Genomic DNA, 72,089 nt, shown 5'->3' with positions numbered 1-72,089 from the left:
GCGGGGAATCGCCAGCATGTAGAAAAGCGATGAGGCAACGTTAATTGAATATGTAAAGATATGGGAGCGTGGACCGATATGATAATGTCAGCAATAGACGTGTATGTAACCTTAGGAAAAAGGCAGGTAGAGGTGAAGATGTAGTCAATGTGAGAGTGAGACGAGTGAGGGTGAGAATAGAAAGAAAAGTCTTTTTGAGTGGGGTGAAATATGTGCCACGGGTCAAGTAGGTCAAGTTCCGTGCAAAAGGATGGCAGAAGATGACAGAGAGGAGCAGCAGTACTTACTCTGGATCTATCCACGGATGAGTCGACGACCAGATTGAAGTCCCCGCCAACAATCAGGTTTTGACCGCCCCAGGTGAGAAGCATCGTTAAAAGAGCTGCAAAAAAGAGTAAGAAGAAACGTTGGGAGCGTATAGGTTAAGAAGTGTATATACAGTATTGCCAATAAACACATCTAGTAATATAAATCTGCCATCAGGATCAAGGAGCTTCCTACGAATAGAGTATTGTAAATTGGCATGGAAGAGGATAGCAACCCCTCTAGACTTAGAGTGGTAGGAGGCTGGTATACACTCCGCAATCCAAGGAGCATGCAATGAATGTCTAGGTTCTTCCAACCAGTGTGTTTCCTGAAGAAATGCAATATGAGGGGCCATGCGTTTCAAATGAGATACCACTTTCTTACGTTTATCTAGGTGATTAAGCCTTCAACGTTCCAAGACACAATACGTAGCAAACTATCTCGAGAACCTCCATCTATATGAGGTTGTGGGGAGACAACAGACACTATGCTAGCCTACACCCACAGCTGGAAACATTCATGAAAATAAGAATAAGATGAAACAAGGCCTCCTTCCGTCCCAGCGAGCAGGGAGAGGACACCCCAGCAGAGGAAGGGGGCCCCGGCCTAGGCGACACAATATGAAAAACTAAAAAACAGCAACAAGAACAGCAAAAGTATCAAACGTTTAGAAAATTAACTATAAGTGTACATGTATCATATACCTTTAGAATGTAAGCTCTCACGAGCAGGGCCCTCTTCCCTCATGTGCTTATACTTTGTCTTACTTTAATAATCTTCAACTGTACCACATCCAGCAGTCTTCTGCCACCTGATACTTATTCCAGTGTCATCTGCTGATGTAGCTATGTGTATATACCCTATACTTGTCCTATATTGTCATCAACTGTAAGTTGCTGTTTTCCTGTTTGATTATTTGTTTATGTACTCTGTAATTGGGCGCTGCGGAACCCTTGTGGCACCATAGAAAATAAAGCATAATAATAATAATAATAATAATAATAATAATAATATACACAATACTTCACATGTGAGACCGAATGTAGAAACTGGACAATAATGATGAAGCACAAGCAATAAAACTCAGTCAACAGTCAAGTATCAGGTCAGGAGAAGAGCAGATTCACCGCATCAGGGTCATCAAAGAATAACGGCTTGCCATCTTCAAAGACTCGCAGGCGGGCTGGGTAGAACAATGAGAACTTGATCTTGGTATCAAAGAGGTGCTTGCTTGGTGTTTAGTAGCCACAAGAGCAGAGAAGTCCTGAAAAATGAGGAGGTGGTCGTCTTTGTAAGATAAGCTGGCAGTCTTGCGGTAATGGTCGAGGAGTTTAATTTTGTCCGCATAGTTCAGGTTCCTCATGATGACAGGGCGGGGGTGCCCAGCAGAACTCTTCCATTCCGGCACAACTCTGTGAGCTCTCTCAATAGGGAGGCCTATGACTCGTAGGTTGTTACGCAAATTGGGATTTTTGAGATCGTTGATCTCTTCTGATATCTCTAGTTGTTTGGCCTGTATAGTTTGCTGAGCCATTAATAGGTCATCCTCCAAAGATGATATCCTCTGTTCTGCCTCGTCCAGGTGACCTGAGTGCTGGTTAAGCGTTAAAGTGGACTCAATGGCTTCCTTGATACCAACAAATTTTTCATCCAAAAGGGGCCCCAAGATAGCCAATAAATTGGTAGGCTTCATTTTTAGCTGTTTGGCGGGCGGTCTGTATTTGCGTGTGCACTGGGAGGTGGAGCGTGAGGTCGAGCAATCAGAGTCAGAGGAGTTGCTACAGGGAGTGTCGTGCCGGGGCGGCAATGCGGCTCCAGTAGATGGCATTGACGTTGGCCCTAGGAACCTTTCCAAGCAGATGTGTCAGATTAGGGGAGTAACAATAATAGGAGCAAGCAGAGAGTATTAGGTGGTAAGAGTGTATTGGGTCTCACATATGCAGCATACCGTCGTGAAACGGTTACATCCTGATCAGTACGTTACAGAATGCGGTGGGATACAGAGCAACCTAGCAATCTTGGGGATGGATAGAAATCACAAAATGTCCATAACCAGCCTCAAAGGGTTAGAAGCAAAGAAGAGGCTGCCAATGTATATGGAGGAGGATAGACAACAATATAGTCCCACCAACAGAGCCGGGCCGTATAGCTGACACAGAACAAAAGTCCAACGCGTGGATTGTGGAAAAAAAAATAAAAAAATCAAAGAGCAATGTCCCAATAGGATTACTTCAATGGTGGCAGGAGTAATATGAAAAGGTAGAAAGTAGTAGCAGGTGTACAGGAGTCAGGGAGGCAAACGGTGGTGGCATCGGTGGTAAAGAGGGGTGATCCCCCAGGTAACGTGGCTTACCAGCTGGTCCTGTAGCTATGGGAAAAGGCGGTGCTGACAGAAGCAGTGTGAGGCTGACTGAAGCCCTGCCAGCATGGGGAAGCCACACAGTGTGTCCTGGTCAGACAAGTATATCCCAGCAGCTGCAGTATATGGAGGCAGGCAGCCAGGCATTAACAGGTCCCAGATGTTGGGAGAGGTGTGTGCATGCAGCCCAAAATGCGGCCCCTCCATGACTTACGCGGGGGGGGGGGGGGCGGCTGGGTACTTGAGGCTGCAACTCCAGTTGCGGTAGTAGGCTGCAACCCGTGCTCGCGCTCCAGGTGGCTCCCCGGGTCCTGTGATCATGCAACGTTTAAAGTCAATGAGCTCTCATTAACCCATCTACTGCTAATGTATGTGTATGGGAAGTGTCTGGCTGTATGCTGGATCTGATGCACCTGTCAGTAATAGGTGTGACTGACACAATACATTGGGCTGTGTAGTGTGAGTATCTCAGCACTTCTTCCCATAATACCCATCACTTCCAGTCTGCAGCCACTTACTCCTGCCTATGGCTGCCCCCAAATGCACAGCAGTGATGGGCAGATGACACTATGTAACCTTCTGCAGACACTTCATTCATACTAAATAATCATGTAGTGATATAACAGGAGCGGAGAGATGTACAAAGTAAGTAAGTTTCTTTAAGGGCCACATCTCCATCATTACTCTCACTGAGCTGGGGGGAGGGGTGGGCAATGCTAGGGGTGCTATCCTTTGGGTTACAGCCTTCCTCCAAGCTTTACTTTAGAAGCCTGTAGAAGGCAGCAAGTAAGAGACAATATGAAAATCCACAATGGACTACAATGGTAACTTAGTATGTACTGTACATCTATATGAGGATTTCTTATTCTTAGGAAATAAATCAAAATCACATCTACTACATTATAGGGGAAATATAAGAATAACATCCTAAAATGTATCTATCTTGTACCTGCTAAGAATATGTGTAAGATATAATTACTGCATAATACCCAACTACACGTCCTGCCTGTTATCTAAGGATGATGAGGAAACTTATGAGGTCTCATCTGAAGAGAATTCTCTTTAAATTGGGGTTTCCAAAGATGAGGATGAAAGCTTGTACAGATGGATATGAAAAGAAATACACCCAGAAAAATGTATCTGTCACAGGACTGACATTGAAAGACACAGCAAACGCAGAAATAATGATAAGAAGGAAGGTCAGGTCCAGCACCACATGCAGCGTCATTGTCACAGCCGCCCGAACAAGAGCCTGGAGCTGAGGGGATGAGCTATCCTCGGAGACGTTCTGCCTGATCCTCCAGACATGGTGCAGGAGAGACGTCACACTGAGCCCAATACAGGTGAGAGTCAGGGTTATGGGTAGGGCGTAACTGAGCAGCAGGTTCACCACTCTAAATGGAACATTCACCTTCCTTGTAAAGCTTATCGACCCATCAGTAATATTTGTATTCTGTTGAATCATCTGCGTTGTCCATATAAAGGGCAAATTCACCAGAACTGACCACATTGCTGATCCTATAAGGAGTTTGGTGATGGAAGAGGGAAACCAGATTTTCACCCAGAGGAGGATCCGGTGGGTAACAGTGACGAGTTTCACACAGTAGCAGATGGAGAGCCAGGCGGTGTTCCAAAAACTCATATTGTACAGGACGTACAGGACGCAAAACAAAAATAATTTTCTTTCATTCATTTGAGTGTGAAAAGAAGACAAGTAATAAGTCACCAACAACTGGCACACCAGGAGGAGATTGGTGAGAGCCATAGAGAGCAGGATTGGGTCACTGGCTCCGAGTCTATTGCTCGTTCTCCAGAGTCTGATGTACACAGAGAGGATGGCGGAGTTTATGATGATTCCATGTATCCCGATTATAGATAAAATGATGCTTATCACACTCTGCACAGACAGCTGCATTCTGCACAGCCGGGCGACCTGTCCTGTTTCCCTTACTAATATAATGACAGCAGATGTGACAAGTGCCAGTGGTGTAATGATTACATGCCGGGCAGAGGGAGCACGGAGCAGGGGGAGGCATGCAAATCTGGGTGATATCTGGTTTCCCTGTATGTATATTAATGTCCTCTGTGACACTGGAGAGACGGGAGGAGAGGAAGCTGGGATAGGATTTATTTTATCTAATCACTGGTGTCAGATTTACTCAGTATTTATTACAAATGATAAAAAATGTACAGAACAAATGTGTAATGAACCACAGGTAACCTGGGCAGCAGAAACATCTGGTGGGCCGCAGTGCTGGGGCCCCATAGGGTAGCCTGTGCATAAACTGTGAGGGGGCATTGTCATTGCACGTTGGGGGTCATGGTTCTACTTCCCTGGCAAACCCAGTCACCATAATAGATATGGGCCCATGTATTTCTTACCCGACCCCAGCCTCTCAGTGCTCCTGGTGGTAGCAAAGAAAAAATAGGATTTTAGTACCTACCGGTAAATCCTTTTCTCTTAGTCCGTAGAGGATGCTGGGGACTCCAAAAGGACCATGGAGTATAGACGGATCCACATGAGTTTGGGCACACTCTAAAGACTTAAACTGGGTGTGAACTGGCTCCTCCCTCTATGCCCCTCCTCCAGACCTCAGTTAGAAACTGTGCCCAGTAGAGATGGACATTTCGAGGAAAGAATTTATAAACACGCTGAGTGTCATACCAGCTCACACCACGACCATACCGCAGAACGTGGCATTCAATAGAAAACCAGCCTACGGCATGAAAAAGACCCAGCCAAATGCTGAGAGAATATGTAACACAAACTGTGTGCCAACACAACCAATAATAAGACACCGCATGCCATAGCATGAACCTTGCCGGCAACAGTCTGACAGAGAAGTAACACCACTATAGTGTAACCAAAAGCAATAACTGCAGACACCGTACGCACTGGGACGGGCGCCCAGCATCCTCTACGGACTAAGAGAAAAGGATTTACTGGTAGGTACTAAAATCCTTTTTTCTCATACATCCTAGAGGATGCTGGGGACTCCAAAAGGACCATGGGGTTAATACCAAAGCTCCAGAACGGGCGGGAAAGTGCGGACGACTCTGCAGCACCGATTGTGCAAACAAAAGGTCCCCCTTAACCAGGGTATCAAACGTGTAGAGCATATCAAAAGCGATTGAAACCAAGCAAGTATCCACTCGGCAAAGTTGAACCGCCGAGACTCCTCGGGCATCCGCCCAAGAAGAGCTTATCTTCCCAGTATAATGGGCCTCCACCGACTTCGGTGACGACAATCCATCCGTAGAACGAACATGCCAAATATCATCACAGATCCAGCGAGTAACCGACTGCATAACACAGTCACCCAACCCATGCTGGGAACATACCAGACAACAGAGCTCCTATTTCTCCAATCTGAGCCAAACTGGCGACATAAATATTCAAATCCCTGGTTATATTGAGAGAATTTGAATCAGCTAATGCCTAAGTAACCCCCGGCATCAACATAGGCCAATTTCTGCGAAATCCAGAAACCACTCTTGGCAGAACTACTAACCGAGTTCTCAATTCCTCTCTATCCACATGAAAGATTAAACAAACCTCTTGTAAGACAAAACCACCACTTCCGACACCCGCCTTGCGGATGTCAAAGCCAAGAGCATGACCACTTTCCAAGAGAGAAATGTTTGTAAAGAAATTATTAGGCCACACTGCACTGAAATGTAGCCCAACTTTAGGCTTGCATCCACAACAGTTTGTAAAGTATGGATAAGAACGACCTAGCTGAATGTCTTCCATAGGAGCCTTCCTGGATACACACCAAAACCATTAGTTACACCAACTACGGTGGTAAAGCTTAGCCGTTACTTTTTTCTTAGTCTGAAGAATTGAGGAAATTACTTTACTGGGAACACCCTTTCGGCTTAGGATATGGGATTCAACCGCCACGACGTCAGACGCAGCCGCGGTAAGTCTTAAAACACACCCTGATCTTGTTGCAACAGATCCTCATGTAGAGGAAGAGGGCAGGAATATTCTATGAGTAAATCATGAAAAACTGGATAGCAAACCCTCCTTGGCTAGACCGGATCCAAGAGGATCGTGATTAAAACACCCACGGTGTCACATGGTTGTCCACTGCCACAGCTTGAGCGTCCCATGACCTGGAACAATATCCATGAGGCCTCTCATTGAGGAGAGATGTCAACATATCCAATGCGACAATCCTCAAAGACTTGTCGCGTCTGGGAAAACTTCTCGATGATGACTGAATTTCTCCCGGATGAAGATGGCGTCAGCAGAGGAAATCCATTTCTCCGTCGTTCACCTCCGGAACGAAGACTGCTAATACAGCGTTTACCAGACTCTCCACCCAACGGCAAACTTGTGCATCTTCTGCCATTGCCGCATTGCTCCTTGTTTCGCCATAGCGATTTACTTACGCAACTGCTGACAAGCCGTCTAGCAGAACTAACACGGGCAGAACATGAAGAATACGTTTGTCGAAACTTAATTCAAGAAAATTTATAGCAGACAAGCTTTACAACTTGACCTTATCCCCTGGAAACACGTCCCTTGCAAGTACTGTTCCTCTGACTCGGAGATCTGTATGCATGGACACCAGGATCTACACCCGGAACCTGAACCTTCATCTCTCTAGAAGGAGAGAACCGAGCAGACACCACAGGAGCGATGTCCTGGCCTTTAGGATTATATTCAGGTGCATGTGCAGATGAAACCCGGACCACCTTTCCAACTGGTCTCTTGAAAACCACTCTGGCATTAGAGCCGCTCACCAAAAAAGGCCTCTCAGGTCGCCCCCAACCGGTTAAGTAACGGAACATCCTGATGAAGTGTCACAGTAAAGCCGATCCAACTCAGGATCTTCAGACCTCTTTTCACCTGGAAAAAACACAGAACTTTAACCGGTCACTTTCTACTCTGAAACCCACCTCCGACATCTGTGTTGTTGGAAACAACAGCCAATCCCTGTGTCGTAGAACAGTCAGAGAGAAGCAACGATTTGCACCTTTAAACAGGGACAACTGGATAACGTCCTGATCCTGACGCTCCTCTGTATGGCGTCGCATACTATCTTCCCTTCCAGAGTGGAACGGCAAGAACTACTAGAAAAACAGTAAGGGCAAACAACCGCAACACAGAATGTTCCCCGTCGGATTCTATAAATAAACCACAGGTCCTAGTCTATTCCAGGACCAACTGAAAAATAGTAGACAAGTGCCCATCGGAGTGGGGACCAGCCCGATAGACTCAGCGACCAGTGGTGGATGTGGAGGAAACAGACAACGACATCCAATTTTGCGAACCCAACTAGGCTGCAGAATTCTTACCTTTTCACATTTCACTGTCTGCACAGAAAGGAAAAAAGAACGGTATCGAACCAGTTAAAATGACTGCATCCCACAAAAGAATGTGTCACCAACCATTGTGAAGGAGGCTACCTCACGAAGTTAGACTTACCAGAGGAAACCGCCGAGATTGACTGACCATAGGGCACCAAACAGCTGTATACGTTCCTCCCTCATCTACCGGAGAGATCCTCCGCATTCTTCCAGTCACACCTCTGCCACATGGCAGCCTGCTGCAATGTTATAAGGTAGAACAAACCTAGACAAGCCTACCCACACTGGGTAGGGTAATTGTATCGGATGCCTACCCGAATAAAACACTCCCACAAGTGCATACAGCGCAACAAGGTCTAGGTATAGAAATTAAATTTCACTTAGCTGCCGGCGTATGATCTCTTGTGACCGGGCTCTGCGTCGGCCAGGAGTTGACTGTCATAATTTTCTCCCCGCGATGTGAAGAGAAGAATATTTGGACTCCTTGAGAGGATCTAATCAACTCGTCACGGCCAATCTAGAGCTTAATAAACAGGGCGACCAGTACATGATAAGAATGCTATTATTTCAGCATTGATGTATATACATCACGTAATACACAATAAAACACATATATCCTAACGATGCCTATATAAACCTATATCTACACATATACACATATAGATATAACCTATACGCACGTGGATTGTTCAGACCTGTCAGGTCCCATGTGACAGTAATGTGTTGGTAATGTGTATGACCATGCACTGACATAGCCCTGATGTGGATCTACTAGGAACGTTAAGGTCGACAGAGACTTAGTAAATGTCGACAGCAAGGAGTAGTAAGCGGGCAAAAAAGAATTACAGAACCCCGAGGGGTCCGATGGAAGTATACAAATACAATTCTGATAACACTTTCCCCACATATACCCATAAAAAAATAAAAAAATAAAAATAAATATATATATATATATATATATATATATATATATACAGGTACAAGGCAATAACAGCCTGACCATTTTTTTACCCGAATCATGTACTGCCATGCGCCGGTGGGTGAAGCCGACAGTTATCCCCTTTTTTGACAGCAGGGATTAGTAACCCGGCAAAATTACCGTCTTGCTACCCCAGGCGGTCCGAGGGAAACAACGTACAACTGTATATACACAGGTATAAGTCAGATACTGCATGTCCATTTACCCTAGCGACAACCGACGGTGTCGACAGGGTCACCCATTCTATAAAATATTTACTTTTTATGTTGTAACGAGTACTCACGTGCGTCGGCGATGCCGACAGGAAACCTCATAGGACTTTTTTAACAGAACACTCACGCCTGCCGACACAAGTGTACCAAATTGGGAATATCTGAGAGAGGGCACATAGACATTACACACAAGAATGAATTCATGGACATTCTCAACTCAATCAGTGGTACATAAGTGCAACATAACACTCAAACACTATGCCCCCCCCCCCCTTGTTTGTGCCTGACAAACTTCTTGGCGGGGACAGCATGGAAAATGGCGCTGACTCTATGTGTGAGGTTATGCCCCGCCCCCCTCGGCGTGCTGTAGCTCCCCTATATACTAAAACGCCAGGTCGAGCACCATATATAGTGTAAAACACTATACACTTACAGAAAGCAATGCTGCTCAGGGCGCCCCTCCCGTGCGCCCTGCACCCAGGCAAAACCAACAGCGAGTGGGAGCCCCGGCACGCCGCGGCCCGCAGCGCTAATGGCGGGTTATCACATGCGGTGCCCGGGACCCCCAAAACACATATATTCTATGCTGCCCAGGGCGCCCCCCCGGCGCCCTGCACCCATGGAAACCGGCGGAGGAGAATGGCACGCAGAGCGCTATAACGTGCCGGCGGGGGTCTGTATACGGAGCCCCGGCAGCACAAGCCTGTCAGTTTAAGAAAGAGAAAAACTAACTCGCTGCCCATGGCGCTCCCCCACCTGTGTAAGCGGCGGCGGGGGATCAAAGGCGCGTAGCGCTAAACCACGCTGGCGGGGGGAATGAAACACGGTGCTCAGGCACCGACATGCTTTTAATGCCAGACTACAATAAGAAAACCAGTAACTTTCTGCCCAGGGCGCTCACCCCCCAGCGCCCTGAACCCTGTGAGTGCGTTTGTGTGTGGGAGCATGGAGGGTAGCACGATCGCCGCATGTTACCTCCGTTACTGAAGTCTTCTGCCGTCACTGAAGTCTTCGGATCTTCACATACTCACCCGGCTTCTGTCTTCTGGCTTCTGTCTTCTGGCACCAAGTGATCGAACCCTCTGGAGCTAATGGTGTCCAGTAGCCGAGAAGCAGAGCCTTGAAATTCACAGAAGTAGGTCTGCTTCTCTTCCCTCACTCCTAGCCAGCAGGTCTCCCTGAAAATAAAAAACCTAACAAAGTCTTTTAGAGAAACTCAGTAGAGCTCCCCTAGTGTGTGACCCATCACTCCTGGGCACAAAGTCTAACTGAGGTCTGGAGGAGGGGCAGAGAGGGAGGAGCCAGTTCACACCCAGTTTAAGTCTTTATAGTGTGCCCAAGCTCCTGCAGATCCGTCTATACCCCATGGTCCTTTTGGAGTCCCCAGCATCCTCTAGGACGTATGAGAAAATAGGATTTTAGTACCTACCGGTAAATCCTTTTCTCTTAGTCCGTAGAGGATGCTGGGTGCCAGTCCCAGTGCGTACTGTGTCTGCAGTTATTGCTTTTGGTTAAACTATAGTGGTGTTTCTTCTCTGTCAGACTGTTGCTGGCAAGGTTCATGCTATGGCATGTGGTGTCTTATTATTGGTTGTGTTGGCACACAGTTTGTGTTACATATTCTCAGCATGTGGCTGGGTCTTTTTTCATGCCGTAGGCTGGTTTTCTATTGAATGCCATGTTCTGCGGTATTTAGAGATTCCAATCCTGGTCAAGCTAAAAAAGCTCCCACCAGGCCTGGGGGGTGACCCGCACCGAGATAAATATTAGTAATATATGTTACAGAGTTGGGGTGCCTTATATAATGTCTAGATGACCCTAATTTTAGGGATTCACATATATATCTGTTAGATAAAGTTTAAAGGCTCACACAGGTGCTACCTACTGGTTTGAATAGGAATATAGAATCAAATCCCCATAGAAAGGGGAAAAGGGGAAGAAACCAGATACAATTTGAGGTGCACTCACCCAACTTACTATATCGCCCTGAGGAAGCTCGATACGAGTGAAATGCGCATAGGTTCAGCTATGTGCTCCCTTAATAGTGACAATATTTAATTGTGCAAAAAGCATATCATACACATTGAGACCTATAATATGGAATCAAAAGCCTTTAATATATGTGTGTTACAGGAGGGATGTTGAATGCACGTGTCCCTTACCTGTGAATATTTATTCTTATGCTGCGGGTCACAATCTTAATTATATTTAGTTAAAAGAGACTACGGGGGGATGGTGTCAGATAAATAGTTTCAAGCAATCTCTCTTCATACACATCTTATGTGTAACATTGCACCTGTGTGTTATGGATACTTAGTGTAATTGTAAATACACCGCTGCCAACCTGTATTCATTTATACGATCTTTTACATATCCTATATGCAATACCGTACCTATGTGTACTGGATACTTAGTGTAATGTTACACACACCGCTGTGGATCTGTATTTATTAGCACAATCTTTTTCATCTATACTAGGTGCAAGACATCAGCATATAAAGTGGCAACATTTAAGAAGCCACTTACGCATTGTGTATAAATATAATACTATTTAGTATCAGAGACAATTGCTGTCTATTTAAATTATATTAGTAATACAGAAAGCAGGGGTGTACAATTCTCTTGTACAACCATTTAAATATATTTTGTTGCATGAAGAATGATATATTATGAGTATGGTCAGTGAATATCAAACACTGCTGTGAGATATTAAATTGATATAATTTAACACGTGCAATAGGATAATCAATCATTGATTACTGACACCTTATGAGAAATACCAATTATTTTCGCTGCATACCTAGTGTATATATCTTTGTAAATGCAACATAAACAGCAGCAGCAGATATTAAAGGCTGCTGTGATTCATTAAGTAAATACAATCAGATAGAGGGCAGTGAAATAGTTTTTTATTGTGAACTAATAGTATACTGTTATTCCCAGACACATCCCTGGTTTCTCTATGCCTGAATAACCTGTATTCAGGCAAGTTTATTTGTATTGTGATACATTTCAAGACCTTAGGCATGAGGCATACATTCAACAACTATGTTGCATTTATTTCTTAACTCATAACATCAGAAATAATCTACCACATCTATTACTTGATAAGCAGGAGTGGAGATGGAGTGTTACATTGTCTGATAATTGTGGTTACTATTTGATGTAACAGGTTGTGACTCACCTATAAAGTTACATATTCCCCCTGTGAAACTACATAGGCATTAGTGGACACATAAATTGTAGGTCTCTTACAAATTTAGCACTAACACAGTGCTGTATAAACACTAGCATGTGTATGTATCCTTACAAGTAATACTAGAAAATATAAAAAGGGAGAAAACACATTAGCTTTGTTTTAAATCTTTATTCACATATCATTTACTTTCTGTCACTTTTCCTTTTGTTTTTTTCGTTATTTTAATTTTAATATTTCACTCTATCATTAATAAAGGACAGATTTAGTCCCATGTAAATAAAATACATTCTATACATTGATTTAGGTTATTGGGCATTGAAGCCTTTATTGAATATTACTATTGTGAATATACATTTTTGGTAATATTACTTATATTAAAATTTGTAAGTTGGGTGAGTGCACCTCAAATTGTATCTGGTTTCTTCCTCTTTTCCCCTTTCTATGGGGATTTGATTCTATATTCTGCGGTATGTTCGTGGTGTGAGCTGGTATGACATTCACCGTGTTTATAAATTCTTTCCTCGAAATGTCCATCTCTCCTGGGCACAGTTTTCTTACTGAGGTCTGGAGGAGGGGCATAGAGGGAGGACCAGTTCACACCCAGTTTAAGTCTTTATAGTGTGCCCAAGCTTCTGCGGATCCGTCTATACTCCAGCAGCCTCCAGAATGTATGAGAAAGGGGCAAGACTACATATACATCATGTACAACACACACATGTCTCATGTTTGTCTAAAGTTTCTGCTCATTACATAGGAAGCAAAATGTTTCAAAGGAATGTACGCCTCCAAACTTCCAGGTCTTCTAAAGCTAATGTAATAATATTAGATTATACAGCTTATGGATTCTGTCCCACGATCAACACATAAACTACGAACAACTAATGAGCTTGCTTAAAGTTGCAATATACTTTGTTACCACAAGATGGCGCTTGTATAGGAATGCTTTTACGTGTGTATTTTAGTAAAGATGAGGACATGGGCCCTCATTCCGAGTTGTTCGCTCGCAAGCTGCTTTTAGCAGCTTTACACACGCTAAGCCGCCGCCTACTGGGTGTGAATCTTAGCTTCTTAAAATTGCGAACGAAAGATTCGCAACATTGCGAAAAGACTTCTTTGTGCAGTTTCTGAGTAGCTTGAGACTTACTCTGCCAGTGCGATCAGTTCAGTGCTTGTCGTTCCTGGTTTGACGTCACAAACACACCCAGCGTTCGCCCAGACACTCCCCCGTTTCTACAGACACTCCCGCGTTTTTCCCAGAAACTGTAGCGTTTTTTCCCACTCGCCCATAAAACGACCAGTTTCCGCCCAGAAACACCCACTTCCTGTCAATCTCATTCCGATCGCCTGAACGAGGAAAAAACCGTGAGTAAAATACCTAACAGCATAGCAAATTTACTTGGCGCAGTCGCAGTGCGAACATTTCGCATGCGCACTAAGCGGAAAATCGCTGCGATGCGAAAAAATGTACAGAGCGAACAACTCGGAATGACTACCATGGGTGGTCATTCCGAGTTGTTCGCTCATTATTTTTTTTCTCACAACGGAGCGATTAGTTGCTAATGCGCATGCACAATGTCCGCACTGCGACTGCGCCAAGTAAATTTGCTATGCAGTTAGGTATTTTACTCACGGCATTACAAAGTTTTTTCTTCGTTCTGGTGATCGTAATGTGATTGACAGGAAGTGGGTGTTTCTAGGCGGAAACTGGCCGTTTTATGAGAGTGTTTGAAAAAACGCTACCGTTTCTGGGAAAAACGCGGGAGTGGCTGAAGAAACGGAGGAGTGTCTGGGCGAACGCTGGGTGTGTTTGTGACGTCAAACCAGGAACGACAAGACCTGAACTGATCGCAGATGCCGAGTAAGTCTGGAGCTACTCAGAAACTGCTAAGAAGTGTCTATTCGCAATTCTGCTAATCTTTCGTTCGCAATTTTGATAAGCTAAGATTCACTCCCAGTAGGCGGCGGCTTAGCGTGTGCAAAGCTGCTAAAAGCAGCTTGCGAGCGAACAACTCAGAATGACCACCATAGACCCTAATTTCTAGTTGTTCGCTCGTTATTTTCTTTTGCTTCGGAGCGATTAGTCGCAAACTGCTCATGCGCAATGTACACAGTGCGCCTGCGCCAAGTAAATTTGCTCAAAAGTTGTTTTTTTTACTCACGCCATTACGAGGTTTTTCCATCGTTCTGCTGATCGTAGTGTGATTGACAGGAAGTGGGTGTTTCTGGGCGAAACTGTCTGTTTTGTGGCGTTTCAAGGGAAAACGAGGGAGTGTCAGCAGAAATAGGGGAGTGGCTGGGCGAACGTTGGGTGTGTTTGTGACGACAAACTAGGAACAAAAAGGACTGAACTGATTGCAGTGTAGGAGTAAGTCTCGAGCTACTCAGAAACTGCTAAGAATTTTCTATTCGCTATTTTGCGAATCTTTCATTTGCAACTCTGCTAAGCTAAGATTCACTCCCAGAGGGTGGCGGCTTAGCGTGTACAATGCTGCTAAAAGCAGCTATCGAGCGAACAACTCGGAATGAGGGCCATAAAGAAGGAATGTGCTTTATATGGTAACACTGTAAATCTGTCAGCACAGGGCGTGATAATCAGATGGACACAGCAGTGCCGTAACTAGGTTTGTGCCGGCGGTGCCTGGCACACAGTGCATGCGCACTGAGGGCGCTGGACAGCCCGCAACAACTTCTGGTCCGTGCTGCTCAGTGCTTGTCTGCAGAAGCACTGTGGCTGCAGCGGTGGATCAGGATTCTGGATGTGATTGTCGTATGTCCGGCCCTGCGCCTCCTCGTCTCCCAGGCCGCTTATCGGTGCTGAAATGGGCGTGGCCATGGGTCCGCGATTAGTCCACGCCCCAGACTTTGCTGGCTGGTCTGTCTGCGGTCCGTCTCTGCTACAGCTCTACTGGAGGTAAAGTTGGTACGAGGGGAGGGGAGGGGGGGGGGATGTGTATGTGTGTGTGTGTGTAGGGACTATCTGCCATAATGTGTAATAAGGGGGACGCTGTCTGCCGTAATGTGTAAAAAGTAGTGATGTGCACCGGACATTTTTCGGGTTTTGTGTTTTGGTTTTGGATTCGGTTCCACGGCCGTGTTTTGGATTCGGACGCGTTTTGGCAAAACCTCCCTGAAATTTTTTTGTCGGATTCGGGTGTGTTTTGGATTCGGGTGTTTTTTACAAAAAACCCTCAAAAACAGCTTAAATCATAGAATTTGGGGGTCATTTTAATCCCATAGTATTATAAACCTCCTAATGATAATGTGTGGACCCCTTATTCAAAAGTAAAGCATTCAGTACCTTTAATACCAAGAAATAATGACACGGAGACTTGAGTTTGACAGAAAATTGTTAGCTATTTATTGTACCCTAACCATTAGAAAACCTGTCAAATTAAAATTTTAGTTAACATGTCGATTCAGCCGGCATATGGTGGCAGAAAAAAGAACGACTCTATTCAACTGACGATAACCTCAAAACATGAAATTTCCAAACGATCCTAATTTAAAACAAACTATAAAATAGGTAACAGGTGCCCGACTCAGACCCCCTCGGTGACTACCCACCCTGATGGGTGATGACGCTGCCCTCGGACGGGTGGTCAGGAGGCCTTAAAAGTCAACGGAGGTGAGTGCACCTAAACCACACCAAAAACTGTAAATCACTGCAACTAACAAGACAAACTACAACCTGCCGTTCTTTTCCGCCAACAAATAGCCAACGATAAAACCATACTAACAATTCAAAGCAAAGGCACTCCGTGCCAGAACCTCTACCAAACAGCGTGGGAGGGCGGGAAGGCAATTCAGCAGCAAGAGAGACCAAGCTGGCCTAGCAGTCCCTATATATACTGAACCCTCCCCTCTCTACCATGGGCTGTACTTTCCTCACAGTTAGGTCCACCCCTCACAGGAGGTTTAACTCTCTCTATTCCTATGCAGTCATTTCGCTCTCCTAAACCTCCTAATGATAATGTGTGGACCCTTATTCAAAAGTAAAGCATTCGTTACCTTTAATACCAAGAAATAATGACACGGAGACTTGAATTTGGCAGAAAATAGTTAGCTATTTATTGTACCCTAACCATTAGCAAACCTGTAAATTTAAAATTTAGTTAACATGCCGATTCAGCTGGCATATGGTGGCAGAAAAAAGAACGTCTCTATTCAACTGACGCTAACCTTAAAACATTAAAATTCAAAACTATCCTAATTTAAATACAAACTATAAAATCGGTAATAGGTGCCCAACTCAACCCCCACGGTGACTACCCACCCTGATGGGTGATGCCGCTGCCCCCGGACCGGTGGTCGAGCGGCCTTAAAAGTCAATGGAGGTGAGTGCACCAAAACCACACCAAACTGTAAATCACTACAGCTTACCATACAACTACAACCTGCCGTTCTTTTCCGCCAACAAAATAGCCAACGATAAAACCAGCCAACAATTCAACGCCAAGGCACTCCGTGCCAGAACCTCTACCAACAGGGTGGGAGGGCGGGAAGGCAATTCAGCAGCAAGAGAGACCAAGCTGGCCTAGCATTCCCTATATATATTAACCCTCCCCCTTTTCCAAAGGCAGTACTTACCTCACAGCTAGGTCCACCCCTCACAGGAGGTTTAACTCTTTCCACTCCTATGTAGTCATTTCTCTCTCCTAAACCTCCTAAGGATAACCTGTGGACCCCTTATTCAAAAGTAAAGCATTCGTTACCTTTAATACCAAGAAATAATGACACGGAGACTTGAATTTGGCAGAAAATTGCAGCTATTTATTGTACCCTAACCATTAGTAAACCTGTAAATTGAAAATTTTAGTTAACATGCCGATTCAGCCGGCATATGGTGGCAGAAAAAAGAACGACTCTATTCAAATGATGCTAACCTTAAAACATTAAAATTCAAAACCATCATAATTTAAACACAAACTATAAAATCGGTAATAGGTGCCCGACTCATACCCACCACGGTGACTACCCACCCTGATGGGTGATGACGCTGCCCCCGGACGGGTGGTCAAGCGGCCTTAAAAGTCAATGGAGGTGAGTGCACCTAAACCACACCAAACTGTAAATCACTGCAACTAACAAGACAAACTACAACCTGCCGTTCTTTTCTGCCAACAGCGAAAGACTCCTCCCCAGAGTCTTCGCACCACCACCATACCCTCAACCTAACTCCTGCAACAACAGAAACAGATCCTTCAGGAAAAGCATCATCCCCTCATTGGACAGATGCACACCATCAGGCCAAAATAGGTGACTGTCACGAAACCAAATCCTAGGGTGGCGAACCACTTTTCCTCCGTGGGTCAACACCCACTTCGCCGCCGCCCCATTCACCTTTTGCCTGGCCTCATCAATCAGGTGACTGTCCGCCACACCTCCCCAACTCAACCTTGGCATCATCATAGAGAACACCAAGACACAATTGGTCCACGCTGCGGCCACACTGGCCAGATCCTTCATCATGGCCCACCGCAGCTCCAAAGATGTCCTCTTCCCCAGGTCGTTGCCACCTAAATGGACAACCAGCACCCTAGGGACTCCATGCTCGCTGACCTGACTGACCAATCTACTCTTCAGATCTTCCCACATCATCCCCCGCCAACCAAGCCAACGAACGCCATGAGCCCTAGGAAACATCTGTGCCCCCTCCGAGGCCAAAAACCTGGCTGCCCAGCACACATAAGAGTGGCCAACCACCCAGATTGCCAAATCATCTTCTACCCAACCTGAAGAGAAGGAAAGGGGTAAAAATATCGGTTAATAAGAATCTAAAGCAGAGTTTATTAAACGCATTAACCTGAAGGATCTGCCAAAAGAAAATATGGGGTTATCATGTCTTGCAGAAGTCACGGCCTAGCCGATCTGCACAAGCTCCCAGCGAATTGAAGCAGAACATAAACACACAACGGGAAAAATCAAAATAATATAAGGAAAATAAACGGGGGGGGAGGGTATAAAATGGGAAAAAACGTAAGAACTCAGCTGGAGGTGAAAGCGTAAAAACCTGCTGAGGGACTTTGATTTGAACTGATCAGCCGAATTGTGGATTAGAATTCAGTCCGTCAAGTCAGGCAAAAAATCGCAAAAGAACTCCAGACCCCCGCTGCCAGCAGTGGCGAGTGGCTAATCCCTGAGTAGGATAAACAGGGGAGACAAACAGACACACTACACAAGGACGTACTGAACTTTACAACATGACTTATACAACTACAAATAAACAGAACCGTTAGTCAAACAAACAAATAATGCAACGGGGAGAATATATCGTCTGTAACTCGCTGACTTCCATCGCCCCACTGCCTGGATTTCCGCCACGGAAAGCCCTGCCGACGCAGCCGACGTTGCAGCCCCGATGCGGAAGGAATGTGTCCTGAAAGCAGCAGGTGGAAGGCCCAAGCTCGCCAGACAGTGACCCAGCATCCAACGAAACTGATATTTCATCAAGGGCAGCCCGTCATAATGCAGCAACCACGACCCCCGCCCACCGGGCCGAACTGCCGCATATTTTGATGCCAACCTCACCGGGCAAATGCTCTCCTCCAGCGACGAAACCAAGGTGACCCATCGACCTCTACCTACTTGGTCCGTTTTAGAGTGACGCAATCTGCACAGCAAGGACCTCTCACCCACCACAACGTCCTCGAGAAGCATGCACGAATCCGCCCGCTTAGATAGCGCTACCAGCTCCGAGACCCGAAAGGCTCCGTGGCCACGCCCCAAGATCCCTCTAGGTAGCAACCGAACCCAGAGGAACCCACCGCGTCGGTAAACAGCTGTAACCTAGCATTGTCAATTGTTGGGGCCAGCCAGATACGCACCCCATTAAAGTCCTCCAGGAACGAGGCCCAGATGGCCAAATCCCTCTTAATCTCGGAGGACAAACTAATGAAATGATGCAGCCTGGCAAACCCCGCCGTCGCCCTCTCCAGCTTTCGGCAGAAAACCCTGCCCATTGGGATCACCCGGCAAGCCAAGTTCAAGAGGCCCAGCAAGGACTGCGCCTGTCTCAGCGTGACTTTGTGCGACATCACGAACTGGCAAATAACCTCGCAGAGCTTCGCGACCTTGGCCTGAGGAAGTCGACACGAGCCTGCCACCATGTCAATTTCAATCCCCAAGAACGACAAACAGGAAACTGGCCCCTCCGTTTTATCCTCGGCCACAGGAACGCCAAAGTGATAAAACAACGCTCGGATGCTAAACAGCAAGTCGCTGCAGCGCGGCAATTTCGCCGGTCCCACACACAGGAAATCATTGAGGTAATGCACAACTCCATGACCCCCTGAAGAAGACTCCACGCACCAATGCAAGAATGTGCTAAACCTTTCAAAAAACTAGCAGGAAACGGAACATCCCATCGGCAAACATTTGTCAATGAAATATTCCGCTCCGATCCGAAAACCCATAAAATGGAATGAGTCCGGATGCAACGGGAGCAACCGAAACGCGGACTCAACATCGATCTTAGCCATCAGAGCTCCCGGGCCGTAACTATGAACCAACTCCAGTGCCTCGTCAAATGACTGGTACACCACCGAGCAGTGTGCCGGCGGTATTGCGTCATTTACCGACGACCCTGACGGGTAAGAAAGATGCTGAATGAGCCGAAAGGCACCCGGAGTCTTCTTGGGGACTACCCCCACTGGGGAAATGACCAAGTCATCCACTGGGGGCGAGCTAAACGGGCCCTCCATCCTACCCATTCGCACCTCTTTATCAACTTTCTCGCGCAAAACAGACGGCAAGGCGCGAGCGGACTGAAAATTCCTGTGAGCCTTGACCGATACTTCGCCCGCAACTGGCAAGCGGAAACCAAACTTAAAACCCTGAAACAAAAACTGGACGTCCGTACTATTCGGAAACAAATCCAACCATTTGGACATGGCGTCCAAAATAATTGGCGTTGGGGCCCTGTTGAGCTATCCCGCTCGCGCCGGGTTTTGCGTAGCTTTGCTTTCCCTTCGCGCCTTGCCGATTTCCTTTAAAACAGTTGGAGGCCGGGTGGAAGCCGCCACATTACAAGCACGAATGTCGAAACCGACACTGCTTGCCGAAGGAACAGGTCGCATTATTAAATGCGAAGCACTTTCCCTTCGCGGGGGCCTGTCCTCCCCCGTGAATAGCAAACCTACCTATCCTACCCGGTCCCCCTTCCGCGCTACTCCCCTGGGCGGACAACCCTGCGCGTTGCCCGTCCGCCCCCAGATTCCGGGGCTCCTTTGCAGGTTGAGAAGCTCGGGTGACCTGGAGCCAGACCTCCACGTCCTTGCAACCAAAGTCAATAATCTGTAAGCAGTCCTGCTTCTCTCGGAACTTCTCATCATACATCCGCCATTCGATTCCTGACGATGTGCGCTGCATATCGTGTATCAAGTGCAGGTATCGTATGACGTTCACATGTTCCTCAGGCCTATCTTCCTGATAACACGCCGCAAAGATGCAAAAACCGGCCAGCCAGTTGTCGAAAGTACGGAAAGCTTCAGCTCCGATGCCTTTCTTAGCTGTCGCTGCCTTATACTCCTTTTTCGCGTCCTTAGTCAGCACGAACATATCCACGTAATCGCCTCTGCAGATCTTCCTACGGCAGCTATCCCGCAACCCCCTCAACACTGCCGTATAATCACAGTGGACTACTCCCGGCAAATCACGGCACTTCTTGGCCCTCTGAGCGTCCTCGCTAAGCCGCTTGCGTCTCTTCCACCTCTCCTGCTGCCCTGCCGCCCTCTTAGCGTTCTTTGTCGCACGCTTTTTTGCCCTAGATGTGCTACTGATGTGGGACGCTTGCGACGACAGGGATGAAGAAGAGGAGGAACTGAGAGAACTGGAGCGCGCACTGGAGCCCGACGCCGACTGATCAACCTCACCTGGCGCTGTCGACTGTTCGAACTGGGAGTCCTTCGATGTGGAAACTACAAAATCCTCCTCCTCGCTCACGTTCACCTCAACCTCTCCGCGATCACCTGAAAAAGAAGGCAAATCACGGGACCCGGAAACCACTCCCGGGGCCTGACTAGCACTCCGGTGCAAAGACGCCCCCACCTAGCATCCACGCTCCGTCCGTACTGGACGGTGTCCCAACTGCGCCACGGCCGCCCCCAAGTCACGGCAAGCGCGCGCTATTCACTGAGCCGCTGACCCCGGCTGCGTACCGGACGCCCTCGCTTCTGCACGTGCGCCGGAATACCTTGCTGCCCCCGGGGATGCGGCTGCGCCCAATGGGCCCAATGCCGCCACCACCGTCGACAGAGCCGACGCCAACTCTCCGGAAGCCTCCTGACTTCCCCAAAAGTCGCAGCTGGCTCCAGCGGGAGCCCCCGCAGATGCCGGTGCACCTCTCCTGGCCCATCGGCCAGCAGGCGCCGATAAGGGACCCAACGCCCAATGCCCCGACTGGCCTGCTGGTGATCTGCTGGCCCCCCTGACCACAATTGGCATCTTTCCTATCCTGCACCTGCTGGCCCTCTCTATCGCTGCTGTGCCTGCCACCGCCCCCCCCACGCGCGTGGCTTCCCCCCGCAGGCCGGAGCTCTCTCCGTCTGCAGGGAAGGCACCTCTGCGGGTCTCAATGTTGCCGCGCTCTATCCTGGGACGCCCCCCCCCGCCGCTCCCCGACGGACTCCGGCTGTAAGGGAGGCAGCAGGGGAGACGTTGAAACTGGCTATTGATGGGTAGTTCATGAATGATTAGTTCAAAATGAACTAATCTTCAAAGCGAACTAGTTAATTCGGCAAAGATTAGTTCATAAGGAAGGTGGAGTCGGACACCGACACAGACAGAATAGAGCCAGCAGCTGCATTAGGCTTCTCACTGTCTCATTCACGTCACTAGATTTTCACTTCCTGAATCTGATGCTGTAAAATGAAAGGTAAAAGTACAAGACAGCCCAGCAATACAGATCTAATAAAAAAAAAATAGCATCTGCACTGCCTAGCCAAAGTCTATGTCCCCAAATAGCACATGATGCAAAGAAAAAAAGAGGTGCACCAAGGTCGCTGTGTGACTAAGCTAAGCGACACAAGTGGCCGACACAAACACCTGGCCCATCTAGGAGTGGCACTGCAGTGTCAGGCAGGATGGCACTTCAAAAAAATTGTCCCCAAACAACACATGATGCAAAGAAAAATGAAAGAAAAAAGAGGTGCAAGATGGAATTGTCCTTGGGCCCTCCCACCCACCCTTATGTTGTATAAACAGGACATGCACACTTTAACGAACCCATCATTTCAGCGACAGGGTCTGCCACACGACTGTGACTGGAATAACTGGTTGGTTTGGGCCCCCACCATAAAAGAAGCAATCAATCTCTCCTTGCACAAACTGGCTCTACAGAGGCAAGATGTCCACCTCATCATCATACTCTGATTCCTCACCCCTTTCACTGTGTACATCCCCCTCCTCACAGATTATTAATTCGTCTCCACTGGAATCCACCATCTCAGGTCCCTGTGTACTTTCTGGAGGCAATTGCTGCTGGTGAATGTCTCCACGGAGGAATTGATTATAATTCATTTTGATGAACATCATCTTCTCCACATTTTCTGGAAGTAACCTCGTACGCCGATTGCTGACAGTTCATGCAAGGGCCTCCAAATTGCCTCTTTTTCCTGCCAGTATACGTACGAACTGTCTGACGTGCCTACTTGGATGCGGTCACTCATATAATCCTCCACCATTCTTTCCATGGTGACAGAATCATATGCAGTGACAGTAGACGACATGTCAGTAATCGTTGGCAGGTCCTTCAGTCCGAACCAGATATCAGCACTCGCTCCAGACTGCCCTGCATCACCGCCAGCGGGTGGGCTCGGAATTCTTAGCCTTTTCCTCGCACCCCCAGTTGCGGGAGAATGTGAAGAAGGAGCTGTTGACGGGTCACTTTCCGTTTGACTTGACAATTTTCTCACCAGCAGGTCTTTGAACCTCTGCAGACTTGTGTCTGCCAGTAAGAGAGATACAATGTAGGTTTTAAATCTAGGATCGAGCATGGTGGCCAAAATGTAGTGCTCTGATTTCAACAGATTGACCACCCGTGAATCCTGGTTAAGCGAATTAAGGGCTTCATCCACAAGTCCCACATGCCTAGCGGAATCGCTCTGTTTTAGCTCCTCCTTCAATGGGGGAAATTTACTAAGATTCGTATTTTCCAGATTCAGGTCAAAGTTCAATCACGAATGACATCGACAGTGTAAAATTGCAACTTTTTGAATTTATTACGACTAATTTACTAAGCTGTCGTATTCGGGTTTTTCTTTTCTTCCGATGTCGATGTCATTCGTGTTTTTTTTTTTTTTTTTACGGCAGTGATTAGCAAAACACTGCCGACTTTTTTTACAATTAATCTCGGCCGGATCTGTGTGATCCGTGCTGGGGTTCATTTTTTTTTTTTTTTTAATTAAACACTGTAAAATCTAAAAAAAAAATTGTAACCAATGCTGGGAACTTTCTGCCCTGCGGTTGACCTAAAGTGACGTCACCGCTGAGCAGAAAGTTCCCAGCATTGGTTACAATGTAGCGCATAGGCGCTACATTGTAACACTGCCGTGTGCCACCTGTCAGTTAGGACAGGAGCACACAGCCGATCAGGAGAGTGCTACAACGTGGCGCTCCCTGATTGGCTGAAGAAACCCACTTAGACATCAGTCAGAGTGGGTTTCTGGCAGTCGGGAAAAGGGGATACATGTGCAAACATGGGTCCCCTTTTAGTGCGTGGCTCGGGTGTCCGTTTTGTTATTTTTTTCAAGTACGTGGATTACACCTGGATTCCCCGAGGACCCTGGACCCCTGGATCTCGTGAGTATAATTTCTTCAACAGGTACCCCTTGGATTCTACTGGAGAAGAGGACCGACCTGCGTGGGAACATAAGGTAAGTATGTATGTATGTGTGTATGTATGTAATAAAATTATACTTTCACGGTGTGTGTGTCTTGTGTTTTTTTGGGTATTTTTTTAGTAGTAGTACTACAGGTACCAGCGGGCCCGTTTTTCCGCCGCATGCTGGTACTTGTGGTTATCCAAGTACCAGCATGCGGGGGAGGCTTGCTGGGACTTGTAGTACTGCTACTAAAAACAATATCTTTTCTTTTACAACAAAGGCTATCAGCCCCCCCATCCGCAGCCCATTGGATGGGGGGGGGACAGCCTCGGGCTTCACCCCTGGCCCTTGGGTGGCTGGGGGGGGGACCCCTTGATTGAAGGGGTCCCCACTCCCCCAGGGTATCCCGGCCAGGGGTGACTAGTTGGATTTTTAATGCCACAGCCGCAGGGCACTATATAAAAGTGACCCCCGGCTGTGGCATTATCTGTCCAGCTAGTGGAGCCCGGTGCTGGTTTTAAAAATACGGGGGACCCCTACTCTTTTTGTCCCCCGTATTTTTGGAACCAGGACCAGGCGCAGAGCCCGATGCTGGTTGCTTAAATATGGGGGAACCCCTGTCAATTTTTTCCCCATATTTCTGCAACCAGGATCGGCTCAAAGAGCCTGAGGCTGGTTATGCTTAGGAGGGGGGACCCCACGCAATTTTTTTTGAAAAAATAAGCACTTTCCCACCCCTTCCCACTGATATACATGCACGGATCTCATGGATCCGTGCATGCCTATCCAATCACGAATAAAAAAATAAGGTCTGGTTTTTTTTAGCACTTTTTTACGAGTTGTAATTTTTCACGGCAGTGTTTGTTTTTTTTTTGCTTTGCACTTCTTAGTAAATGACCGAGATTCATACTTAGACAGCCGCGTTTTGACCGATAGTGTATTCATTCGTGAATTTTTACCTAGGACTTCAAAATATTACGAATGCCCTCATCACTGCCGTGATTATTGCTTAGTAAATTACCGAGATGACACTTTGATGAAAAAACGGCATCTCGGTCAAAATCGGGTGCTTAGTAAATTTACCCCAATGTCTCCAGCTTTTTCTGCAAAAGCCTGATGAGGGGAATGACCTGACTCAGGCTGGCAGTGTCTGACCTGACTTCAAGTGTGGCAAGTTCAAAGGGTTGCAGAACCTTGCACAACGTTGAAATCATTCTCCACTGCGCTTGAGTCAGTTGCATTCCCCCTCCTTTGCCTATATCGTGGGCAGATGTATAGGCTTGAATGGCCTTTTGCTGCTCCTCCTTCCTCTGAAGCATATAGGGCAGGCCTGGCCAACCTGTGGCTCTCCAGATGTTGTGAAACTACACATCCCAGCATGCATTGCCACAGTTTTAGCATTCCCTAATAGCAAAACTGTGGCAAAGCATGATGGGACTTGTAGTTTTACAACAGCTGGAGAGCCACAGGTTGGCCAGGCCTGATATAGGGGGTTGAATTCCACCTCGTTACCACCTCTTGCTTCAGATGATGGCAGGGCAGGTTCAGTACTGTTTGCTGGTGCTCCAGTTTTTGGCACGCAGTGGCTGAATGCCAAAAGTGGCCCGCAATTCTTCGGGCCACCGACAGCATCTCCTGCATGCCCCTGTCGTTTTTTTAAATAATTCTGCACCACCAAATTCAATGTATGTGCAAAACATGGGACGTGCTGGAATTTGCCCAGATGTAATGCACGCACAATATTGGTGGCGTTATCCGATGTCACAAATACCCAGAAGAGTCCAATTGGGGTAAGCCATTCTGCAATGATGTTCCTCAGTTTCCGTAAGAGGTTGTCAGCTGTGTGCCTCTTATGGAAAGCGGTGATACAAAGCGTAGCCTGTCTAGGTACGAGTTGGCGTTTGCGAGATGCTGCTACTGTTGCCGCCGCTGCTGTTCTTGCTGCAGGAGGCAATTCATCTACCAGGTGGGCTGTCACAGTCATATAGTCCTGAGTCTGCCCTGCTCCACTTGTCCACATGTCCGTGGTTAAGTGGACATTGGGTACAACTGCATTTTTTAGGACACTGGTGACTCTTTTTCTGACGTCTGTGTACATTTTAGGTATCGCCTTCCTAGAGAAATGGAACCTAGATGGTATTTGGTACCGGGGATACAGTACCTCAAACAAGTCTCTAGTTGGCTCTGCAGTAATGATGGATACCGGAACCACGTTTCTCACCGCCCAGGATGCCAAAGCCTCAGTTATCCGCTTTGCAGCAGGATGACTGCTGTGATATTTCATCTTCCTCGCAAAGGACTGTTGGACAGTCTATTGCTTACTGGAAGTAGTACAAGTGGTCTTCCGACTTCCCCTCTGGGATGACCATCGACTCCCAGCAGCAACAACAGCAGCGCCAGCAGCAGTAGGCGTTACACGCAAGGATGCATCGGAGGAATCCCAGGCAGGAGAGGACTCGTCAGACTTGTCAGTGACAGGGCCTGCAGGACTACTGAATTTCTTTTGTAAGGTGGAAATTGACCCTGAGGGAGTTGGTGGTGTGGTTTGCAGGAGCTTGGTTATAAGAGGAAGGGATTTAGTGGTCAGTGGACTGCTTCCGCTGTCATCCAAAGTTTTTGAACTTGTCACTGACTTCTGATGAATGCGGACCAGGTGATGTATAAGGGAGGATATTCCTCTGTGGTTAACGTCCTTACCCCTACTTATTACAGCTTGACAAAGGCAACACACGGCTTGACACCTGTTGTCCGCATTTGTGTTGAAATAATTCCACACTGAAGAGGTGATTTTTTTTGTATTTTGACCAGGCATGTCAATGGCCATATTCCTCCCACGGACAACAGGTGTCTCCCCGGGTGCCTGACTTAAACAAACCACCTCACCATCAGAATCCTCCTTGTCAATTTCCTCCCAAGCGCCAGCAATACCCATATCCTCATCCTGGTGTACTTCAACAGTGACATGTTCAATTTGACTATCAGGAACTGGACTGCTGGTGCTCCTTCCAGCACTTACAGGGGGCGTGCAAATGGTGGAAGGCGCAAGCTCTTCCCGTCCAGTGTTGGAAAGGTCAGACATCGCAACCGACACAATTGGACTCTCATTGGGGATTTCTGATTAAGAAGAATGCACAGTTCTTTGCTGTGCTTTTGCCAGCTTAAGTCTTTTCATTTTTCTAGTGAGAGGATGAGTGCTTCCATCCTCATGTGAATCTGAACCACTAGCCATGAACATAGGCCAGGGCCTCAGCCGTTCCTTGCCACTCCATGTCGTAAATGGCATATTGGCAAGTTTACGCTTCTGATCAGACGCTTTAAATTTAGATTTTTGGGTCATTTTACTGAACTTTTGTTTTTTGATTTTACATGCTCTCTACTATGACATTGGGCATCGGCTTTGGCAGACGACGTTGATGGGATTTCATCGTCTCGGCCATGACTAGTGGCAGCAGCTTCAGCACGAGGTGGAAGTGGATCTTGATCTTTCCCTATTTTAACCTCCACATTTTTGTTCTCCATTTTTTAATGTGTGGAATTATATGCCAGTATCAACAGCAATGGAATACTACTATATATACTGTGCCCAACTGAAATGCACCTCAGGTATGGATGGATAGTATACTTGACGACACAGGTAGGTAGAGCAGTGGCCTTCCGTACCGTACTGCTATATATAACGTCAGCAAACTGCAAAACTAAAATGCACCACAGGTATAGAATCTAGATGAATAGTATACTTGACGACACAGAGGTAGGTAGAACAGTGGCCTTCCGTACCTTACTGATATATATACTGGTGGTCACTGTCAGCAAACTGCAAAACTAAAATGCACCACAGGTATAGAACCTAGATGGATAGTATACTTGACGACACAGAGGTAGGTAGAGCAGTGGCCTTCCGTACCGTACTACTATATATACTGGTGGTCACTGTCAGCAAATCTCTGTACTGTGCTCCTCCTATATAATATACTGGTGGTCCCCAGTCCCCACAATAAAGCAGTGTGAGCACAGATATATGCAGCACACTGAGCACAGATATGGCGTGTTTTTCAGGCAGACAACGTATACTGGTGGTCACTGGTCAGCAAAACTCTGCACTGTACTCCTCCTATATAATACAGCTGGTCCGCAGTCCCCACAATTAAGCAATAAGCACAAATATTTGCATTAAGATTAATAAACGGAGAGGACGCCAGCCACGTCCTCCCCCTAACATTTCCAATGCACGAGTGAAAATGGCGGCGACGCACGGCTGCTTATATAGAATCCAAATCTCGCGAGAATCCGACAGCGGGATGATGACGTTCGGGCGCGCTCGGGTTAACCGAGCCATACGGGAGAATACGAGTATGCCTCGGACCCGTGTAAAATGGATGAAGTTTGGGGTGGTTCGGTTTCCGAGGAACCGAACCCGCTCATCACTAGTAAATAGGGGACGCTATCTGCCGTAATGTGTAATATGGGGACGCTGTCTGCCGTAATGTGTAATAAGGGGGACGCTGTATGCCATAATGTGTAATAAGGGTGGCGCTGTCTGCCGTAATGTGTAATATTGGGACGCTGTCTGCCGTAATGTGTAATAAGGGGGACGCTGTATGCCATAATGTGTAATAAGGGTGGCGCTGTCTGCCGTAATGTGTAATATTGGGACGCTGTCTGCTGTAATGTGTAATAAGGGGACGCTGTCTGCCGTAATGTGTAAAAAGGGTGGCGCTGTCTGCCGTAATGTGTAATATTGGGACGCTGTCTGCTGTAATGTGTAATAAGGGGACGCTGTCTGCCATAATGTGTAATATTGGGACGCTGTCTGCCGTAATGTGTAATAAGGGGGACGCTGTATGCCATAATGTGTAATAAGGGTGGCGCTGTCTGCCGTAATGTGTAATATTGGGACGCTGTCTGCTGTAATGTGTAATAAGGGGACGCTGTCTGCCGTAATGTGTAATAAGGGGGACGCTGTATGCCATAATGTGTAATAAGGGGGACGCTGTATGCCATAATGTGTAATAAGGGTGGCGCTGTCTGCCGTAATGTGTAATATTGGGACGCTGTCTGCCATAATGTGTAATAAGGGGGACGCTGTATGCCATAATGTGTAATAAGGGTGGCGCTGTCTGCCGTAATGTGTAATATTGGGACGCTGTCTGCCATAATGTGTAATAAGGGGGACGCTGGGCGGGGGGGCGCCGATGCCATTTCCTGCACACAGCGCTAAAATGTCTAGTTACGGCACTGGGACACAGTTCTTACTGTGGACAGGGCCGGCGCTTCCATTAGGCAGCTGCCTATGGGCGGGGGACCTGAAGGGGCGGCCCGTTGCCGGCCCCTGGCATCAGCAGTACTAAGAATGAGACACGCAGACTCATTACAATATATCACGGCCGGCCACAGGCCCTAAAGAACAAGGAGGAGTTTGTCCGGCTGGAGAAGTGTAGGGAGAGCACGATCAGTCCACTTACCTCCCCTGCTCCTCTCTATAGTGGATCTGTCCCCCAGCGTGAAAAAGATACACAGTGGTCCGGCGACAGGGGGATGTGATCTGCCCTTCAGATCTCATCCCCTCTTTTCTCCCCCTGCTTCTACTGGCCAGGCGCCACACTGCTCCACATTTACAGGCTCTGCCTAAGCATGACCTGTCCTCTCCTGCAGGCAACGAGTGATATCTCCTTCCCCCACCCCTTTCCTCAGTCCCCCCTCCCACTCTCCTGCTCTGCACACAGCCTGTCCCGAGTCCCCCCCTCTCCTGCTTTGCACAGCAATTCCCCCCTCCCTCCTGCTCTGCACACAGGCTGACACTGACTGTCCCTCTCCTGCTCTGCACAGCAAGCAACTCCGCTCTCCCTCTCTGCTGCTCTGCACACAGCCTGTTCCGAGTGACCCCTCTCCTGCTCTGCGCACAGTCTGACACTGACTCTCCCTCTCCTGGTCTACACAGCAAGCAACTTCGCCCTCCCTCTCTGCTGCTCTGCACACAGCCTGTCCCGAGTCCCCCCCTCTCCTGCTCTGCACAGCAATTTCCCCCTCCCTCCTGCTCTGCGCACAGTCTGATACTGATGCTCCCTCTCCTGGTCTACACAGCAAGCTACTCCGCTCTCCCTCTCTGTTGCTCTGCACACAGCCTGTCCCGAGTCCCCCCCTCTCCTGCTCTGCACAGCAATTCCTAGCTCCCTCCTGCTCTGCTCACAGTCTGACACTGACTCTCCCTCTCCTTCTCTGCACAGCAAGCTACTCCGCTCTCCCTCTCTGTTGCTCTGCACACAGCCTGTCCCGAGTCCCCCTCTCCTGCTCTGCACACAGTCTGACATTGACTCTCCCTCTCTCCTGCTCTGCACAGCAAGCTACTCCACCCTCCCTCTCTGCTGCTCTGCACACAGCATGTCCCGAGTCCCCCCCTCTCCTGCTCTGCACAGCAATTCCCCCTCCCATCTGCTCTGCTCACAGTCTGACACTGACTGTTCCTCTCCTGCTATGCACAGCAAGCAACTCCGCTCTCCCTCTCTGCTGCTCTGCACACAGCCTGTCCCGACCCCCCACTCCCTCTCTCCTGCTCTGCACAGCAAGCTACTCCGCTCTCCCTCTCTGTTGCTCTGCACACAGCCTGTCCCGAGTCCCCCTCTCCTGCTCTGCACAGCAATTCCCGCCTCCCTCCTGCTCTGCACACAGTCTGACACTGACTGTCCCTCTCCTGCTCTGCACAGCAATCAACTCAACTCTCCCTCTCTGCTGCTCTGCACACAGCCTGTCCCGAACACCACTCCCTCTCCTGCTCTGCACAACCTATCCTTCCTCCCCCTTCCCTCTCTCCTGCTCTGCACAGCCTATCCCGAGAACCCCTCCTCCTACTCCCTCCTCCTCCCCCTGCCCTCTCTCATGCTTTGCACAGCCTATCCCGAGAACCCCTCCTCCTACTCCCTCCTCCTCCCCCTGCCCTCTCTCATGCTTTGCACAGCCTATCCCGAGAACCCCTCCTCCTACTCCCTCCTCCTCCCCCTGCCCTCTCTCATGCTTTGCACAGAATGTCGTTCCCTGCAGGCAGAAGGTCCCATCTCCTGGCCCCTATTACAAAGTCCCCGCCCCCTCCTGCTCTGCACAGCAAGCAACTCCGCTCTCCCTCTCTGCTGCTCTGCACACAGCCTGTCCCGAGTCCCCCCCTCTCCTGCTCCCTCCTCCCCAGCCCTCTCTCATGCTTTGCACAGAATGTCGTTCCCTGCAGGCAGAAGGTCCCATCTCCTGGCCCCTATTACAAAGTCCCCGCCCCCTCCTGCTCTGCACAGCAAGCAACTCCGCCCTCTCTCTCTGCTGCTCTGCACACAGCCTGTCCCGACCCCCCACTCCCTCTCTCCTGCTCTGCACAGCAAGCTACTCCGCTCTCCCTCTCTGTTGCTCTGCACACAGCCTGTCCCGAGTCCCCCTCTCCTGCTCTGCACAGCAATTCCCCCCTCCCTCCTGCTCTGCACACAGTCTGACACTGACTGTCCCTCTCCTGCTCTGCACAGCAATCAACTCAACTCTCCCTCTCTGCTGCTCTGCACACAGCCTGTCCCGAACACCACTCCCTCTCCTGCTCTGCACAACCTATCCTTCCTCCCCCTTCCCTCTCTCCTGCTCTGCACAGCCTATCCCGAGAACCCCTCCTCCTACTCCCTCCTCCTCCCCCTGCCCTCTCTCATGCTTTGCACAGCCTATCCCGAGAACCCCTCCTCCTACTCCCTCCTCCTCCTCCCCCTGCCCTCTCTCATGCTTTGCACAGCCTATCCCGAGAACCCCTCCTCCTACTCCCTCCTCCTCCCCCTGCCCTCTCTCATGCTTTGCACAGAATGTCGTTCCCTGCAGGCAGAAGGTCCCATCTCCTGGCCCCTATTACAAAGTCCCCACCCCCTCCTGCTCTGCACAGCAAGCAACTCCGCTCTCCCTCTCTGCTGCTCTGCACACAGCCTGTCCCGAGTCCCCCCCTCTCCTGCTCCCTCCTCCCCAGCCCTCTCTCATGCTTTGCACAGAATGTCGTTCCCTGCAGGCAGAAGGTCCCATCTCCTGGCCCCTATTACAAAGTCCCCGCCCCCTCCTGCTCTGCACAGCAAGCAACTCCGCCCTCTCTCTCTGCTGCTCTGCACACAGCCTGTCCCGAGTCCCCGCCCCCTCCTGCACTGCCTGGTCTGGGTGCTGCTGCAACTGATGTGTGAGGGAACACAGAGCCTCCTGCACAGAGGTAAGTACCTGACAAGGTCTGTGCACTTATTTATGTTATATGGGTGAAGTGGAGGGTGTATACTTATATTGCTTGGGCAGGTGGGTTGAGGGGTGTAATGTATCCGGGGGGTGAGGTGTTGGGGGGTTATAGCAATTTATCAGTGGGTTTTACATATATTATCTGGGGAGAGGAATAGGTTGAGGGGTGTAATGTATCTGTGTGGCTGTATATTTATGTTACCTGATAGGGGAGGTGGGCTGGGGGGGTGTAGTAATGTATTGTAGAGGGTTGTATACTAATATATTTCATTGTGTAGATTATTTTGTGCGGTGGGGTATGGTAATAATAGGATTTTAATACCTACCGGTAAATCCTTTTCTCTGAGTCCGTAGAGGATGTTGGGGACACCAAAAGAACCATAAGGGTATAGACGGGATCCGCAGGAGACATGGGCACTTTAAGACTTTCCAAGGGGCGTGACCTGGCTCCTCCCTCTATATGTCTCCCCAGACTCAGTTTGGAACTGTGCCCAGAGAGACGGACATTTAGAGGAAAGGAATAAACAAACAAGGTGAGCATCATACCAGCTCACGCCACAAACATGCCGTATAACAGGGCATTCAACTGAACACATGCTAACGGACATGAACAAAATTCAGCAACAAGCTGAAGAAACCATAACACAACCTGTGTGTAACCAGAACTAAACCACAGATACAGTACGCACTGGGATGGGCGCCGAACATCCTCTATGGACTCATAGAAAAGGATTTACCGGTAGGTATTAAAATCCTATTTTTTATTTCATCCTAGAGGATGTTGGGGACACCAAAAGAACCATGGGGTTTATACCAAAGCTCTACAGCGGGCGGGAGAGTGCGGATGACTCTGCAGCACGGATTGACCAAACTTTAGGTCTTCATCGGCCAAGGTATCAAACTTGTAAAACGTGTTTGACCCCGACCAAGTAGCAGCTCTGCAAAGTTGCAATGCCGAGACACCCAGGGCAGCCGCCCAGGACGAGCCCAGCTTCCTAGTGGAATGGGCCTTCACCGACTTTGGTAACGGCAAACCTGCTGTGGAATGAGCCTGCTGAATCGTCTGACATTTCCAGCGGGCAATGGTCTGCTTGGAAGCAGGACACCCAATCTTATTGGGAGCATAGAGGACAAACAGAGACTCTGTTTTCCTAACTGGAGCCGTTCTGGCAAAATAAATTTTCAAAGCTCTGACCACATCCAGATACTTTTCCTCAGCCAAAACGCCAGTAGCCACTGGCACCACAAAAAGGTTGGTTGATATGAAAAGAGGAAACCACCTTTGGCAGAAATTGTTGCCGAGTTCTCAATTCTGCTCTATCTTCATGAAAGATCAAATAAGGGCTCTTTTGAGACAAGGCCGCTAACTCAGACACCCGCCTTGCAGATGCCAATGCTAACAAAATGACAACCTTCCAAGTGAGGAATTTCAACTCCACTTTACGTAAAGGTTCAAACCAATGTGATTGAAGGAATGTTAATACCACAATAAGGTCCCAAGGTGCCACAGGGGGCACAAAGGGAGGTTGGATGTGCAGGACCCCTTTTACAAAGGTCTGCACCTCAGGAAATGAGGCCAATTGTTTCTGAAAGAAAATTGATAAAGCAGAAATCTGCACTTTTATGGAGCCTAATTTAAGGCCCGCATCCACTCCATTTTGTAGAAAATGGACAAAACGTCCAAGGTCAAATTTCTCCACAGGAGCTTTCTTGGACTCGCACCAGGAAATATATTTCCTCCAAATATGGTGATAGTGATTTGACGTCACACCCTTCCTAGGAAGAATAAGGGTAGGGATGACTTCACTGGGAATACCCTTTCGGGCTAAAATCTGGCGTTCAACCGCCATGCTGTCAAATGTAGCCACTGTAAGTCTTGATAGATGAATGGCCCCTGCTGTAGCAGGTCCTCGCGAAGAGGAAGAGGCCAGGGATCTTCGACCAGTAACGCCTGAAGATCCGGGTACCTAATTCTCCTAGGTCAGTCTGGAACTACAAGGAGTGCTGGAATCTTTGTTCTTCCCAAAAGTCTCAGAACATTTGGGAAGAGAGGAAGTGGAGGGAAACACCCAAGGTGTCGCCAGTGCGTCTACTGCTGCCGCTTGAGGTTCCCTGGACCTGGAACAATACTTCAGAAGTTTTCTGTGGAGGCAAGATGCTATCATGTTTATATGGGGAACCCCCAAAGACTAGTCACTTGTGTGAAGACCTCTTGATGGAGGCTCCATTCTCCTGGATGTAAGTCGTGTCTGCTGAGGAAGTCTGCTTCCCAGTTGTCCACTCCCGGAATGAATATTGCTGACAGCGCTTGTATGTTTTCCGCCCAGCAAAGAATCTTTGTGGCTTCAGCCATTGCAGCTCTGCTTTTTGTGCCGCCTTGGCGGTTTAGGTATGCTACTGCCGTGACATTGTCCGATTGGATCAGGACTGGCAGGTTTCGAAGAAGATGTTCCGCTTGTCGAAGGCCATTGTAAATGGCTCTCAGTTCCAGAACGTTAATGTGAAGATGAGTCTCTGGACTTGACCATCTTCCTTGGAAGTTCACACCCTGCGTGACAGCCCCCCAACCTCGGAGACTTGCATCCGTGGTCACTAGGATCCAGTCCTGGATCCTGAACCTGCGTCCCGCTAACAGGTGAGAGCTGTGGAGCCACCACAGAAGTGAGATTCTGGTGTTGGGAGATAGAACTATTCTCCGGTGCTTATGAAGGTGGGATCCGGACCACTTGTCCAACAGGTCCCACTGAAACACTCTGGCATGGAACCTCCCAAACTGGAGGGCCTCGTATGCCGCCACCATTTTCCCCAGCAACAGAATGCATTGATGAAGGGAGACTGTTGTTGGTTTCAGTATGAGTTTTACCAAACTCTGAATTTCCAGAGCCTTCTCCATAGGGAGGAACACTCTCTGCTGGACTGTGTCCAGAATCATGCTCAAAAACGCCAACCGGGTTGTCAGAATTAACTGTGATTTCGGCAAGTTTAAGAGGCAGCCGTGGTGTTGCAGAATCGAAAGGGACAGTGCAATGTCCTGTACCAACGTGTCCTTTTATCACGCTTTTATCAGGAGATCGTCCAAGTACGAGATAATTGTAACTCTTTGCTTGCGGAGGAGAACCATCATTTCTACCATTACTTTGGTGAAAATCCTCGGAGCCGTAGATAGGCCAAACGGCAACGTCTGAAATTGGTAATGAGTATCCTTGATTGCAAACCTCAGGTAACTTTGATGAGGGGGATAGATGGGGACATGAAGGTATGCATCTTTTATGTCCAATGAGACCATGAATTCCCCCTCCTCCAGACTGGAGATCACCGCTCTGAGATACTCCATCTTGAATTTGAATTTCTTCAGGAAGAAATTTAGAGATATCAGGTTGAGGATTGGTCTTACCGAGCCATCCAGCTTCGGTACTACAAACAGGCTTGAATAAAAGCCCTCCCCTTGCTGTGCCAGGGGAACTGGGACCACAACCTGATTTTAACACAATTTTTGTATCGCTCCATAGACTAGAACTCTTTCTGGAAGCGAAGCTTTGATTTGAAAAAACGGCGAGGGGGAACGTCTTGAAACTCCAGTTTGTACCCTTGGGACACAATTTGCAACACCCTAGGGGCCAGGTCCGAGCGAACCCAGATCTGACTGAAAAGCTTTAGACGTGCCCCCACCGGTGCGGACTCCTGTAGAGGAGACCCGGCGTCATGCTGTGGATTTGGCAGAAGCCGGGGAGGACTTCTGCTCCTGGGAACCCGAGGAGGCGGGTGTCCTCTTGCCCCTTCCTCTACCTCTGGTAGCAAGGAAGGAATTTCCTCGGCCTCTTCTATGTTTGTTGGGCCGAAAGGACTGCATTTGATAGTGGTGCGGTTTCTTTTGTTGCGCAGGAACATAAGGTAGAAAGGTTGACTTACCCGCAGTAGCTGCTGATACCAAATTAGTAAGGCCGTCACCAAAAAGTTCACCACCCTAAAATGGAAGAGACTCCATATTTTTCGTGGAATCAGCGTCAGCATTCCATTGGTGAGTCCAGAGCGCTCGCCTAGCCGCATCTGACATAACATTTGCCTTAGCACACAGAGGGCCAGCATCTCTCGCAGCCTCTTTCAAGTATGCAGCCGCGTCTCTGATATAACCAAGCGTCATTTGGATGCTATCCCTATCAAGAGTATCCAAATCAGAAGACAAACTGTCTGCCCACTTCTCAATAGCGCTACTTACCCACGCTGACGCAATAAGAGGCCTGAGCTGCATCCCTGTGGTTGTAAAAATAGCTTTCAAAGTAGCCTCCTGCTTACCATCAGCCGGCTCCTTAAGGGCCGTCGACTGAGCAGCAGGGAGGGCTACCTGTTTAGATAAGCGCGAAAGGGCTTTGTCTACTGTGGGGGCCGTCTCCCATTTTTCCCTATCAGCAGCGGGAAAGGGGTACGCCACCTTGATCCGTTTAGGAATCAGAAATTTTTTATCAGGGCTGTTCCATATGCTATCAAAGAAAGCGTTCAGTTCAAAGCAAGGATAAAACGTAACCGATCGCTTCTTTTCCTTGTAAATAAGGACCCTTGTTTCAGGAGTATTAGGGTCCTCATTAATATGCAAGACATCTTTAACAGCTACAATCATATACTGAATACTCTGCTAATTTTGGATCTAATCTGGAATCAGCATAGTCGACATCGGGAGTCCGTGTCGGTATCTGTGTCAACTAACTGGTCAAAACTATGTTTGTGTGTCCTCGGAGGGCCCTGGACCTGCAATAAAGCGTCCCCCATTGATCTCTTCCACACCTGGATTTGAGATTCAGACTGGTCAAACTTTTGATTTAAAAGAGTGACATTAGCAATCAACACATTCAAAGTAGTCAACCAATCAGCAGTCGGCGGTGCCGACAGGTCCACCCCCAAAACATTTGGTGTCCCCAATAAATTATCCCCCGGAAAGGAATAATCTGCCTCAGACATGTCTTCCACAGAAGACAGCACCCAAATCAAAGCCTGTCAGGGAAATAGCAGCTCACACCCCAGCGCCAAAATGCAGGTCTGAAAACACCCTGAAGTGCCCCAGAGCTGCAGCGCTATATATATATATATATATATATATATTAATTATGACCCCCCCCTCCCTTTTTTGCCCCCTGGTACTTGCTGCTTGTGAGGAAGGACCAGCGACTGTGTGTGGAGGAGGAAATGGCGCCGAGTGAGCAGTGAGGACGAAGCCCCACCCCCATAATGGCGCACTTCGTCCCGCTTTTTTAATATATTTATTTTAACCTGGCGGGGGTTTAGGACAGTGCCTAGGCACTTCATGTCCTTACTGGCCAGTTTTTATGAAGTAGAAACTCCCCAGGGCACCCCCCCCCCCAGCGCCCTGCACCCAGCGGTGTGTACAGTATGGGAGCCTGGCGCGCACTGTGCTTCCCTCGCTGCGCGGTACCTCAAATGCCATCATTCTGAAGAGAAGTCTTCTTTTCTTCCTAATACTCACCTGTCTTCTGACTTCTGGCTCTGAAAAGGGGTGACGGCAGGCTGTGGGACCGAGCATCCGAGCGTACCCGGCGTTCATCTCCCCTCAGGTGCGGAGGCATCCTGTCAGCAGAAGCAGAGCCCTGAAATTCACAGAAGTGGGTCATACTGCTCTCCCCTCAGTCCCACGAAGCAGGGAGGCTGTTGCCAGCAGATCTCCCTGAAAATAAAAAACCTAACATAAGTCTTTTCAGAGAAACTCATTAGAGCTCCCCCGAGTGCCTCCGTCTCGCTGGGCACATTTCTAAAACTGAGTCTGGGGAGGGATATAGAGGGAGGAGCCAGGTCACGCCCCTTTGAAAGTCTTAAAGTGCCCATGTCTCCTGCGGATCCTGTCTATACCCCCATGGTTCTTTTGGTGTTCCCAACATCCTCTAGGACGAAATAGAAATACTGGCTTTATTGAAGTTTCTTGGTCATTATATATATATATATGGGGGAGGTATAGTACTGTGACATGGGAGGCTGATGAAGGGAGGGCCCAAAGCTTAATTATGCACCGGGGCCCAACGCTCTCTAGTTCCATCGCTGCTAGCCATGGCCGGATTAAGGCAGGGGTGAAAAGGGTGGCCGCCCCGGGGCCCCCACATTGTCTGCTGTCAAGTGGAGGAGTCTCCCTCCTGCGGCTCAGATTTTCAATAACAGCGGCCGCTGAGGAGCTCCTCCAATCACAGTCAGTCTCGCGGGATAGTGATAGTCCCGCGAGACAGTGACTATTGGATCCGGCGCGCTGTCCCTGCTGCTCCTCCGGTGAAGTCCCTGCTACAACAGGAGCAGGCGGTGGAGCTTCGTAAGTGACAGGGGGTTAGTGTCTCTTGTGGGGTGGTTCTTGTGGATGGGTGGCCTGCCGCGGGTGTCCCTGGGGGGGTTAGTGTCTCTTGCAATTGCGGGCGAGTGGGCAGCCGCAGGGGTGAGGTGTTTAGTGTATCCTGCAGGCGGGCGGGCTGGGGTGTCCCTTGCAGGCGGGCAGCCGAGGGGGGAGGGGCGTGGGCTTTGCTAGCAAAGTAAGTAAGTAGATCGGGCTATCACTAATGTGTACACTGTACAGATAATCCGGATTATCAGTCTGTAGCAGTGATTGGGAAGCCGTCCTTGCCCTTGGTACAACACTTCCCCACTGAGCTCACCCTGTGCCACAGGCAACGTCCAGCATTGTCTGGCAGCCATGCTTCTGGAGCAGCGACAAGATCCAGGAGCCATACTCATCGGTGCGACTTCACTTGTCACTGATGTAGTAATGCCAGACCAGAGCTGTTCAGCCATCCCCATAGTGATCCTGGAGCCCCTCAACCACCACCGCCAGGGAGCGGGTCTGGTATACACTGTCCACAATGGTCTCCTGCCACACGCCTGGAACCCGAGTCAGCAGCAGCGTCCACTGTACAAACTGCACCCTGCAGATACACTACCACTCCCCCACACGCTGCCAAGTCTACTAACCAATCACAGTTCACCGCGCAGTGCCAGCATAGTAAGGTGGAGCTGAACCCTGACACAGATCTATCACCTCCACACTTTTTCACCTAAGGGTATGAGTGTGTGTTGGTGGTGGGGGTGGGGGGTTGTGGACATAACTGCAGATGCTACTTGCAACTACAGATGTGTCGCACTACAGCCTTGCTGCGTATAACAGAGTATTGTAGCGAGACTGTGGTGCGTACACTGCGCGGTATGCCGTGTGCGTACACATCATTCACCAGCCCCATTATAATGACTGAATAGCGGGTGTTGCATACGCATCACAGCCACAATGTAAAAGGACACATCTGTATCTGCAAATGCCACAACATGTGTACACCCTTGGTGGAGGATATAAGAGCCTCCAGTCCGCTCTATGGGGCTAATTCAGACCTGATCGCATTTTCGTACAGCGGGTAATCAGGTCTGAACTGCGCATGTGCGTGCCAGAGATGCTATCAGTACCACAGCCCAGCGATCGCCTATGCCTGATTGACAGGCAGAGGTGTTCCCTGGGCGGGAGGGGGCGCGGTCCGGTCGTGAGAGGGGAGGGCCGCGGCGGTTGTGTGATGTCACACGCAGCCGCTGTGACCCGGGATGCAGCAAGTAGCTCCCTGCCAGCATACCCCTGTATGTCATAGTAAATGATCGTAGATGTGCTAAATTTAGTACATCTACGATCAACTCTGAATGACCGCCTATGTGAGGTTGGATGTCTCCTTCTGGAAATAGATGTTTTTGAGCATTTGTCATGTAATTGGACAGTAAACATCCATTTAATCATTGTGTATCCAGACACCGGTGTACGTGTAAGGTGTGCATATGGTCAGGGTCGGCCCACGCCTAATTTATTCAGTAAGCATATAACATTTTTGGTTTCATTTGATGGGATAAACTTTTTAAAGGGACAGCACGTGCCAAAAGTGCGTGTCACAAAAAGGGGTGTGGTCTCACAAGAAAGAAGTGTGGCTAGACAATTTTACCCCAATCTGCAGTGCCAGATACACATATGCCCCCAGCAGTGCCAGATATACATATGCCCACAATGTGCCAGATACACATTTGTCCCCAGTGCCAGATACACATATGCCCCACATTACCAGATACACATATGCCCTCAGTGCCAGATACACATATGACCCCAGCATAGCCAGATACACATATTCCCCAGCAGTGCCAAATACACATATACCCCCACAGTGCCAGATACACATATGCCCCACATTACCAGATACACATATGCCCTCAGTGCCAGATACACATATGACCCCAGCATAGCCAGATACACATATGCCCCCAGCAGTGCCAGATACACATATACCCCCACAGTGCCAGATACACATATGCCCCCAGCAGTGCCAGATATACATATGCCCCCACAGAGTCAGATACACATACACCCCCACAGTGCAAGATATACATATGCCCCCACAGTACTAAATACACATATGCTCCCACAGTGCCAAATACACTTATGCCACAACAGTGCCATATATACATGTGCCCCCCAGTGCCAGATACACATGTGTTCCCATAGTACCAGACACACATATTCCCCCAAAGTGCAAGATACAGATATTCTGCTAAGCTAAAATACAGTCCCAGAGGGCGGCGGCCTAACATGTGCAATGCTGCTAAAAGCAGCTAACAACTCGGAATAAGGGCCATTGTCTGCACGTATTTGCTCTATTGTATTAGCAATTCAGGTAATTTGGAGGTTCAGTCTGCTGCTATTTCTTGATATGCGTGGGAGGTGGTGTGGCAGACTTGCCTGAAATTGTGTTTGTCGTTTGATATAGTCACCAACGATGGTTTGCTGCTGTGACCACCTGTCCCAGAACTCTGTTTCGCGGATTTCCACCTGTGGTGTTTGTAGTTGAGCAGTTGGTTGTGTATTTGTCGGTGATGTCCTCATTGTGGCTGAGCTTGTTCTGGTTGGTGAAGGAGGCTGCTGTTATTATTATTATTTTATTACCAGTTATTTATATAGCGCACACATATTCCGCAGCGCAGTACAGAGAATATTTTGCCCATTCACATCAGTCCCAGCCCCAATGGGCTTACAATCTATATTCCCTATCACATGTACACAAAGACACATTCACGCTAGGGTTAATTTTTGTTGGGAGCCAATTAACCTACCAGTTTATTTTGGGATTGTGGGAGGAAAACGGAGTAGCCGAAGGAAACCCACGCAAGTACGGGGAGAATATACAAACTCCACACAGTTAGGGCCATGGTGGGAATCGAACCCATGACATCAGTGCTGTGAGGCAGTAATGCTAACCACTACACCATCTGTGCTTCTGTTGCTGCAGATAATTTTCTTCACTAAGTGTCTTCTGCTGTGTTTCCTGGGGCATGTTGTATTCTGTATGGGGAGAAATTAAGGTTATTAGAAATTGGATTAAGGTTTTAGTAGTGTTGGATTTAACAAAACACATTCCGCAACACATGCCTGACCTAGGTTATCTTGGCAGCGAAAATGCCTCATACAATTCCATCCAAAAAAGAAGCCAACAACACAATTTTTATTAAATGTAAGAGGATTTAACTTTGATAATAAGATGATTAGACACTCCTGGCCAAATAATTAAAACCCAATTTCCATATTGATGTAACCCTGTTCAATTGTTACTAGTATATAGTATGCATAGTATAATATATATATATATATAAAAGTGTATGTTGCAGCATGTTATTCATAGTATGGAAGTAGTGATGATAAACTTAATAAATGGTTGTTGAGGAGCTGTGGAAGGTTCTGGAGCCCCACGCGGGTAGAAGGGAACCACGGGCCGGACAAGGGGAGCCTGTGAGCGAGGGGATCACGAGCCGCAGGAGGAGAGGATATAAAAAGACCCGCAGGCGGCGGGTGGGAGAGACGTTGGGGACGTTGGTGCCTCTGGATGAAGGAGCTCCCGGAGGGGAAGAGCAGTGAAGCGGCTGACAGGAGACGGGCAGTGGCGCTGAAGACGGAGCTGTTACCGCCAGCACCACACAGCCCCGCTAGCGCCGGTAAGAGGAGAAAGCAGCGCAGTGGCTGAGAGGAGACGGGCAGCGGTGCTGAAAACGGTACGGTGGTGGGGTAAAGAGCCGTGTGTTACTGCTGAGGAAAGGTGACCTCACCTATCAGCATCGCAGAGGAAGAGGTGGCCAAGTACACAGCCCTGCTGGAAGTGGTCAATACGGCAGCTGCTGAGAGGCAGGTAATCGCTCGATCCCACTGTCAGGGAAGTAGGAAGTAGATCATCTTAGCCACACATCGGTGATCAGTGACGCATCACCATAGTCCCTCCTCCCACATTGTCAGGATCAGACCTTGATAACTGGAAAAATGGGGGTGTCCTACAAGCTACTGGCTGGAGAGTCTGGGGAGCATTGGGGGAGCACAGCACTCATTCTGTGCTGATAAATCAAAAAGGCACACAAGCGTGAACTCCCTGCAGAACTTTAGATACCGTTAGGAAATGACAGTAGAGGGCGATACTAAGTTATAGTTATTAATGAGCCAGTGACTTGTAATAACCATATAAAAAATCTGCATTTGGAGGCACTTTATTAGAGCAACGGGAATATTATTGCAAGGAAGTGTTAACAAGATGCGCAGAGTACAGTAATTGGAGCAGAATAGAACGGTGGCTTTGCTGTTACTACCATAAAACTCTCTACTGCTCTAAGAGTCAGACACGTCAGCATAAGGAAGGACCATAAAGCCCAGATCTTTGAACCAAGTTAATAAACACATTGAATACCTCGAGTATTAGTAGCAGAGAAGGAAAGTTGTACAGAGGCAAACCTACATTACCTTCAGTTTAACTAAATCTTAAAAGAACAGGGATGAGGACATCACCTTGATTTGCAATACGAGAACAAACTTCAGTCTAGTCAAAGGAGTGCAGCTAACAATTTGCGACTCATACTTAGTAATGTACTGTACTCTTTAGAACGCCAGCACAGGAACGAAAGACAATTTCATCCCAACAGTAGTAGGAGCTACGAATAACCCTTTCAATAGTATTAAACTACTTGTTTATATGAGGACGCATATGCATGAGTTCTGATAGTGCAATAATATATTGTACGGCATAGTGAGAGTACCCGGGTCGCTCTGGCACCTAAGGTGCCCGTTTTCGAAGGGAACTTTTTTGTATATTGCATGCATGATATTTGTAAAGGTGGGATTAAGAGGGGTTAGTGTAGATTTGTGTGTGTTGCTAATGTACAATTCATTATTTGATGTATTAGTTATGATGTGATACATTAAAGTGTTTGAAGTATTATACTTACCATATTTGTTGGGTCCATTTAGAGAAAACGACGATCTGAAGACACTGGAAGACAGAAGTAACGGGTACATTAATACGTGTATTTTATCTTACCCTGAAAGCGACAACACCAACATCACATCAGGTTTAATTAGAGTAGGGCTTACTCAAGCGAGCCTTATACTATACGCACTATTTAACTTAAAAGACTGTTGAGTAATCATCCCTGGGTACTACTGGTTAGTCAACCCCACTTAAGTATTAAAGGGAGGGTTACATTGATAATAATCTTAGATCATTTTTTAGATTAAAAAAATGCATTTCAAACGCATGAGCACAATCTATGCCTTTCATTTGCTACTATGTTAGCACCATTTAAGATGGCATGCTTAGCAACACAACACATCAACTTAACAACTTAATTCATCTAGCACCTGCAACAACATTGATGGGTGACCTTGACACTACAACTGTTGATTACATACACAACCCAGCATAGCCTGCGTAAGGTTCCGAAAGGATAAATGTCACAAATGGGGCAGCACGTGCCGGGATGATAAGTTCAACAACAGCTGGAGTGGCAAGGTAGCCCATCAATGTTACAGAATAAACTACCTGCAATCTGCTTGGTTGCTATGGGCAACATCAATGGGGGTAAAAAAAACAAAAAAAACAACGATGTTGACATACATCAATTTGTGAAGCCACAATTTGGAGGAACCTTGCTATGCGGCCAGTGCCCAATGCACTCTCTATACCCCCCCAAAAAAGGCACAAGTGACGCCACATATCTGTTTAACATACACATTTTTATGTGAAAAACAATATCCTTTACTTGGCACATTTCTGTGTGACATATTGACAGGGCAGGATTGACACAGAGGGTTAGCATGCAAACCACCGGAACACACCACTGCATGAAGGGCCACTACTTCCTCTAGTGAGCGGGGTCCGGACTGTGCACTTGGGTTATACATTGAAATGATGTCTCAATACACTGGAGTACATTATTGTGTTTAGCAAGCCTCTGTGTAGACTGCCAAGACCAACTTTGTTGCCTTTGACCAGGACAAAGTATGGGTCAATAGTTTTCCCTGGTGTGCCCTTCATGTCCCAATTCGACATTGCATGCTGACGATGTGTAATCAAAGTAATTGTGTTTCCTAAAAATATGACTGATAATCACTGTGTAAGTCTTGTTAATGTGACTTTGTGTATACTGACCAGGAAGATGAGGAGAGTGTGGCTCATGTCTTGGAGGAGTCACCAAAAGCTCTTCTGGAGGCTGTGGGGCCACAAGAGCAATGCGTCGTTGTTGCTGAGACGCGGGAACAGATTGCATCGGTTCACCCCGTGGCCTCTGGTGTGACATACTTTTTGTTTTGCGTGACCCGTGTCTATGTTGAGTTGTGTGTGATGTGGATGGGCCTATGTGGATATAGTAAAATTATTTTGTGGCGAATTGGCATTTAAAAAAAAATAATACTTTCTCCAAAAATGTACCTGCTTCTCCTGAATCTGCAGCTTGGGACCTTGAGGTGGCAGACCTGGTTGTTCTTTTGCTTTGTGGACCTATACACAAATTAGACAAATGGGGCGAAAAAAAAGGTTTAAAGCTAAATTAGCCCATCATCTGTGTCCCAAAAAGAGAATATTAATATGTCTATTATAAATTCAAAAGACTGTGACTAAGCCATGGTATTACATAGCTATCACAAAATACACCAAGGACATTATCATACAGTGACATTATGTTAGAGCATGCTAATAATGTTTGGAGTGAAAAAAAAAAAAAAAAAAACATTCTGGAAAACAAATCATTTGGCACATCTTACTTGCCAAACAATAGCTGAACTTCACATTCCTGCCGGATTTGGTGGTAGTGCATGGCTGCGGAGCAGTAGCACCATCACTCTCAGACTCACTGGAGGACGAAGCAGCAACTTCACCCTCAACCTCACTCACCTCCTCCACCTCACTCGCCTCCTCCACCTCACTTAGCTCCTCCACCTCACTCACCTCCTCCACCTCACTCACCTCCTCCACCTCACTCACCTCCTCCACCTCACTCACCTGCTCCACCTCACTCACCTCCTCCACCTCACTCACTTGCTATACCTCACTCACCTCCTCCACCTCACTCACCTGGGACATAGACATTTTACAGATGGAAAAAACAAACCACTGAGTAAAAAAACCCCAGAAAACACAAAACTCCACTTACAGTAAACACCGCACAACACACACAAACACACACACACACACACACACACACAAACAAACAAGCACAAGAGACTGCAAACAAAAAAGACTAACAATAAAAATGGAACAAACTTAGAGAAAACACCACAACACAAAACACAAGACTACTTACACACAATACTGCACTCACCAATCGATCACACAACGCTAAAAACACTCTACAACTCCACAAACATCTCTTTCTGTCACCTCTCCTCTAGCTAAACCCACGAGGTTTGGGCGGTTTGGGGCGGTTTTATACTCCTGGGCACACACACACACCTCCTTCAGGAACACAACCAATCACATTCGAGTAGGAAAAAACGGAAGTTCTGCACACATACGTGAAAACATGAAAGCAGCCGCGTAAAAAAAAAACATACGAATTTGTAAAAAAAAAAACGTACGAAATATAACTACGGCTGCAAAACACCCTGAAAAAATATGAACAATATCGACATCGGAACACACAAAAAAAGAAAATACGACACATTAGTAAAAAACAGAAAAACAAAACAAAAAATTGCACAAATACACTTTCGATGACAGACGAGATAGTTTACACTCCAATTCGCATGAAATACGAAAGATTAGTAAATAAACCCCTCGGTCTCTCTGGCACTCAGCGTATCAGCGTAACACTGCCGCCACAGCCCCAGATCTACTGCTGCTGGATGAGTGCACCGCCTGGTTGCTGCTCAGCTAGGCAGCGGAGGGTATAGTGTCCGCTCCTCTGCACAGGTCAGCAGCACTGGCCACCTGCATCTAAACCCTCTCCGGGCTTCTTTGGTCTGCCCTGCTGGGACTGCTCTCCTGAGCGTCAGCCACCGCTGTAATGTTTACAGCACAGCTCTTATCAGCGGCGGTGAGGTGTCAGGTGTCCACGCTACCAGGGGGAACCTCAGACTGGCTGTCAGCTAGCAATGACAGCTCTTATATCGCCCATTGAGGACAGTCACATGACCCACTCTGAGGTGATGCTCCGCCCCGTGCCTTCAGTGCCAGATACACTTATGCCCTAAGTGCCAGATGCACATATGCCCCCACAGCGCCAGATACACATGTCTTCAGCAATGCAAGATATACATATGCCCCCAGTGCCAGACACACATATGCTCCCAATCCCAGTTACACATATGCCCCCACAGTGCAAAATATACATATGCCCTCACAGTGTCAGATACACATATATCGCCACAGTGCAAGATACACATGTGTTCCCACAATGCCAAATACACATATGACCCCAGATTGCAAGATACAGATATGCCTCCACAGTGCCAGATACACATATGCCCCACAGTTTCAGATACACATATGCCCCCACAGTGCCAGATACACATATGCCCCCAGTAGTGCCAGATACACGTGACCCCACAGTGCCAGACATACATGTTTTCCCAAACTACCAGATACACATATGCCCCCACAGTTTCAGACACACATATGCCCCTAGTGCCAGATACATATGACCCCACAGTGCCAGATACAGATACATCCCCAGTGCCAGATATACATATGCCCCATAGTGCAAGATACACATATGCCCCCACTGTGCCGGATACACATATGCCCCCACAGTGCCAGATACACATATGACCCCAGTAGGGCATGATACATATATTACCCCACAGTGCCGGATATACTTGTGTCGTCTTATACCCCCAGCAGTGTCAGATACAAATTTGACCACAGTAGTGGTAGATAGACATATGCCTTCAGTGTCAGATACACAATGGCCACCACAGTGTCAGATACACATATGCCCCCACAGTGCCAGATATATATATGCCCGCACAGTGCCATATAAACATATGCCCCCACAGTGCCAGATATACATAAGCCCCAACAGTGCCAGATACACAAATGTACCCAAAGTTCCAGACACACATATGCCCCCCGTGCCAGATACACATATGCCTCCAATCCCAGTTACACATATGCCCCCACAGTGCAAGATATACATATGCCTCCACAGTACCAGATATACATATGCCCCCACAGAGCCAGATACACATATACCCCCACAGTGCAAGATATACATATGCCCCCACAGTACCAAATACACATATGCTCCCACAGTGCCAAATACACCTATGCCCCAAAAGTTCATGTGCCCTCCAGTGCCAGATACACATGTGTTCCCATAGTACCGGACACACATATGCCCCCAAAGTGCAAGATACAGATATGCCCCCACAGTGCCAGATAAACATATGCCTCCACAGGGCCAGATACACATATGCCCCAAGTTGTGCCAGATATACATATACCCCCACAGTGCCAGATATACTTGTGTTCTCATATGCCCCCACAGTGGCAGATATTAATATGACCCCAGTAGTGCCAGATAGGCATATTCATTCAGTGCCAGATACACATATGCCTCACAGTGCCAAATACACATATGCCCCCAAAGTGCCAGATATACAAGAGCCCCCACAGTGCCAGATACACGTGTCCCCACAGTACCAGATACACATATGCCCCCATAGTGCAAGATATTCGTATGCGTCCACAGTGCCAGAAACACCTATGCCCCCAGTAGTGCCAGATACACATATGCCTCCCACAGTGCAAGATATACTTGTTTACTCATATGCCCCCACAGTGCCGGATACAAATGTGACCCCAGTATTGCCAGTTAGACATATGCCTTCAGTGCCTGATACACTTATGCCCCACAGTGCCAGATGCACATATGCCCCCACAGCGCCAGATACACATATGCCCCCGATTGGAGTTACACATATGCCCCCACAGTGCCAAATACATATATGCCCCCACAGTGCCAAAAACACATATGCTCCCACAGTTCCAGATACACATATGCCCCCACAGTGGCGGATATACATATGTCCCCACAGTGCAAGATACACATGTGCCCCCAGTGCCAGATACACATGAGCCCCCACAGTGCCAGATCCACATGTGTACCCACAGAGCCATATGCACATATGCCCGCATAGTGGAAGATATACATATGCCCCCACAGTGCCAGATACACATATACCCCCATGTGTCCTCACAGTACCAGATACACATGTGCACCCACAGTGCCAGATAAACATATGCCCCCAGTGCCAGATACACATGTGACCCCACAGTGCCAGATACAAGTGTGCCCCCACAGTAAAAGATACACACATACCACCAAAGTTCCATATACACACATGCCCCCAGTGCCAGATACACATAAGCCCCCAATCCCAGTTACACATATGACCCCACAGTGCAAGGTAAATATATGCCCTCACAGTGCCAGATACACATATACCCCCACAGTGCAAGATACACATTTGCCCCCACAGTGCAAGATACACATATGCCCCTATAGTGCCAGATGCACATGTGCTCCCACAGTGCCAGATACACATGTGTTCCCACAGTACCATTTACACATATGCCATCCCAGTACCAGATACACATATGCCCCCAATTCCAGATACACATATGCCCCCACAGTGCAAGATATACATATGCCCCCACGGTGCCAGATACACATGTACCGCCACAGTGCAAGATACACATAAGCCCCCACAGTGCCAAATACACATTTGCCCCCACAGTGCCAAATACACATGCCCCCACCGTGCCAGATACACATGTGCCCCCACCGTGCCAGATACACATGTGTTCCCTCAGTGCCAGATACACTTATGACCCTTAAGTGCAAGATACACATATGCCTCCACAGTACCAGATACACATATGCCCCACAGTTTCAGATACACATATGCCCCCACAGTGCCAGATACACATTTGCCCCCAGTAGTGCCAGATACACATGTGCCCCCACAGTGACAGATACACATGTTTTCCCACAGTACCAGATACACATATGCCCAAACAGTGCAAGATACACATATGCCCCCACAGTTATAGATATACATATGCCCCTAGTGCCAGACACATATGCCCCCACAGTGACAGATACAGATATGTCCCCAATGCCAGATATACATATGACCCACAGTGCAAGATAAACATATGTCCCCACAGTGCCAGATACACATATGCCCCCAGTAATGCCAGATACACATATGCCCCACAGTGACAGATATACTTGTGTCGTCATATACCCCCACAGTGCCAGATACAAATATGACCCCAGTAAAGCCAGGTAGACATATGTCTTCAGTAGCAGACACACATATGCCCCCACAGTGCCAGATATACATATGCCCCTACAGTGCCAGATACACATACAGTATGTACCCACAGTTACAGATGCACATATCCCCCTGTGCCAGATACACATATGCCCCCAATCTCAGTTACACATGTGCCCCCACAGTGCAATATATATATACCCCCACAGTGCCAGATATACATATGCCCCCACAGTGCAAGATACACATATGCGCCCACAGTGCCAAATACACATATGCCCCCACAGTGCCAAAAACACTTTTGATCCCCAGTTATACATGTTCCCCCACAGTGCCAGATACACATGTGTTCCTACAGTATCGGATACACATATGCCCCCACATTGCAAGATACACATATGCCCCCACAGTGCCAGATAAACATATGCCCCCACAGTGCCAGATAAACATATGACCCCATAGTGCCAGATACACATATGCCCCCAGTAGTACCAGATACGTATATACCCCCACAGTGCAAGATATATTTGTGTCCTCATATGCCCCTACAGTGCCAGATGCAAATATAATCCCAATTTTGGCAGTTAGACATATGCCTTCAGTGCCAGATACACATATGCCCCCACAGTGCCAGATACACATATGTTTCCACAGTGATAGAAGCGCATGAACTCTGCTCAAATAGTATCAGGGTCTGAGACAATTGTCCCTGAAACATTAATGGCATTGACCCATGTATGGGATTTGGGTCCCTTAAACAAATTGGCCAATAATCTGCCTGATTAATTGCCCCATCTGTGAAACCTATTCCTCTGATAGTCATAATATAATTGAGCTCGTTCAGTAAGGAAAGTGTCATAAATGTGCTTGGCTGAAACATAAGCTTTCTTTGTGGGCAGGGGTGTGGTGTTGTTTATACCGCTGATAAGAGGAGGTGAGTGTCGCACTCAGTGTCTGTAATTGTGAAGAGAACTTTTTCCTTTTGGAGTGAGTGTAAGACATAACATGTCCCCTGAGGACCGCCTTAGCAGCACCCCAAAACAGCGTTACATCTGTAGTTTGTTCACTATTATCCAAAGTGTAGTTAAGCCAGGACTGTTTGAGGTGAAGAAGGAAATCAGTAGAATGTCGGAGGTATGCGGGGAATCACCAGCATGTAGAAAAGCAATGAGGCAACGTTAATTGAATATGTAAAGATATGGGAGTGTGATCCGATATGATAATGTCAGCGATAGACGTGTATGTAACCTTAGGAAAAAGGCAGGTAGAGGTGAAGATGTAGTCAATATGAGAGTGAGACGAGCGAGGGTGAGAATAGAAAGAAAAGTCTTTTTGAGTGGGGTGAAATATGCGCCACGGGTCAAGCAGGTCAAGTTGCGTGCAAAAGGAGGGCAGAAGATGACAGAGAGGAGCAGCAGTACTTACTCTGGATCTATCCATGGATGGGTCGACGACCAGATTAAAGTCCCCGTCAACAATCAGGTTTTGACCGCCCAAGGTGAGAAGCATCGTTAAAAGAACTGCAAAAAAACAGTCAGAAGAAACGTTGGGAGCGTATAGGTTAAGAAGTGTATATACAGTATTGCCAATAAACACATCTAGTAATATAAATCTGCCATCAGGATCAAGGAGCTTCCTACGAATAGAGTATTGTAAATTGGCATGGAAGAGGATAGCAACCCCTCTAGACTTAGAGTGGTAGGAGGCTGGGATACACTCCGCAATCCAAGGAGCACGCAATGAATGTCTATGTTCTTCCAACCAGTGTGTTTCCTGAAGAAATGCAATATGAGGGGCCATGCGTTTCAAATGAGATACCACTTTCTTACGTTTACTGTATCTAGGTGATTAAGCCCTTCCACGTTCCAAGACACAATGCGTAGCAAACTATCTCGAGAACCTCCATCTATATGAGGTTGTGGGGAGACAACAGACACTATGCTAGCCTACACCCACAGCTGGAAACATTCATGAAAATAAGAATAAGATGAAACTGGGCCTCCTTCTGTCCCAGCGAGTGGGGAGAGGACACCCCAGGAGATGAAGGGGGCCCCGGCCTAGGCAGACACAATATGAAAAACTAAAAAGCAGCAACAAGAACAGCAAAAATATCAAACGTTTAGAAAATGAACTATAAGTGTACATGTATCATATACCTTTAGAATGTAAGCTCTAACGAGCAGGGCCCTCTTCCCTCACGTGCTTATACTTTTTCTTACTTTAATAATCTTCAACTGTACCACATCCAGCAGTCTTCTGCCACCTGATACTTATTCCAGTGTCATCTGCTGATGTAGCTATGTGTATATACCCTGTGCTTGTCCTATATTGTCATCAACTGTAAGTTGCTGTTTTCCTGTTTGATTATTTGTTTATGTACTCTGTAATTGGGCGCTGCGGAACCCTTGTGGCACCATAGAAAATAAAGGATAATAATAATAATAATTATATAAACAATACTTCACATTTGAGACCGAATGTAGAAACTGGACAATAATGATGAAGCACAAGCAATAAAAGTCAGTCAACAGTCAAGTATCAGGTCGGGAGAAGTGCAGATTCACCACATCAGGGTCATCAAAGAATAGCGGCTTGCCATCTTCAAAGACTCGCAGGCGGGTTGGGTAGAGCAATGAGAACTTGACCTTGGTGTCAAAAAGGTGCTTGCAGATGGGTGCAAGCTCTCTGCGTTTAGTAGCCATGAGAGCAGAGAAGTCCTGAAAGATGAGGAGGCGGTTGTCTTTGTATGATAAGCTGGCAGTCTTGCGGTAATGGTCAAGGAGTTCAATTTTGTCCGCATAGTTCAGGTTCCTCATGATGACAGGATGGGGGCGCCCAGAAGAACTCTTCCCTTCCGGCCCAACTCTGTGGGCTCTCTCAATAACAAGTGAAGCTCCTTTTAAATCCATGTCCAACTGCTCCGGGATGCCTGATGAAAGGAGATCCATAAGCTCGTACCCCTTAATGGACTCTGGGATGCCTATGACTCATAGGTTGTTACGCAAATTGTGATTTTCGAGATCGTCGATCTCTTCTGATATCTCTAGTTGTTTGGCCTGTATAGTTTGCTGAGCCATTAATAGGTCATCCTCCAAAGATGATATCCTCTGTTCCGCCTCGTCCAGGTGACCTGAGTGCTGGTTATGCTGAGTTAAAGTGGAGTCAATGGCTTCCTTGATACCGGCAAATTTTTCATCCAAAAGGGGCCCCAAGATAGCCAATACATTGGTAGGCTTAATGTTCAGCTGTTTGGCGGGCGGTCTGTATTTGCGTGTGCGCTGGGAGATGGAGCGTGAGGTCGAGCAATCAGAGTCAGAGGAGTTGCCACAGGGAGTGTCGTGCCGGGGCAGCAATGCGGTTCCAGTAGATGTCATTGACGTGGGCACTAGGAACCTTTCTATGCAGATGTGCCAGATTAGGGGAGTAACAACAATAGGAGCAAACAGAGAGTATGAGATGGTAAGAGTGTATTGGGTCTCACATATGCAGCATATAGTCATCAAACGGTTACATCCTGATCAGTACGTTACAGGATGTGGTGGGATACAGAGCAACCTAGCAATCTTTGGGATGGACAGAAATGACAAAATGTCCATAACCAGCCTCAAATGGTTAGAAGCAAAGAAAAGGCTGTCATGGAGGAGGATAGACAATATAGTCCCACCAACAGAGCCGGGCCGTATAGCTGACACAGAACAAAAGTCCAACGCGTGGATTGTGGAAAATAAAAAACAAAACTAAGAGCAATGTCCCAATAGGATTACTTCAGTGGGGGCAGGAGTAATATGAAAAGGTAGAAAGTAGTAGCAGGTGTACAGGAGTCAGGGAGGCAAACGGTGGTGGCATCGGTGGTAAAGAGGGGTGATCCCCCAGGTAACGAGGCTTACCAGCTGGTCCTGTAGCTATGGGGAAAGGCCACGCCGAATGGAGCAGTGTGAGGCTGACTGAAGCCCTGCCAGCATGGGGAAGCCACACAGTGTGTCCAGGTCAGACAAGTATATCCCAGCAGCTGCAGTATATGGAGGCAGGCAGCCAGGCATTAACAGGTCCCAGATGTGGGGAGAGGTGTAGGTAGGCTGTCCAGCAGCCCCAATGCAAATTCAGGTGCCCGTAGCCCAAAATGCGGCCCCTCCATGACTTCCGCGCTGATGATCTTATTTAACCATCTACTGCTAATGTATGTGTATGGGGAGTGTCTGGCTGTATGCTGGATCTGATGCACCTGTCAGTAATAGCTGTGACTGACACAATACATTGGGCTGTGTAGTGTAGTATCTCAGCATTCCTTCCCATATACACATCACTTCCAGTCTGGAGCCACTTACTCCTGCCTATGACTGCCCCCTAATGCACAGCAGTGATGGCCAGATGACACTATGTAACCTTCTGCAGACACTTCATTCATACTAAATAATCATGTAGTGATATAACAGGAGCGCAGAGATGTACAAAGTAAGTACGGTTCTTTAAGGGCCACATCTCCATCATCACTCTCACAGAGCTGGGGGGGGGGGGTATGCTAGGGGTGCTATACTTTGGGTTACAGCCTTCCTCTAAGCTTTACTTTAGAAGCCTGTAGAAGGCAGCAAGTAAGAGACAATATTAAAATCCACAATGGACTACAATGGTAACTTAGTATGTACTGTACATATATATGAGGATTTCTTATTCTTAGGAAATAAATCAAAATCACATCTACTACATTATAGGGGAAATATAAGAATAACATCCTAAAATGTATCTATCTTGTACCTGCTAAGAATATGTGTAAGATATAATCACTGCCTGATACCCAACTACACGTCCTGCCTGTTATCTAATCATGATGAGGAAACTTATGAGGTCTCATCTGAAAAGACTTCTCTTTAAATTGGGGTTTCCAAAGATTAGTATGAAAGATTGTACAGATGGATATGAAAAGAAATACACCCAGAAAAATGTATCTGTCATAGGACAGACATTGAAAGACACAGCAAACGCAGAAATAAGGATAAGAAGGAATGTCAGGTCCAGCACCACATGCAGCGTCATTGTCACAGCCGCCCGAACAAGAGCCTGGAGCTGAGGGGATGAGCTGTCCTGGGACACGTTCTGCCTGATCCTCCAGACATGGTGCAGGAGAGACGTCACACTGAGCCCAATACAGGTGACAGTCAGGGTAACGGGCAGGATGTAACTCGGCAGCAGGTTCACCACTCTAAATGGAACATTCACCTTCCTTGTAACGCTTATTGACCCATCAGTAATATTTGTATTCTGTTGAATCATCTTTACTGTCCATATAAAGGGCAAATTCATCAGAACTGACCATATTGCTGATCCTATGAGGAGTTTGGTGATGGAAGAGGGAAACCACATTTTCACCCAGAGGAAGATCCGGTGGGTAACGGTGACGAGTTTCACACAGTAGCAGATGGAGAGCAAGGCGATGTTCCAAAAACTCATATTATACAGGACAAACAGGACATTAAACAAAAATAATTTTCTTGCATTAATTTGAGTGTGATAAGACAAGTAATAAGTCACCAACAACTGACACACCAGGAGGAGATTGGTGAGAGCCATAGAGAGCAGGATTGGGTCACTGGCTCCGAGTCTATTCCTCGTTCTCCAGACTCTGATGTACACAGAGAGGATGGCGGAGTTTATGATGATTCCATGTATCCCGATTATAGATAAAATGATGCTTATCACACTCTGCACAGACAGCTGCATTCTGCACAGCCGGGCGACCTGTCCTGTTTCCCTTACTAATATAATGACAGCAGATGTGACAAGTGCCAGTGGTGTAATGATTACATGCCGGGCAGAGGGAGCACGGAGCAGGGGGAGGCATGCAAATCTGGGTGATATCTGGTTTCCCTGTGTGTGTATTAATGTCCTCTGTGACACTGTAGAGACGGGAGGAGAGGAAGCTGGGATATGTTTTATTTTGTTTTATCACTGGTATCAGATTTACTCAGTAAAAATGCAAATTCTAAAAAATATACAGAACAAATGTGTAATGAACCACAGGTAACTGGGGCAGCAGAAACATCTGGTGGGCTGCAGTGCTGGGGCCCCATATAGTAGCCTGTGCATAAACTGTGAGGGGGCAATGTCACTGCACATTTGGAGTCATGGTTCCAACTCCCTGGCAAACCCAGGCCCCACGAAAGATATGGGCCCATGTATTTCTAACCTGACCCCACCCTCTCAGTGCTCCTGGTGGTAACAAAGGAAAAGGGGCATGACTACATATACATCACGTACAACACACACATGTCTCACGTTTGTCTAAAGTTTCTGCTCTTTACATAGGAAGCAAAATGTTTTAAAGGAATGTACAGTATGCCTCTAAACTTCCACATCTTCTAAAGCTAATGTAATAATATTAGATTATACAGCATATGGATTCTGTCCCACGATCAACACATAAGGTACGAAGAACTAATTATCTTGCTTAAAGTTGCAATATACTTTGTTACCACAAGATGGCGCTTGTATAGGAATGCTTTTACATGTACAGTATGTCTTTTAGTAAAGCTGATGACATAAAGAAGGAATGTGCTTTATATGGTAACACTGTAAATCTGTCAGCACAGGGCCTGATTATTAATTGTACACAGTTCTTACTGTGGATGCTACTTGCAACTACAGATGTGTCGCACTACAGCCTTGCTGCGTATAACGGAGTATTGTAGCGGGACTGTGGTGCGTGCACTGCGCGGTATGCCGTGTGCGTACACATCATGCACCAGCCCCATTATAATTACTGAATAGCGGGTGTGTGCATACGCATCACAGCCACAATGTAAAAGGACACATCTGTATCTGCAAGTGCCACAACATGTGTACACCCCTTGGTGGAGGATATAAGAGCCTCCAGTCCGCTCTATGGGGCTAATTCAGACCTGATCGCATTTTCGTACAGCGGGTAATCAGGTCTGAGCTGTGCATGTGCGTGCCAGAGATGCTATCAGTATCACAGCCCAGCGATCGCCTATGCCTGACTGACAGGCAGAGGCGTTCCCTGAGCGGGAGGGGGTGCAGTCAGGGCAACGCAGGCGTGCCCAGACCGTGAGGGGGGTGGGCCGCGGCGGCTGCGTGATGTCACATGCAGCAGCTGCGACCCGGGATGCAGCAAGTAGCTCCCTGCCAGTGCTCAGGAGCTGCACAGGTAGGGAGCTACTTGTCAGGTGCAAAAGCATCACCGCTGTGCGATGCTTGTGTACTTGTGCGGGGAGGGGGGGGGGGGTAAGGCCTGACATGCGGGGCGGACTAGCCCTGTGCTGGGCATCCCCCCATATGTCAGAGTAAATGATCGTAGATGTATAAGTTTAGTACATCTACGATCAACTCTGAATTACCCCCTATGTGAGATGTCTCCTGGAAATAGATGTTTTTGAGCATTTTTCATGTAATTGGACAGTAAACATCCATTTAATCATTGTGTATTCAGACACCGGTGTACGTGTAAGGTGTGCATATAGTCAGGGTCGGCCCGAGCCTATTTTTTTCAGTAAGCATACAACATTTTTGGCACCCTTTGATGGGATAAACTTTTTAAAGTGCGTGTCACAAAAAGGGGTGTGGTCTCAAAAGAAAGAAGCGTGGCTAGACAATTTTACCCCAATCTGCAGTGCCAGATACACATATGACCAGCAGTGCCAGATATACATATGCCCACAGTGTGCCAGATACACATATGCACCACATTACCAGAAACACATATGCCCTCAGTGTCAGATACACATATGCCTTCACATTACCAGATATACATATGCCCACACTGTGCCAGATACACATATGCCCCACATTACCAGATGCACATTTGTCCCCAGTGCCAGATACACACATATGCCCCCACAGTGCCAGATACACATATGCCCCCACATTGCCAGATACAAATATGCCCTCAGCGCCAGATACACATATGCCCCACATTACCAGATACACATTTGTCCCCAGTGCCAGATACACATATGCCCCCACAGTACCAGATACACATATGCCCCCACATTACCAGATACACATATGCCCTCAGTGCCAGATACACATATGCCTTCACATTACCAGATACACATATGCCTCCAGAGTGCCAGATACACATATGCCCCCACAGTGCCAGATACACACATGCCCCACATTACCAGATACACATATGCCCTCAGTGCCAGATACACATATGCCTTCACATTACCAGATACACATATGCCCCACAGTGCCAGATACACATATGCCCCCACAGTGCCAGATACACACATGCCCCACATTACCAGAAACACATATGCCCTCAGTGCGAGATACACATATGCATTCACATTACCAGATATACATATGCCCACACTGTGCCAGATACACATATGCCCCACATTACCAGATATACATTTGTCCCCAGTGCCAGATACACATATGCCCTCAGCGCCAGATACACATATGCCCCACATTACCAGATACACATTTGTCCCCAGTGCCAGATACACATATGCCCCCACAGTGCCAGATACACATATGCCCCCACATTACCAGATACACATATGCCCTAAGTGCCAGATACACATATGCCTTCACATTACCAGATACACATATGCCTCCAGAGTGCCAGATACACATATGCCCCCATAGTGCCAGATACACATATGCCCCACATTACCAGATACACATAAGCCCCCTCAGTGCCAGATACACATATCAGATACACATCTGCCAGATACACATATGCCCCACATTACCAGATACACATATGCCCCCTCAGCGCCAGATACACATATCAGATATACATCTGCCAGATACACATATGCCCCCACAACTGCAATGTACTTTCTGCATGAGCACAGTTATATATTAAGTGTCCTTAGATGCTAGACATTATACGCTCCGAAGATTTGTTTCAAGCTACTTTACCACAGGTTTTGTCCTTGTTTGGGTAAATGTGGCTTTGTTCTATTTATATATGCTGTTCCTTAAGATAAATATGCTGTGGGGTGGGAGCACTGTTGTCAGTCTTCATAGTATTTGTATTACAGTCTCCTCACTCTGTTGATACAGCTGTAAATTACTTATACAATGCTGCCTACAGTATTAATGGACTACAGCTGTATGTATACACCTCTGCTCTCCCTTGCTTACAGTTGTGTTAGTAAATACACCAATAAACCTCTCTGCTCCTCTGATTGGCTGTGACTTTGGTTCTGTCAGTATATAGTGCTTTCCACACAGGCTATTACAGCTATTGCTGTAGACACTCTTGTAATGAAGTCTGACGCTGGCTCTGTCTGCTGTTGTGCACTGTGTGCAGTTGTACTGTGCGTTGTGTCAGTGCAGGGAATGGGAATCACTCACACCTGTCAATCACTATGCAGCTGTACAGTAAAATAACAGTATGAGTGTAGGTGTAGTGTGCTGCTTTAAAATTCCAATTATGTACTCCTCCATTGGTTTCAATTAGAGATGAGCGGGTTCGGATCTCCAAGAACTGAACCCTACCGAACTCCACGTGGTTTACACGGGTCCGAGTCAGACTCGGTTCTTCCCGCCTGACTCGGAAAACCAGAACGAGGCAAAACGTCATCATCCTGCTGTCAGATTCTCGCGAGATTCGGATTCCATATAAAGAGCCGCGTGTCGCTGCCATTTTCACTCGTGCATTGTAGTGATGTGCACCGGAAATTTTTCGGGTTTTGTGTTTTGGTTTTGGATTCGGTTCCGCGGCCGTGTTTTGGATTCGGACGCGTTTTGGCAAAACCTCCTTGAAATTTTTTCGTCGGATTCGGGTGTGTTTTGGATTTGGGTGATTTTTTCAAAATACCCTCAAAAACAGCCTAAATCATAGAATTTGGGTGTCATTTTGATCCCATACTAATATTAACCTCAATAACCATAATTTCCACTCATTTTCAGTCTATTCTGAACACCTCACACCTCACAATATTATTTTTAATCCTAAAATTTGCACCGAGGTCGCTGGATGACTAAACTAAGCCACCCAAGTGGCCAACACAAACATCTGGCTTATCTAGGATTGGCACTGCAGTGTCAGACAGGATGGCACTTCAAAAAAATAGTCCCCAAACAGCACATGATGCAAAGAAAAAAAGAGGTGCACCAAGGTCGCTGGATGGCTAAGCTAAGCGACACAAGTGTGCGGCACAAACACCTGGCCCATCTAGGAGTGGCACTGCAGTGTCAGACAGGATGGCCCTTCAAAAAAATAGTCCCCAAACAGCACATGATGCAAAGAAAAATTAAAGAAAAAAGAGGTGCAAGATGGAATTGTCCTTGGGCCCTCCCACCCACCCTTATGTTGTATAAACAAGACATTCACACTTTAACAAACCCATCATTTCAGCGGCAGGGTCTGCCACACAATTGTGATTGAAATGACTGGTTGGTTTGGGCCCCCACCAAAAAAGAAGCAATCAATCTCTCCTTGCACAAACTGGTTCTACAGAGGCAAGATGTTCACCTCCTCCTCATCCTCCAATTCCTCACCCCTTTCACTGTGTACATCCCCCTCCTCACAGATGATAAATTTTTCCACACTGGAATCCACCATCTCAGGTCCCTGTGTACTTTCTGGAGGCAATTGCTGGTGAATGCCTCCACGGAGGAATAGATTATAATTCATTTTGATGAACATCATCTTCTCCACATTTTGTGGAAGTAACCTCGTACGCCGATTGCTGACAAGGTGAGCGGCTGCACTAAACACTCTTTCGGAGTACACACTGGAGGGAGGGCAACTTAGGTAGAATAAAGCCAGTTTCTGCAAGGGCCTCCAAATTGCCTCTTTTTCCTGCCAGTATACGTACGGACTGTCTGAAGTCAGTGGCAAAAGCAGGATTTGCATGGGGCGGTTTCCAGAACTGGACGGAGCCAATCACGGGGATGGGGACTGAGGTGACCCAGTATATGCTGGGTCTGTAAAACTAGGGTGTCTGTGTGTGTGTGTGTGTGTGTGTGTGTATATATATACATACACACATACATATACACATATACATAGCATATTAAACATGCATACATATATATATATATATATATATATATAGGTAGGTAAAGAAGGCGGCACTCAAGCAGACGTTTGTTGCAGTTAAAACTGTGGTCAGTTTATTCCGACATGTTTCGGGGTCATCATAGCCCAAACTGAACCATAAGACTTACAGATATACACACAACAATTAGACATCACGACTCTAATCCTACTCACCTGCTCCCCCACGCCATTCTGAATCTCCGGACGCTCAGCTGTGCTTCCGCGTCGCTCTCCGGTGACGTCATTAAGTCGCGCCTGGACCCGGTTTCCATAGAAACCGCCTGGCACGCTCTCTGTCCACTGTGGGTGCGAATGCAGGCTTCACGCTGCCGGCCCGTAACGACATCTGGCTGCGCGGTGCAGGACGGTGTCTAAGCAACATACACAAACATGATTAAGAAAAAACATTAACACATACAGTGCTACATTTTACCCAACCGAATCCCACCCTCATTAACCATAGTTTAGACAGCAAACAAAAGGCAATAATAGGTGAACTGATATACCATAAAATGACAATGACATAAACTCCATAAGGAATTGATAAGCACGTGAGGAGGTGATTTACATAAAATACTGTAAACCCAGATTTTCATTAAGTCCCCGTGGTGCTAGAGTTCCCAACTTAAAAATCCACCTGGATTCTCTCTGTAAAAGGACTTTATCACGATCACCCCCTCTGAGGCTTCTGGGAATGTGATCTATTAATATGGCCCTGATACGAGGTACCCCATGTTTAAATAACAAAAAATGCTGTGCAAAGGGTTGATCACTACTACCCTTTTCAAACGCTTTTTTTATGGCACTTCTATGTAGTGCCATGCGTTACCGAAACTGGCGAACTGTTTTGCCCACATAGGCTAGGCCACATGGGCAGGTTAATAAATACACTACATGGGTAGATGTACAAGTTAAGCGATGGCGAATGGGTAGTTTCTTACCCGTAAGGGGATGGTTAAAGGTACTGCCAGTCATTAAGGTGTTACAAGTGGCGCACCCCAAACATCTAAAACACCCCAGCTTGGTTCTTAAGAAATGGGTTTCCTGTATACCTGTCATATTGGAAACATCCAATTTAACGATGTGGTCCCCTATGTTACGTCCGCTAGTGTGACTAGGTAAGAGTGAAGTGTTAGCTTATGATGATAATGACCCATCAGTCTGAATGATGGGCCATAGTGCTTTAGCCCGACGTACCCTCCTGGTACTGGCTACATTATATCTATTCACCCAGGGGAGTTTGGGACTACTGCTGTGGTGGCTACAATTTGAAGGGTTAAGTGCCTTAGCTCTTGTAATGCTGAGGGCCTTGGTCCTGGCTTGGTGTAATGTGCCTAATGGGTAACCTCGTGCTGCAAATTTGGCCTGTATAGCATCCAGTGCTACTTCAGTCTCCTGGGGATTCGAAGTTATGCGCCGTACGCGCATAAGCTGGGATAAAGGTAGGCTCTTTCGCAATGGAGCCGGGTGAAAACTAGAATGGTCAAGTAACATGTTCGTATCGGTCTCTTTAATGTGCAGGGATGTGGACACATGTCCCTCCTTGACAGTGATCGTAACATCCAGGTAGTTGATGGAAAGACTGTCCACTGTATATGTGAACTGTACAGGGTGTTGGGTAGCATTATGATACTCCCACAAGGCAATCAGGTCATCTCTGGTCCCTATCCAGAGGACTATCAAGTCATCTATATACCTTCTAACATATAGTACCTGTGACATAATAGCAGGATCAAGGTAGAACATGTGCTTCTCTAGCTGATACATGAAGGCGTTGGTGGACCCCATCGCACACCCCGCAAATTGGAGCATGAAACGACCATTGAAGACAAAATAATTGCGAGTAAGTACCTTTTCCAGTAATCTTAGATAAAACGAAATCTCAGGCCCTTGATAGGAGTCATTACCATCAAGGAGGCACTTCACTGCCTCAAGGCCTGCTGCGTGAGGAATACAAGTGTACAAGCTGGTAACATCGGAGCTACACAGCAACGTACCCTCAGGAATGTTACCCAAGTGTTGAAGCTGTTGTAGCAAGGATGTAGTTTCCTTGAGGTAGGAAGGAAGGGATTGGATGCACGGGTTTAGGTAAGCATCAAGGTACACAGACACTGGGTGGTAGAGTGACCCTCTGGCAGACACTATGGGCCTGCCAGGAGGGTCCACCAGTGTCTTGTGGACCTTGGGCACCATATAGAAAAGTGGGGCCCTAGGATGTTCAATCGTGAGTGCTCGGACCACTTCACTAGAAATGATACCTGATTCATTAGCCTCTTGCAATATTGAATCAAGTTCAATTTTATACTCTTTGGTAGGGTCCCTCGTGAGTTTTTTGTAAACCTTAGTATCATTTAGCTGCCGTTCGCATTCTTTAACATAATCAGATAAATGTAATACCACGATAGCCCCTCCCTTATCTGCCTTACGTATAATGATGTCGGTACGAGCCGACAATGATTTCAGTGTGGCTAATTCAACTTTAGATAAATTAGAATATATCAAATCAGACATAGGGGTAGAGTCTTCGGTCTCCAACATCCGTAGGAATGTCCGTATAGATGGATTAAGGCTTGGGGGATCAAATTGAGATCGAGGGGCTATTCGCCGCAACTGTGAAGGAATATCCGAGATCTGACATTCAGCCTTGTGAGAGTTAAATGTTCCTGCCGCCTCAGTGATCGTCCCAAGCAGTGTACCTCAACTTTCCACTCCAGAGGGTCTGCCGGAACTGTGGGGACAAAGGATAGGCCCCTCGCCAGCAGTTGGTATTCTTGATCCGTAAGAGGCACTGAAGACAAATTGAAAACCAACTCTTTCAAGCTCTCTGTGGTTTTGGTGCGGGCAATTCTTTGATTTTGCAGCGACCTTCGCATCCTCTCCCTCTTCTTGCATGGGGTGTGCGGTTGGAGCGGGTTCACACACCCGATGGGCCTTGGCCTAAAGGGAAGTTACCATCAGATTGCGATAGGGACCCAGAGGCTCCTTATAAATCACTTGCTGAGGTACTTGCCCCTGACTGTTGCTCACGCTTCCTCCGAGAGTTAGACCGCCAATTGGATTGTTGGTGGTCCCTGGGAGTCCTTGTACCACCTAGCCAGGCGTACACCTCACGTTGTTGGTAGTCCCTTTGTACTGTGGCCAATTTCTCTTTCTTGAACCGCAGGTCCTGGTGGTATTGTTCAATTTGAGTGGTGAGCTTAGTGGCCCATTCATTCTGGGTGTCCTGCTGTAACGTAGGCTTGTGAGCTGCCTCGAACTGCTGAATTTGCTCCTGCACTAAATTGAGCTCCCATGTCGACTCCTCCACCACCAACAGCAGCACGTCCATGGAGCATTTATTCAGGATCGCTACCCAACGTCGACAAAAAGTGGTATTAAAGCAGCCTATAGTTGGTGTATTGCGAATCCTAAATCCCCTCGGGATTAGATTGGTCCGATAATAATCGGATAAGGAGATGCCATGGTAGAGAAAATCTACCTCCCTTTGCTTCATTCTCAACCATTTTCTGTAAAGTTCTTCATTAGTGTTCTTTATGGGCTCATCATCCAACCGTTGCCCCACATGGATAGCATTGGCATCGAGGTCCGAGAAGCTGAGGCGCTCACTGGCATCCCTCTGAATCAAGTCCAAGGTGGCCTCACTAGCATTGGACGCTTCCATGTTTGTAAATCAGTGGAAAAACATGCAGTATTAGCAAGGCTGTCAAACTGCTGGTCTAATGTGGGGATGGGACGTGCTCAAAACACCATACACACAAGGCTAACAGAAAGTGAGACTGCAGCCCAGAGAATGAGTCCTGTGTAGCTTGTAACAGAGTAGTTGGTGCCTTAGCATGGAAATACGAAACTATGCAGTGGCACTGCTAGATAGCCACCGGATGTAAGTCTATCCAAGATAACTTTTTGTACTGTGTGCTTGGCACTCACTCTTGTAGGGTGGTATATGCTGCGGTGCCCTCTTGGAGGCGAATACCTCTGGATACTGGTAGGTAAAGAAGGCGGCACTCAAGCAGACGTTTGTTGCAGTTAAAACTGTGGTCAGTTTATTCCGACATGTTTCGGGGTAATCACCCAGTCCTCAGGATCATCATAGCCCAAACTGAACCATAAGACTTACAGATATACACACAACAATTAGACATCACGACTAATCCTACTCAACAGATTGACCACCCGTGAATCCTGGTTAAGCGAATTAAGGGCTCCATCCACAAGTCCCACATGCCTAGCGGAATCGCTCTGTTTTAGCTCCTCCTTCAATCTCTCCAGCTTCTTCTGCAAAAGCCTGATGAGGGGAATGACCTGACTCAGGCTGGCAGTGTCTGAACTGACTTCACGTGTGGCAAGTTCAAAGGGTTGCAGAACCTTGTACAACGTTGAAATCATTCTCCACTGTGCTTGAGTCAGGTGCATTCTCCCTCCTTTGCCTATATCATAGGCAGATGTATAGGCTTGAATGGCCTTTTTCTGCTCATCCATCCTCTGAAGCATATAGAGGGTTGAATTCCACCTCGTTACCACCTCTTGCTTCAGATGATGGCAGGGCAGGTTCAGGACTGTTTGCTGGTGCTCCAGTCTTCGGCACGGGGTGGCTGAATGCCGAAAGTGGCCCGCAATTCTTTGGGCCACCGACAGCATCTCTTGCATGCCCCTGTCGTTTTTTAAATAATTCTGCACCACCAAATTCAATGTATGTGCAAAACATGGGACGTGCTAGAATTTGCCCAGATGTAATGCACGTACAATATTGCTGGCATTGTCCGATGTCGCAAATGCCCAGGAGAGTCCAATTAGGGTAAGCCATTCTGCGATGATGTTCCTCAGTTTCCGTAAGAGGTTGTCAGCTGTGTGCCTCTTTTGTAAAGCTGTGATACAAAGCGTAGCCTGCCTGGGAACGAGTTGGTGTTTGCGAGATGCTGCTACTGGTGCCGCCGCTGCTGTTCTTGCTGCGGGAAGCAATACATCTACCCAGTGGGCTGTCACAGTCATATAGTCCTGAGTCTGCCCTGCTCCACTTGTCCACATGTCTGTGGTTAAGTGGACATTGGGTACAACTGCATTTTTTAGGACACTCGTGATTCTTTTTCTGACGTCTGTGTACATTTTCGGTATCGCCTGCCAAGAGAAATGGAACCTAGATGGTATTTGGTACCGGGGACACAGTACCTCAAACAAGTCTGTAGTTCCCTGTGAATTAACGGTGGAACCGGAACCACGTTTCTCACCACCCAGGCAGGCAAGGCCTGAGCTATCCGCTTTGCAGCAGGATGACTGCTGTGATATTTCATCTTCCTCGCAAAGGACTGTTGGACAGTCAATTGCTTTCTGGAAGTAGTACAAGTGGTCTTCCGACTTCCCCTCTGGGATGACGATCGACTCCCAGCAGCAACAACAGCAGTGCCAGCAGCAGTAGGCGTTACACTCAAGGATGCATCGGAGGAATCCCAGGCAGGAGAGAACTCGTCAGACTTGCCAGTGACATGGCCTGCAGGACTATTGGCTTTCCTGTGTAAGGAGGAAATTGACACTGAGGGAGTTGGTGGTGTGGTTTGCAGGAGCTTGGTTACAAGAGGAAGGGATTTAGTGGTCAGTGGACTGCTGCCGCTGTTATCCAAAGTTTTTGAACTTGTCACTGACTTATGATGAATGCGCTGCAGGTGACTTATAAGGGAGGATGTTCCGAGGTGTTGTTAGGGTCTCCTGCCCTGTGCTGCCACGTCGTCATGGCAAAAGGGAGACAAGTGCTAGTGGAGTAACCTGATCGCAGCTGATACTCCGGTTCGGGTCTTTTGCTGTGCAGTGGTTATAGGCTCTGTGCACGGCAGGGGATCCGGTGCTGGTTTTTGTGCTCACAGTCTGTGAGGTCTGAGTGGGGCGTGGACAGCACCTGCTTTATAAGGCCTCTTTTCAGAGTAAGCAGATGCTGCTGAATCTTTGTTGGTTAGTCAGTTTCTGAAAGTTAGCCAGTACTGTGTAGCTTTGTATTTGTTTGTTGCTTACTGCAAATAGGCCTGGGGATTTGGTATTACACTCTGCCAATCCAGACCTAGAGTCAGTCGTTTAGCTTGCTGGAGTTCTGTTACTACTCTGTGAACTTAGCAAGTTTGCGGCTGTATTCTAAGACTTGCCTGTCTAATCCTGTCTCACTGTGCTAGGTGTCAGGGGTCAGTTTAGTGGCAGTAAGCTAAAACCTGTGCACGGCAAGTGAGAATTAGGATTGTGGAGACTCTCCTTGTGTCTATCATTCCATCTCTGACCAAGGAGTTTACTGCCACACCCGTTGGTAACCCTTTAGGGTTTTGCTGTTGCCCTTAGCAACAGCATTTCGGGTTCTCTACGTATTAAAACACAACATCTTGCTTTTTCCATCCTAGCAGTTCTAATACAAGGGAGATACCCAGTTCCTTAGCCTCTGGGCTTCTCTGTTCACTTTGTGTGTATTTTGTTACCCTATCACCTTCTGTGTACGTTATGTCATATTCCCCAGTTTGTCTGTGAGTCTATTTGTTTTGCATAACAGTTCAAACACCAGTACATTCCTGCAGACACTGGAGTGCAGAACAGTTCTGACACCAGTACTTTCCTGCAGGCACTGGTGTGTATAACATATTCAGCAGCCCAATACTCCTGTTGAAATTTTGTGGGAATATGGAGCATACCCCTCAAAATACGTTGCAACAGGTGGTCGATCAGGTGCAGGTCCTGACTCGACAATTTAATGATTTGTCCATTAAAATGCACACCTCCCAGGCTGCTGGCGGAGCTCCCGCAGCAGCAGCACCTGCAGGGGTTAAGGAGCCGAAAGTAAATCTCCCGGATCGTTTTTCTGGAGATCGCTCGCAGTTCTTTTGTTTCAAGGAGAGCTGCAAGCTATACTTCCGGCTTAGGCCTCAGTCTTCTGGGTCGGAGATTCAGCGGGTGGGCATAGTGATTTCCTTGCTACAAGGAGACCCACAGGTCTGGGCATATGGGTTGCAGCCTGACTGTCCGTCGCTTAAAAGTGTTGATGCTTTTTTTACGGCACTGGGCATGTTGTATGATGACCCTGACAAGACGGCCTCAGCCGAGGCTCAGATTTCGATCCTTAAGCAAGGGCGAAGGCCAGTTGAGGTTTACTGTACGGAGTTTCGGAGGTTGGCCCATGATACCCAGTGGAATGACCCAGCCCTGAGACACCAGTACCGAAGAGGTCTTTCTAACCAGATAAAGGACCAACTGGTACAATATCCCTTGCCTGATAGCTTGGATCAGCTCATGCAGTTATCCATCCGGGTGGATAGACGGCTGAGAGAGCGTAGGCTTGAAAGGGAGACTGAGATTTCCTTCCTTCCCAAGGGAACCTCAGACTCTGAGGAATTTTCTGAGGAGCCTATGCAGATTGGGGCTACCCGCCTCTCCTCGCGTGAGAAGACGCGGAGGAGACAGCAGGGGTTGTGTTTGTACTGTGGGAATAAAGGTCATGTGGTAGTATCATGCCCAGAAAAGCCGGAAAACTTCAGGGCCTGAGGGTGATGGGAAATATCCTGTCAGGCCAGAAGTCAGAATTTCCCAAGAAGACTTTTATCATTCCGGTGACCTTGAAGATCCTCGGTCAAACTGTCAAGACTGAGGCCTTTGTGGACAGTGGGGCCGACGGGGTTTTTATGGACCGCCAATTCGCCCTGAAACACTCTGTTCCCTTAGTACCCTTGGCATCGGAAATTGAGATTTGTGGGTTAAACGGGGAACCATTATCCCAAGGTAAAATTACCTCTTGCACTAGTCAGATTTCTTTGTTTATTGGAGCCACACACTCTGAAAAATTGTCCTTTTATGTGACTGTCTGTACTTTTGCCCCATTGGTGTTGGGGTTACCCTGGTTAAGGGCCCACAATCCTCAATTTGACTGGGTCTCTGGGGAGATTCTTAGTTGGGGTACTGATTGTTTCAGGAGTTGCTTGAGCCTTCCAGTCAGGCTCTCGCAGCTAAGTTTGCCAGGATTGCCAGGGTGTTATGCAGATTTTGCGGACGTATTCTCCAAAAAAGTTGCAGAGGTACTACCTCCCCATCGCCCCTATGACTGTGCCATTGATTTGTTGCCAAATGCAAAGCTTCCCAAGAGCAGGTTGTACTCCCTGTCACGTCCTGAGACTCAGGCTATGGCAGAGTACATTCAGGAGAACTTGGCTAAGGGATTTATCAGACCTTCACAGTCTCCAGTTGGGTCGGGGTTCTTCTTCGTGGGTAAAAAGGACGGTTCGTTGCGACCCTGCATCGACTTCAGGGAATTGAACCGTATCACGATTAAAAACTCATACCCACTGCCTCTCATTTCGGTCTTGTTTGACCAGCTTCGTTCTGCCACCATTTTTTCTAAGATTGACCTACGCGGTGCGTACAATCTAATCCGAATAAGAGAGGGGGATGAATGGAAGACTGCCTTTAATACCCACTCAGGGCATTATGAATATTTGGTGATGCCTTTTGGGCTCTGTAATGCCCCGGCAGTCTTCCAGGATTTCATGAATGATGTGCTCAGGGAATATTTGGATAGATTCTTAGTTGTATACTTAGATGACATCCTAATCTTCTCCCATTCCCTGGAGGAACATCGGAAGCATGTACGCTTAGTCCTCCAGAAACTCAGAGACCACCGGCTTGGGGCGAAGCTGGAGAAGTGCGAATTTGAAGTTCAGCAAATCGCATTTCTGGGATATATAATCTCCCCAGAAGGTTTCCAAATGGAGGGTTCCAAGGTACAGGCAGTCCTGGATTGGGTGCAGCCCACTAGTTTGAAGGCGCTTCAGCGTTTCCTGGGCTTTGCGAATTTTTATAGACGATTTATCGCTGGATTTTCGTCTATAGTGGCGCCCTTGGTGGCACTCACTAAGAAAGGGGCGGATGTTGCTCACTGGTCTTGTGAGGCTAAAGCGGCTTTTGCCCGTCTCAAAAGGGCATTTGTTTCGGCCAAGGTGCTGCGACACCCAGATCTAGAGCGTCCTTTTGTGGTGGAGGTGGATGCCTCTGAGATGGGTATTGGGGCAGTGCTTTCTCAGATGGGAGTGTCTGATAATCGCCTTCATCCCTGTGCTTACTTTCCCGTAAATTTTCGCCTGCCGAGATGAATTATGACGTGGGTAACCGGGAATTGTTGGCTATTAAGGATGCACTCGAGGAGTGGAGACACTGGCTTGAGGGGGCTAAGTTTGTGGTCTCAATTCTCACTGACCATAAGAATCTGGCATATTTAGAGTCAGCGAAGCGTCTCAATGCCAGGCAGGCACGATGGGCTTTGTTTTTTGCTCGCTTTAATTTTTTGATAACATATCGCCCCGGGTCAAAAAACATCAAGGCTGATGCGCTCTCGCGGAGTTTTGCTCCAATCCAGGAGACCACCGAGGAGCCGTTGCCCATTGTTTCCCCATCATGTATTAAAGTGGGCATTACCCAGGACCTCTTATCATTAGTCCTTAGAGCACAGGAGCAGGCTCCTCCAGACCTTCCGGTAGGTCTTTTGTTTGTGCCTCCTAGGTTAAGACAGCGAGTGTTCCTGGAATTCCATGCCAAGAAGTCGGCAGGTCACCCGGGTATTGCCAGAACTCGGGAGTTGCTATCTAGGGCGGTGTGGTGGCCCTCGGTGGCTAAGGATGTGGATCAGTGGGTTCGGGCATGTGACATCTGTGCCCGAAATAAGACTCCTAGAGGGGTTCCTGTTGGCCCATTACATCCACTCTCTATTCCATCTAAGCCATGGACCCACATTTCAATGGATTTTGTGGTGGACTTGCCCAAATCCTCGGGGATGACAGCCATCTGGGTTGTCGTTGACAGGTTTTCGAAGATGGCGCACTTCGTTCCACTGGTTGGGCTGCCATCAGCCAGACGCCTGTCTGAATTATTTATGCTGCATGTTGTGCGTCTCCACGGGTTGCCACTTGATGTGGTCTCTGACCGCGGATCCCAGTTTGTGGCCAAATTCTGGAGGGCATTTTGTTCCGATCTCCAGATTTCTGTCAGCTTGTCGTCAGGCTACCATCCGCAGTCTAATGGGCAGACTGAAAGGGTGAACCAGTCCTTGGAGCAGTTCCTCAGGTGTTATGTCTCCAAGTGTCAGACTGACTGGGTTGCTCATCTGTCCATGGCGGAGTTTGCCTATAACAACGCGGCTCACTCTGCTACAGGGATCTCTCCCTTCCTTTGTGTGTATGGGCATTATCCTAAGGCCAATTCTTTTGACCCCCTGGACTCCACGCCTGGTGGTTCCTCTGTGGTTTCGGTCCTTAGAGGTATTTGGCGGAAAGTGAAGAAAGCCCTTGTGTCTGTGTCATTAGTGACCAAAAGGGTTTTTGATAAGCGGAAAAGACCCTGCAGCTTCAAATTAGGAGACTTCGTCTGGTTGTCTACCAAGAATTTGAAGTTGAGACAGCCATCTCATAAGTTAGGCCCCCGGTTCATCGGCCCTTATAAGATCACCAGGGTTATCAATCCGGTGGCATTTCAGTTAGATCTGCCCCGTTCTTTGGGTATCAATAAAACATTTCATTGTTCCCTTTTAAAACGGGCGATTAGTAATCCTTCTTCCAGTGGAAGACCTTCCCCTCTTCTGATACGTGGCCAGAGGGAGTTTGTTGTTGAAAGGATTCTTGACTCCAAGGTGGTTCGGGGTCGGCTGTCATTTTTGGTGCACTGGAAGGGGTATGGCCCGGAGGAGCGGTCGTGGGTGCGCAGTTGTGATCTTCATGCCCCCAGACTGATACGCTCTTTCTTCTCGCAGTTCCCCGATAAACCCGGTGGTAGGGGTTCTTTGACCCCTCGTCAGAGGGGGGGTACTGTTAGGGTCTCCTGCCCTGTGCTGCCACGTCGTCATGGCAAAAGGGAGACAAGTGCTAGTGGAGTAACCTGATCGCAGCTGATACTCCGGTTCGGGTCTTTTGCTGTGCAGTGGTTATAGGCTCTGTGCACGGCAGGGGATCCGGTGCTGGTTTTTGTGCTCACAGTCTGTGAGGTCTGAGTGGGGCGTGGACAGCACCTGCTTTATAAGGCCTCTTTTCAGAGTAAGCAGATGCTGCTGAATCTTT

At 47.6% G+C, this 72,089-nt stretch overlaps 1 long non-coding RNA gene across 1 annotated transcript; it reads right to left on the bottom strand.

Annotated features, from left to right (window-relative positions):
- Positions 1-41,263: 41,263 nt before the first annotated feature.
- On the bottom strand, positions 41,264-45,236 carry LOC134943886 (uncharacterized). The gene is made up of 3 exons (XR_010181810.1): positions 45,166-45,236; positions 43,685-43,728; positions 41,264-41,765 (listed from the first exon to the last, which is right to left on the bottom strand). It is a non-coding gene; the product is annotated as an uncharacterized LOC134943886 (long non-coding RNA).
- Positions 45,237-72,089: the final 26,853 nt, after the last annotated feature.

This window comes from Pseudophryne corroboree, chromosome 7 (assembly GCF_028390025.1).
Source record: "Pseudophryne corroboree isolate aPseCor3 chromosome 7, aPseCor3.hap2, whole genome shotgun sequence".
NCBI classification, from domain to species: domain Eukaryota; kingdom Metazoa; phylum Chordata; class Amphibia; order Anura; family Myobatrachidae; genus Pseudophryne; species Pseudophryne corroboree.
Note: the sequence above shows the minus strand (reverse complement) of the source record. Positions and strands in the feature narration are given on the sequence as shown.